This window comes from Oryx dammah, unplaced genomic scaffold (genome assembly GCF_014754425.2).
Source record: "Oryx dammah isolate SB20612 unplaced genomic scaffold, SCBI_Odam_1.1 HiC_scaffold_4, whole genome shotgun sequence".
Lineage (NCBI taxonomy): Eukaryota > Metazoa > Chordata > Mammalia > Artiodactyla > Bovidae > Oryx > Oryx dammah.
Window position 1 is genome coordinate 70835871 of NW_024070188.1, and position 72089 is coordinate 70907959.

A 72089-nucleotide genomic window follows, 5' to 3' on the forward strand; every position below is an offset into this window, starting at 1 on the left:
GGGCATGAACAACAGAGAAGTGGAGATGATTGTTGAGATGGTGAAACATTATGGAAGAACAAATTGTGGGTGGGAATTGAGAGTTTGGTTTAGGCCATGGTAAGTAGGTGGGTGGATATAAAAGAGTGGAGTTCAGAGATACATCAAGGGTGAACATTTCAGAGTCAAAAAAATATATAGACAACCTATAAAACCATAAGTCTTGATGATATTACCTAGGGAATAGGAAAAAATGACAAAGTTGTCTCTCCTTAGTTTCTTGGGGATCCTGGTTCTCTTCTTTACTTGCACGACTCCCGTAAGGTGCACGACTCCCGTGCAAGTAAAGAAGAGAACCAGGATCCCCAAGAAACATCACCATATTGTGGTTATTGAGGGTGATGGAGAATCACAAAAGTCTGAGAAAGAGCAACTGAAGAGGGAGGAGGGCAACCAGAGAGAAGCAGCTCAGTAGGAAGAGACAAGAGTGTATCAATGAGAGATCCAGTGAGATGAAAACACAGAGCTGCCCAGTGGACCAATTCTGGGAAGAAAACTGTTGTCTTTACCAGTGGAAGAGAACTAAGGAGAGACAACTTTGTCATTTTTTCCTATAAATAGCAGGGGAGGGGAGGAAATGGAAAGAGAAAAGATGGTAGCTGGAGGAGAGTGTGGTCCAGGAGTGAGGAAAAACTTGATGCTCGAAGGACACGCTAGATAAAATTCAAGGTCAGCTGACAAGGTAATATTTCACACGTAATATAAAGTAAACATTGAAATAATAAGCCTTGGAATCTCATAATCCTTTTTTAAAATTATGTTCTTAATCAAACAAAATTGATTCAAATACATTTGAGGATTGATTGCCTCTGGCAATACCCCTAATTCTAAAGTGTGTTCTTGCCTGTGTGACACGCAAAACAAACAGCATTACCAAGCCCTTCTTTGCTTTCACTCTCTTTCCTCCCTCCTCCCCTTCATTCATAGGTAGGGTAGGTCAGCAGTGAATAATCCAGCTGAGTTCATTTGATGAGGACATGGCTCACTGGTCTTTTGCTCACTCCTGTTTTGACATTTGTGCATCTCTGGATAAGCCACCTCTTTGCTAGGGAAATGACCGCTTCTCTCCATCTCCACCTCCAGGTGCTTTGCTCAAAGAGACGGTACTCCTTGGTTACTGCTCCTTGACTAGAAGAAACCTCATAATTGTCAGCATAAATCAAAAGCCAGTGTGGTGTCTAAATTGTCGCTTTTTTTTTTTTTTTACAGATGTTAGTATTAAGGCTGAACAATTTCGAGTCAAGTAAATTGCTAGGAAATTTTTAAAGTTCTTGCTGTCATTATTTCTGAAACCCTTTCAATAGAGATACCTAAGCATATTAATTGGGATGACTCTATAAAATAAACATTATGCAAAAAAATAAAGGCAATAAACCTTAGGATATTTGGGAAATTAAAATCTAATGTGAAAGTATCTTCAATTTAATTCATTCACTGCACAATTTAATTCACTTGTTCAAGATACCATGAAGGGTTGTGTGAAATATATAATTGAATAAGAAACAGCTCCCACTATTGAAAAAGAAAACAACCAAGTATATGATTTTTGACAACAACCTGCAACAGATACACACACCCCAAGAATTAGTTACTCTCCAAACACATCAAGCATTTCATATTTAGTATGGCTACAAAGTCTTTAAAAATTACTAAGTCACCCTTTCTCTAACCCTCTGTCTTTGGAATGCTACTCAGCCTTTACAGACAGCTTTCTGGGGAACTTTGAATCTCTATGTTAAGAATTAACCCTTTCTCCTCTCATTCTGCCACTATTTATCATTTTCCTGCTAATAAGTACATGTCTGTTCACTCCATGAGACTGTGAATACTTTGAAGACAGGCATGATATTTTATTTTTCTGTGATTCCCCTCAGTGTCTGGCCTAGTGCCTCACCCATAATGAGAATGAAATGTATTTTTGTGAACTAAATTATTTCATTGACCATCAGCCTGAGAAAGCTTAATGAAGAACAAGAAACCTAAATAATTGCTGGAATACTGATAATATTGGCTAGAATATATTCAATTTAGTCCAGGCCAGCAACTATGCTAAGGGCTATATAAACAGTATGACTGATCCTTACTTTAATCCTCACAAGACCTCTTGGAGCTGTATTTTATTAAGTTTCTTCTAAAATTGAGAAAAGTGAGGGTAGTAAAGATTACTTAACATGATCAAGATTCCACATTTGCAAGGGATAGGTTTGAATATGGCCTAGGTTTAAATCAGTGTGGACTTGAATCTAGTTTTATCTAGCTCAGTGCTTTACCCACCATTCAAGTTGCCTGTCATGGCGAGAAATGGCAGGAGCTTGTCCTCTATTGAGTATCTATTCCATATCAGAAATTGTGCAATTGCTCAATCTCTTTTATTTCATAAGATGCTTATCAAACTTTCAGGGGATAAACTCAAAGAGGCTTAAAGAGTGTAAGTAAATTGTTCAAGATCACACAGCTAGAAGTTGCAGAGCTGAAATTTCAACCCTAGGCTAACAAGGACAATTCAATGAAACTTTAGACACTAAGGCTGAGGTCTTTCCCACCTCCATTCCCATAATAGCTCAGGGCTTCCCTTGTCTGGATGCAGGGGAAGAAAGGTTTTTGATCAGTAACAGTGTGTTTTGGAGGGTTTTCCCCTCATGACCAAGCAGTTTTCTGACACCAGCTGTGGTTGTTGCTCAGTCACTCAGTCATGTCCGACACTTTGTGACCCCATGGACTGCAGCATGCCAATCTTCCCTGTCCTTCATTATCTCCCAGAGTTTGCTCAAACTCATGTCCACTGAGTTGGTGATGCCATCCAATCATCTCATCCTCTGTCGTCCCCTTCTCCTCCTGCCTTCAATCTTTTCCAGCATCAGGGTCTTTTCCAATGAGTCAGCTCTTCACATCAGGTGGCCAAAGGATTGGAGCTTCAGCTTCAGCATCAGTTTTTCCAATGAATATTCAGGGTTGATTTTCTTTAGGCTTGACTGGTTTGACCTTCTTGCTGTCTAAGGGACTCTCAAGAGTCTTTTCCAGTACCACAGTTTGAAAGCCTCAATTCTTCAGTGCTCAGCCTTCTTTACAGTCCAGCTCTCACAACCGTACATTACTGTTGTCTACCAGAAGACAGCATCAGGGTTCACAGGTTAAGAACTCAGTCCCACAAGACGACTGCCCTCAGCCCAACTTCAGATGCTAGTCAGAAGCCCATGTGACAGCCTGGGCTTTTGACTGATTGGCTCGGTTCCAACAACTCCTTCTTTGAATTCAATTAATTTGCTAGAGCAACTCACAGAACACAGAGAAACATTTTACCTATTAGGTCACTGGTTTATTATAAAAAGACATAACTAGGAAAAGCCCGAAGGAAGAGACAGGGAAAGGCACACAGGAAAGAGCGGATTTCCATGCTCTCTCTGGGCTCAACACTCTCTCCAATTGTCCACATGTTCACCAGTGCTGAAGCTCTCCTAACACTGTGCTTTGAGGTATTTATGGTGGCCTGATGTTGTTTCAGTCGTTAAGTCATGTTGGACTCTTTTGCAACCTCAGACTGTAGCCCACCAGGCTCCTCTGTCCTTGGGATTCTCCAGGCAAGAATACTGGAGGGGGTTGCCAGGCCCTTCTCCAGGGGATCTTCCTGACTCATGGATCGAACCCTTGTCTCCTGCATTGGCAGGCAGCTGCTTTACCACTGATCCACTGGGGAAGTCCAGAGGCTTCATTACATAGACATAATTGATTGAATCAATTGATGACTGAAATCAATCTCCAGCCTCTTTCTCTCCCAAGAGGTTGGGTTGGAATGGAAAGTTCCAGTCCTCTAATCTTTTGGTTCACTCCCCAGGCAACCAGCCCTCAACCTTAGGAGTTTTCCAAAAGCCATCTCATTAATTTAACAATAGACACTTTTACTGCTCTTATCACTTAAGAAATTCCAAAGGTTTCAGGATGTCTGTTCCAGAAACTGGGAAGAAGACCAAATGTACACTTCTTGTTATAAATCTCAGTATCACAGGAAGCCAGTCTCCTGAGGACTTGCAGGCACTCAGTGGGGGTGTCTCTGGGGAGTTCAACCCAGAAGCTGTTGCTTGCCTCGAATTACACACCTCTACTTCCTCCCTACCTAAATCATAAAGAAACTGACATTTTCTCCCCTCAGTTCTTCCCTCAGATTTCCACCTCTCTTTAGTAGCATACTGTTTAACCTCCATGTATTTTTATTTCTTACAGTGTTATTTTTTTTTCCTTCAATCTACCTCTCTTTAGACTGCTCTCTTCCTCATAGATTTTATTTTTCCTCTTTACTGTTCTTTCAAATTTTACTTTTGCAAGATTTTTCCAACCAAGTTTGCAGATTGTGCCCTATTCGTTGAGCTTCCCAGGTGGCGCTAGCAGTAAAGAATCCACCTGCCAATGCTGGAGATGTAAGAGACGTGGGTCAGTCAATCCTTGAGTCAGGAAGATCCCCCTGGAGTAGGAAATGGCAACTGACTCCAGTATTCTGGCCTGGAGAATTCAATGGACAGAGGAAGCTGGCAGCCTAAATAAAGTCCAAACCGTCAGATGTGACTGAAGCGACTTAGCACAAATGCCCTATTCATTATATATTTTTCTTTAAGAGAGCAAGTGGGGAAACTGGGGGCGGTAGTCAGTTGGAGTGAGGAATCATTACCCTCAACCAACACAAGGAATGCTGTAACTTCCAGGAGTAACCCCAGCATAAAGAGGTGAATGCAGAAAGTGGGGACTAATTTTAATGTCTCACATCAGAAAAAGTTGCAAGGAGGAGTAAGAATTTGTTCAGGATGACAAAACAGGAGTATGATTTCAAACTAGGTAACAGGCAGAACATGGCTAGAGGGTAGAGTGAGCCTGAGGTGGTGAGATTATGCAGGGACAGGAAAACAGATGACTCACTCTTTGCTAGTTGTGAAGGGTGATGGCAGAAGGAACTCGAGAAGAGTAAAGGCTAAGAGAGAAGGGAGATGATTGAAACAGAAGCATAAAGAGCACTGAGGCCCTAGATGTTTCTGTTTGAGAAAGTAAGCTTTGCACCCTCTCTGCTTTCCCAACGAGGGATTAAAACATGTTTAACTCAGTAATTATCCCCAATATCACCAGTGGGTGTCCTAAAGAATAAGCATGTTTTATGTAGCTTATAGTCATTTATTTGGCCAAATTATAAGATCACACACTGACAGAGAATCAGACTCAGGCTAATGAATATACACATTTAAAAAATATTAGTCTTAAACTGAAAAACAAGTGAGACATTTAAATGTTAAGACATAAATCAGAAGGTTAGAACAAGTTCATTCCAAGTGATTACAGCTCAAATCTTGAATGAATGACCTACCTAATGACCTTCCATGAGGCTTCATTTTTCAGAAATTATATTGCTTGCCTTTTATATGAAAGATGCTGTTCTTTAAACCTAATCTTAATCATTCACTTTTTTTTCTGCTTCAGCAATGTATGTTTAAGCTTAATCTTTTTTTTTTTTTCTTTTTTCATTTTTAATGATCTCCTATAGTAGGATTTCTTCTTTGGGTTTGATATGATTCATTTGGATCAGCATTGTAGAAAACCTCCAAGGTAAGGGTGTTTCTGGGTCTTGCAACCATTCAGAGAACACTTGCCTGCGGGTTGAGGACTCAGCGGCACTTTTTCACAATTTGTCCCTCCTGTAGCTCACAATATTATTTTCTTTCCTCTTCATCTGCTCTGTGTTTCTCTATGGTTTAGTTCATTTTTCCCCCATGGTGACTCAAATGAAATTCGGCAGTCTCTGCTCCATAGCTTCCTATTATTCCTTCCTTTCTGTTGCAGGATTTCCATCTCTTTTCTGATAGTTCAGTGGGTGAAGTACCTCCCTCTGAAGAGCTGTAAGCCCTTCTATCGAGCACTTAGTTTAATTACCGCCTATGTAATTTCATATTAAATTGTCTCTTTGACTCAGTAGACTGTGAGTCTCCTGAGAGCAGGAGCCGATCTTTTATTTTTATATCCTCTATAACTGGAACAATGCTGTCACACAGGAGGTTAGCAATGAACGCTTAGGAACATTTATGAATCCAGAGTGAAAGGGCTTTGGTGGAGTTGCCTCCCTTGTGATATGGACAAAGCATTTAGCCTTTTTCCAACTTGTTTCTTCACATTCTCTTGTAGTTATTTTAATTGAGATGAAGTTGTGTAAAGTGCTTTGTATACTGTAAAGCAGCGGTCCCCAACATTTTTGTCACCGGGGACTGGTTTCACAGCACGGACAGGGTGATGAGTGGGTCAGGATGATCCAAGTGTATTGCATTTATTGTGCACTTTTATTTCTACTAATATTACATCAGCTCCACCTCAGATCATCAGGCATTTGTCCGCAGAGGTTGGGGGCCCCTGATGTAAATAAAATATATAAACAAGCATGCTACTGTGTTAACTCTAGGTTTGATGTTGGGGAAAAAAATACAAGGAATAGTGCAAACCAGTGGTTCCCATACCAGGGTCACTTGGGAATGTGTGGAGGGATATTTGGTTCTCATTTCTGGGTGAGGGAAGAGTACTGGCTACTGGTACCTAGTGATTAGGAACCAGGCATGCTGCTACACGTCACACAATGCACTGAAAAGCCCCCACAATAAAGAGTCACCAGGCACAAACTGTCAAAAGGGCCAAGGCTGAGAAACCCTGGGTCAAACTGCAAAACATATCATAGGCAAAACACTTTTCTTAATATATCTGCTGCCAGACAATTGCCTGAGTTTTAGCTTTCTTATGCATAAATAGGACTCCTCATATTAAAGTATTTATAACTATTTATAACTATCTTTTATAATATAAATGTGTTTGCTTACTCTTTGTTTAGTCTCCTAGAAACAGTAATCTACATATGGGAGGAACTTTTGCTTTTCTGTTTCTTTAAGCTCACAATGGGCTTATACTTTCCTAGTCCCCTTATACACAGACGGGCCTTCCTGACTAGTTTTAACCAATGCTTTGTGAATAGAAGTTATGAGTCCCTTAGGGCCAAAGCATTGAACAGCTGTCACAAAAGCACCCTCTTCTCTTCTGCTCTGGTCTGGTGATTACAGAAGCAGCCTGGATTCCAGAACCTCACATGGTAGACAGCTGCCTAGAAACTCACCCAGATCCACATCAGATTTTATATGAGCAAAAATAAACCTTTTCTAGGTTAAGCCACCACCATTTGAAGCTTATTTGTTAAAGAAATTTAACTCCGAGACACATGACTACCACACTAATGAAACAGAACAGTTTTGGTTGCATCGAGCATTTGATACTCAACTTGAACCATTACTGGAATAGAACTTAACCTCATTCAATATTTTAATGCATAATTGTTGGAAGAAAGAAAAAGAAAATCATTGTCCCACGGTCTTGCTTTTCAGAGTGAAAGTGAAAAGTGAAAGTGTTAGTCACTAGCCGTGTCTGACTCTTTGTGACCCCATGAACTATAGCCCTCCAGGCTCCTCTGTCCATGGGGTTTTCCAGGCAAGAATATTGGTGTGGGTAGCCATCCCTTCTCAAGGGGATCTTCCCAACCCATGCATCAAACTCAGGTCTCCTGCATTGTAAGCAGATCAGATTCTTTAGCGTCTAAGCCACTAGAGAAGCCCCAATTATGTCCAGTTATATCAAATACACTAGTTTCCAGACTCATGATTTGTTTTCAAAGGTCAGAGTCTAGAAATTTGGACTAAAGTATTTTGTGATATGTAATCCTTCAACCACCAACACATATTTAAATAATGTGTAGCAAATCTTGAAAGTCCCTTAAAATTCTCACTGACTCAAAATGCCATAACTGCAGATCCTGGACAATCCGCTGCTGAGACTTCAGGGTCTTTTGCTACAAGAAAACTCCTGGATTAATTAGTTATGAGTTCCAGGATGTATTTCTGTCCCTGTTGAGTTGGAAGGAATTCTCAAAGCTTGCTCTCTTGCAGCCAAACAGTTTCAGTTGTTATGGATGATAGAGGATTGTTTACTTGCCCCCTTTAAGCTACTAACTGATGAGGGCTGGCGTCTGTAGTACTGAAGTGTGAGTAGCAGGGACTCTGGAATCAGATGTCTGGAACCTACCACCTCTTACCTGTATCATTTAGGGCTTATCCCCTCATCTGTAAAATATGGATAGTAAGAGTACCCATATTATAGAGCTGGGCAGCTAAATAGTTATTATACGTGTGTGCACTGAGTCGTGTCCAACTCTGCAACGCCATGGACTGTAGCCCACCAGGCTCGTCTGTCCGTGGGATTGCCCAGGCAACAAATATTGGAGTGGGTTGCCATTTCCTTCTCCAGATGATCTCTCCAACCCAGGGATTGAACCTGGGTCTCTCGTGTCTCTTTCGTTGACAGGCAGATCCTTTACCCACTTGTACCACCTGGGAAGACCCAAATAGGTATGATGTGGTTTACAGTAATATTTGTCAAGAGCAAATGTTCAATCAAGGTGAACTTACATTATCTACAATGACTTTGAACTAGTATCACAAATAGTTTTTTCAAAGTGCTTCATGCATTAACTAGACAAGCAATTGCTATTCTCAAGGGGATTCTATGCTTTACCAACTGAACATTTCAAATGTATTCAAAAGATAAAGAGTTTAAAAACATGGCATAATCTGTGTTGAAATGTGCCTTTTCTGTTGTAAAATTTTCTATTAAATCATACAGGAGAAGGCAAGATTTGTATATTCATATTTTCTCAAATGAATGGTTCAGAATATTTAACAAAATGCCAGAAAAGAGGCTTTTGATAAATATTCTTTCTCCTATCATTTCCATTTCTTTATAAAATCTCCAGGCAATTGAATAAAAAATTGGAATGACTAGTTTAGACATGAAAATCATACTGAAAATAAAAAAGCAGATAAATTGATTTAAAAATGGCCTTTGGTGGATTTGAATTGGATATTCAATTCAATATAAGGATTAGTCATAAAGCTGATGATGGTACTTTCCCTGGAAGACTGTGTCAACTAACTCTGAAGAAAGTTAGAAGTTTATTCCTGCCCCCCACAACTGTAGGGCCTTCACAAGAGTCTGCAATGTAAAGTACCAGAAATCTCCTACAAACTGAGAAAAGATTATAATTGCATTTGGCTCTATGATCTCATGAATATTAGATTATCCTGCACAATATAGAAACAGAATGCAGTAAGAATTGTCCAAACTAGCTAGAATTTCATTTATATTTTGCCAAGCTATTCTACAATAACCATTGAAAATTATATGAAAGGAACATGGAATTAAAATTATAATTGTTACATAGCAGTATATAACCTGTGGGAAAATAGTGAAAAATTTCATTGATACACCTAAAATATTTGTTACATTTACAATTACTTAAAATTATGCTAATAATAAGGGAAATTTGTGCTTTTGTTCTAATCATATATTACTATAGACATTTAAGAAGGAGAGACTGAGAATTTAAATGGAAGTGCAGACAGAAAAATTGCTTACACACGCATAGCAAAGAAACTGACAAGAAAGGAACACAGTACCAGGTATTCAATAGCTTCTTAAAGTAAAATCTATTTTTAGCATATTTTATACATTTATCAAATGTACTGCATATTTATGAATATTATCTTTATATCACATGGTGCAGAAAGTAGAACATATATTTTTAACTCCACTTACACCTGAGAGAATATAGACTGAGATGTTGTGATCTTTGAGATCACTTAAGAAGTGACATAGCTAGAAATTTCTCTAAATCCTGTCTTTATTTCTTAAAAGATCACAAATTTAGTCAATGGATAAATCTAAAATGTGAACTCAAGTCTAGGAATAGGGTCTAGTGGTCTTTCAATATTGACTCATGAAAAAAATTTTATTGAATTATAGTTGATTTATAATGTTGTGTTAGTTTGTGGTATACAGCAATATTCAGTGACACATGCATGTATTCTTTTTCATATTCTTTTCCATTATGGTTTATTACGGGATAGTGAATATATTTCTCTGTGCTATACATTAGGACCTTGTTGTTTATCTATTTTATATACTATAGTTTGTATGTGCTAATCTCAAACTTCTAATTTATACTCCCCCTACCCCCCTTTCCCTTTTGGTAACTATAAGTTTTTTTTTTTTACTATCTCAATGAATTTGTTTCATTTGTATCATATTTTAGATTCCACCTATAAGTGATATGGTATTTGTCTTTCTTTTTCGACTTACTTCACTTAGTAATAATAACCTCTAGGTCCATCCACATTGCTGCAAATGTCATTACTTGGTTCTTTTTTTATAGCTGAGTATACATACGGTAGTATATTTTCTACTGTATTTGTATATATATACATATACTCTATATATATATATGTAAGGGCTTCCCAGGTGGTGCAGTGGTGACAAATCCACCTGAAATGCAGGAGATGCAAGACACATGAGTTCTGTCCCTGGGTTGAGACAATCCCCTGGAGGAGGAAACGGCAGCCCACTCCACTACTCTTGCCTAAAAACTCCTATGAACAGAGGAACCTGGCAAGCTACAGTTCATGGGTTGCAAAGACAAAACTGAGCATACACACATGTGATATATATTCATCTATTGATGGACATTTAGGTTGCTTTTATGTGTTGGCTGTTATAAATAGTGCTGCTATGAACATTGGGGTGCATGTGTTTTTTCCCAGGTCACACATTCTTGATGTTGGTCCAAGTCCAACATCAATGAAGTGGGAAAATATCCTCTACTTTCCAGGGGAGAAAGAAGAAGTATTTTCTGAAAATAAAATCTAATTTTTCACACTTATGCTATACTTCATTTTTCAGGGGGTTCTTTCTGGAGGATTTTCTATTTCCATTTTTTGCAATCATATTTTTTATTTCCAAGAAATCTTTCTTTGCTTTTTGCTCCATTTTATAACAGGATTATTTTCTTTTTAAATAAAAAGATCTGCCAGGTCCAGCCAACTCCAGTCAAACCTTATGGAGCCCCAGCCAATTACAGCCTAGTGAGCAAGAAAATGAATACTTGTTTTTCTATAACACTGAGCTCTAAAGAAGTTTGTTATTGTCATATTATTGTCATAGTAATAACTAACACAAGATGAAAATACAAAATTCAAAAGAAAGAAAAAAGACTCAGTCTAAGATTTTAAGTAGCCAAATACTAAGTCTCACAACGAGAAAACAAAGAAAATAAAGGGGGAGAATTTAGAAAAGAAATAATACAAGAAAAATTTCCAGAACTGATTGACAAAAATTTCCATCCTGAAAGAGCTCAAAAAAAAAAAAAAAAAAAGAAAAGAAAAGAAAGAGCTCAATAATTACAAAAATATTCACACTGGCACAGATATGGAATTTCAGAAAATCAAGAATAAAGAGGAGGCTAAAACTTTCCATACAAAATAAAGAGTTTACATTAGAAAAAAGGTTGAGCAGAAGGGCATTGGATTTGATAAACCAATGCTGAAAGCAAGAATTCAATAAACACATGCCTTTGAAATTAAAATTGAGAGGGTAAAAATTCTAATCTAGAATCATAACTACTCAACCATTAAATCAAAGATAAGAGTAGAATAATAGCATTTTCAGGCATGTAAGGACTTAAATATTTACTTTCAAAGGACCTTCTCTCAGAAGTTACTAAAAAATATGCTCCAGTTAAGATGAGGTAGACTTGGGGTCCAAGATGTCAGAGCTCCAACATATAAAAGAAATGAAGGAAGTTTCCAGAGTAACAGCAAAGGAAAATTCCAGAACAATAGTTGTACAGCCAGTCTAAAAGCTTTCAGTCCAAATTAGGGAAAGGATGAATATCCAGCATGAATATCTTCACGGAAAATCATGGAGCTAATCGTTTACCTGACATACTATTTTATGAGAGATTTTACAGGGCTTTCTGAGAGTTTAGGGGAGATATCAGAATAAAGTCAGAACATAAAGAAGAAACAATAAATTATTACTTATAAGGAAAAAAAGAAAACCAAGGTCCTTTTGAAAGGACTGTTTTGGAAATATGTGTTCTAAGTCACTTCAGTCGTGTTGAACTCTTTGCAAGCTTATGGACTGTAGGTTCCTCTGTCCATGGGATTCTCCAGGCAAGGTACTGGAGTGGGTTGCCGTTTACTCCTCCAGAGGATATTCCCCACCCAGGGATCGAACCCACATCTCGTAGGTCTCCTGCGCTGGGAGATGGTTTCTTTACTACTAGTGCCACCTGGGAAGCCCATTGGAAATATACTACATTCCATTAAGTATATTTACACACACAATATTTTTACTTCACATTTGAATTATGCATGCCACATGACTTAGTTTGATTTCTTCAGAAATTCACTCAAAAATAGCTTCAAGTGTAAGTAGTTTATTTGGAAAGTGAAGGAGACACTGGAGTGGAGGCAAGGAGGTGAGAGGAAAGAAAAGCTCACAAAACAAGGGAAACCAAAAAGCAACTGCAAACTGCCTTCTGTAGCCCAAAAGGCTTCATCAAAATAACTTTAAAATCAACTGTTTTTACCAATATTTTACAGATTTCTCCGTGTATTCAGGTAGGATTCATTTACTTTTTCTCCAGTGAGCTACCCCACTATTTAAATATATGAATCATAGCTCATTTTTCCCTCTTCTTTTGTTTCTACTTTTTTCCCTCTTACAGTCAAAGATGACGCATTGTACATGATCTTGTGAGCATATGTAAAAAGTTGAGTTTTGTTTTTGGCTTTAGTTTTTGTTTTTAGCATAGATATGGGATTACTAGGTGTGATGGTTTATGTTATGAGTCAACTTGCAGAGGCTACAGTACCCAGATACTGGTCAAACATATCTGGATGTTGCTTTGAAGATATTTCTTAGATGAACTTAACATTTAAGTCAGTAAACTTTGAGTGAAGCAGATCACCCTCCATAATGTAGTTGGACCTCATTTAAATAGTTAAAAGACTTAAGTAAAAGACTGACCTCCCCTGAGAAAGAGGGAATTCTAGCAACAGGCTGCCTTCAGGTTTAAGCTGCAGCATCAAGTCTTTCCAGGTCTCTATCCTGCCAGCCTGTCCCACACATTTTGGACTTGCCAACCTCTATAATCATGATATAAGGCAATTTCTTAAAATTAAGCAATGTCTCTCCCTTTTTTTATATTTTTAGTGTATGTGAGCTCTAATTGCTCCACATCTTTCCCAGTGATTGGTGTTTGTCAGCACTTTTTAATTTTAGTCAATCTAGAAGGTGTGAAAAGATTTCACATTGATTCATGGTTTAAATTATCATTTTCTTGATGACTAATTGCATATGTTTGTGGGCTATTTGAATCCTCTTTTGTGAAATATCTTTTTTTTAGTCTTTTCTCTCATTCTATTTTGTCATATGTATTTTCTTAACAATTTTTATTAATTATATGCTTCAAAACTGAGCCTTTTAAAAATTGTATAGTACATGTATTTCCCTATTCTGTTAACTTTCAGTCTCCTAAAGGGAAATTTTTTAAGTTTTATGTAGTCCAACTTAGCCTATTGTCCTTTGCCATGATGGTTTTTGTGAATGCTTTAAGAATCCTAACTTATTCTGAAATCATAAAGATATTTTTCTATGTCATGTTCTATGACAGTGCTGTCTGAAGTAGAACTACCATATGGGATACAGGATATCACACACAGATACCTGCATTCCCATATTCACGGCAGCGTCATTCACAAGAGCCAAGACTGGAAACAGCCTAAGTGTCCATCAGTGGATGAATGGACAAAGATGTGGTATACATACAGCAAAATACGATTCAGACCTGAGGAAGAAGGAAATCCTGTAGTTTGTGACAACATGGATGAAACGTGTGGGCATTCTGCTAAGTGAAATAAGTCAGACAGAGAAAGACTGCATGGTGTTACATGTGGAATCTAGAAAGGCCAGACTCATAAAAACTGAATATGATGGTGATTACTGGGGCTGAGGGCGGGAGAAACGGGGAGATGTCAATTGAAGGGTACAAACTCCCAGCTAAGGTGGATAAGTTCTGGGGATCTAATGTACAACATGATGGCTGTAATTAGCAATACTGTAATTATTATTATATTTTTGAAAGTTGCTGAAAGTCAGATGTTCTCACCACAAAAAAGAAGTGGTAATTACAGGATGTGATGGAAATGTTAGTTAAGGCAATGGTGGTGATTATTATGCAGTGTATGTAAGTGTATATCTTAAACTTACACAAGGTCAATTTTATCTCAATGAAGCTGGGAAAAAAATAAAGGAATTTCAGCAATGACATAGAAGTTCTTTAGTTGTGTTAACCAATATGGTCACCACTAGACCACGTATGGCTATTGAGAACGTAAAACATAGCTGTTGACCAAGGAAATACTTAAAAATTTTTAATCTAATTTAAATGGCTGCCATGTTGGAGAGAAATTATTCAGTTGTGTTCTCAGACTATAATAGGATTAAACTAGAAACCAGTAACAGAATAGTTGGGAATCCCAAAATATTTCTGAATTAATATACTTTAAATAATCTATGGGTCAAAACAAGTCACTCAGTTGTGTCTGACTCTTTGAGACCCCATGGACTGTAGCAAGAATACTGGAGTGGGTTACCATGCCCTCCTCCAGGGGATCTTCCTGACCCAGAGATCAAACTCACGTCTTTTATGTCTCCTGAACTGGCAGGTGGGTTCTTTACCATTACCACCCATTAAAGGGAAGCCCATTCTATAAGTTCAGAATTATGGTATTATTAATTCCTGATATTGTTATAAATAACTGAATAGATAAATAAATGGGAGAAAAGACAAATCTACATGCGGAAGAATTCAAAATAGTTTATGTAGTGATTCTGCCCTCACATTTCAAACTCCTTTTGTTCAAAGGTCAACTGTACTTAGCCAGTTCAGTTCAGTTGCTCAGTCGTGTCTGACTTTTTGTGACCCCATAAACCACAGCACGCCAGGCCTCCCTGTCCATCACCAACTCCTGGAGTTTACTCAAACTCACATCCATTTAGTCAGTGATAACATCCAGCCATCTCATCCTCTGTCGTCCCCTTCTCCTCCTGCCCTCAATCTTTCCCAGCATCAGGGTCTTTTCAAATGAGTCAGCTCTTTGTATCAGGTGGCCAAAGTATTGGAGTTTCAGCTCCAACATCAGTCCTTCCAATGAACACCCAGGACTGATCTCCTTTAGAATGGACTGGTTGGATCTCCTTGCAGTCCTAGGGACTCTCAAGAGTCTTCTTCAACATCACAGTTCAATCTTCGGTGCTCAGCTTTGTTTATAGAAGTACTTAGCCAGTACTTCTCAAAATTGTTAAGGCCATCAGAAATGTGAAAAGTATGAGAAACTATCAGAGCCAAAAAGAGCCTAAGAAGACATGCTCACTACATACAGTGTGGTAACCTGAATGAGATTCTGTAACACAAAAAGGGCATTAAGTCAAAACAGAGGACATCTGAATAAAGTACAGACTTTGGTTAATTGTATCCATATCAGTTCATTAGTTGTAACAAACATACAATATTAATGTAAGATATTAACAACAGGGGAAAGCAGGTATGAGGTACATAAGAACTCGCTGTACTATTTTTGAACTTTTCTGTAAATCTAAGGCTATTCTAAAATAAAAAGTTATTTAAAAACATAATAGGGATATGTTGAAAACCTCCTCTCAAAAACTGGGTTTTCCTACTCCTCCATTTTTATTCAAAATTTTTTTGGCAGCCCTAGTCAGTGAAATAAAACATGAAAACAAGATGTATTATTGAAAAGTAATAAAAAAAATATGTTTCTATACATAGAAAATGCAATTCTATAAAATTTTAGAATTATCAGGGTCTTTGAATCTAAATTCATTCTACACAAATCAACTTTATTTTTATAAGCCAGCTACACACAATTCAAGACCTCTTCATATGACTGAAAGATGTTAAGACCTACATAAATGATAGCTATACCATGTAAATATTTTTGAAGACTCAGTTTTTAGTTCTCCTCAGATTGACTTAGGGATTCAATATAATTTCAATGCAAGTCCCAGCAGGCATGTTTGTGAACAATGAGATGCTGATTCTAAGATGTATATGGAAATGCGAAGGAACAAGAAAGGCTATAACAAAAAAATCTGAAAAATAATTACATTATAACTAAGGCAGGTGAGGGCTGCTATGGTGGCTCAGCAGTAAAGAATTCACCTGCAATGCAGGAGACCTGGCTTTGAGCCCTGGGTCTGGAAGATCCCCTGGAGAAAGAAACAGAAACCCACTCCATTATTCTTGCCTGGAGAATTCCATGGACAGAGGAGCCTGGTGGGCTGCAGTCCACGGGTCCCAGAAGAGGTAGACATGATTTAGAGACTAAGCAACAACAACTAAGGCAAGTAATTGGTGTAAGCACAGACATAGACTAATGGAAGAGGCAAGAGTGCAGAAACAAACCCAGTCTTATATGACCTTTGGAATTAAGACTAAGGCGGCACTGCAGAGGAATGAGAAAAGGGTGGTCTTTTCAATAAACAGCCCTGGGTCCATTGGTTATCCCCATGGTAAACAAATGCAACTTGGCACCTACTTTAATATTTCCTTTAGAGTAGGCCAGCTAATTACTGTCGTTTTTGTTGTTCATTCAATGATTACTTGCTAAATGGCATTTTCCTATTTTATTCATAAAATGTATAACTATCTGAATTATTTCACTTATTTAGTTTTTAATTATCTGTCTTGTTTCCAGTATTGCATAAAGTCCTTGAGAAAAAGAATTTTCTCTGTTCTGCTCAAACCAGTGTACTTGGAATATCTAGAACATTTCTTGGCGCCATCAGAAGCTTTTTAATAAATAAATGAATTCATTAATCTGCCAGGGAAATTTGGAATGAAAATAGCAGGTAATCCCTTGATCTGGCATTTGAATGTTGAGAGAGTTTACTTAGGAGAGCCTGTGTGCTAAGTTGCTTGAGTCATGTCTGACTCTTCGCAACCCTATGGACTGTAACTCACCAGGCTCCTTTGTCTATGGAGATTCTCCAGGCAAGAATACTAGAGTGGGTTGCCATGCCCTTTTCAAGGGGATCTTGTTGACACAGGGATCAAACCCATGTCTCCTGTCTCCTGCATTGGCAGGCGGGTTCTTTACCGCTACCACTAGCTCTTTGGCAGAGCCTGGCGTGGGGTAAAGGTTTAGAATATATTCCAGATGGGGAGTGTGAAGGTGAAGTCACTCAGTCGTGTCCGACTCTTTTCGACCCTGTGCGCTGTAGCCTACCAGGCTCCTCCGTCCAGGGGATTCTCCAGACAAGAATACTGGAGTGGATTGCCATTTCCTTCTCCAGGGGATCTTCCCGACCCAGGGATTGAACCCAGGTCTCCCGCATTGGAGGCAGATGCTTTAACCTCTGAGCCACCAGGGAAGCCGGATGGGGAGTGTAGTACATATCAAATGTGAGTAAATGTGAGAGGGTATTACAGGGTGACTTTCTAAAGAGGCCATTCCTTTAGGCAGTAAATGGAAATGTTTGTTTAAAACAGAGTTTTATTTACTCAGTCACAAGACTCAGAATCTCTTTGGAGATGGGCCTAGTGTGTAATCTGTTTTAACAAACCCTGTTCACTTAAGATTGAGAACCACCAGATCCAAGCTATTATCCTTCCTTTAGCTGGGACCACTTCTAATTTTAAATCATTTACATGTGCTTTTTTTTTTTTTTTTTAGCACAATTCTATTTGTAATGCCAGTGGAAACATAGGAAGGTGAAAGAAAAAGGAACTCATAAAAATCTACGGTAATCTGTAAGTATGAAACAATATACTGTACTAAAGCAGTAAGAGAAAATTTCTCTTTCCTCAGGCTGAAGACTATTGAAAGGGCTCTCAGTTGAGTGAACATAAAAGCCGTAAGCGAGCTGGCCATAAAACATCTTTAGAGACATAGCCATGATTTTTCAGTAGCTATTCTATTGAAGATTTTATTCCACCTTGACTTAGAAGTCAATTTTAAACCTCCTCCACTTCTGGAAAACATTTTTCAGTGATTGTCAGAGGATAGGCCGAGTGGCAGGCTTTAGTTTACTTAAGGAAGCTACCAGAAGATTTCAGCCCCAGGTGTTTCTAAATATTATGGGGGGGGGGGGGGGGCGGGGGGGAGGACAACCCTCGATTTTACAAACACAGCAGGCAAGGTAAGGCCGTCTATCTTTCTTTTTTTTAATAAAAGCCCGCAGTACTGTTTTTCAATCAATTTCTAGCATCTATCTCAGTCTCTACTACGGAAACACTAAAAATTAAGACATTCATGGTTTGTTGGGGAATTAAGATCGTTTTCGTGGCCATGTGTCTTCTTCCTCAGATTCATCGATACAAAAGCGTTTTCAGTCCTTTGTTAAGTTCAGAGTCATCCGTCCACTCTTTTTCACTTCTAAAGTGGACCACTGGCGATCAATCAAAGGCAAGGATCTCCACGTGCTAAACTCCCTCGGGGCAGAGCCAGGGAGGGAGATCGATTCCCAGACCCGCGCCTTCCAGGCTGGGGTCCCTCCTGGACGACCGCTTCTCGCCCCTCCGTGAGCTCTAAGGGCTTTCACCACCCGGCTGGGTGGTCTGACCTTGACCCGCCTGGTCCCCCTCGCCGTCGGCGCTCAGCTACCCTCTGCGGCCACCAGGGGGCGGCCGAGCTCGGCGCCGCCGCGAGAAGGGGACGCCCGGGGAGAGGAAGTGCCGCGAGTTCTGGCCCGGCCCGCGCGGAGCGCAGGCGGCGGCGAGCTGCGGCCTCTCGCCCGGGCCTCCCCCGCCAGGCCAGTCCCCCGCCCCGGCCTTTCCCCGCCCCGCGCGGGCTGCCAGCGGCGGCGGGTTCCGGGTCCTGTGACCGGTCAGGCGGTGCGGCAGCGCGGCGGGAAGGGCGGCCGGTCTCGGAGAAGTTTCGACGGCCGGCGGAGCACCCGGGGCGCCGCGGGGAGGGCGCGGCCGGGCGGGGCCCCCGAGCTCGCCGAGAGCGGCCGGCCGGCGGAGCGGGGTCGGGAGCGCTCATGGCGGGCGGCGGAGCCGGGGACCCGGGCCGGGGGGCAGCCGCCGCCGCGGCGCCGCCGGAGACCAGCGAGCACCTCTTCAAGGTGCTGGTCATCGGCGAACTCGGCGTGGGCAAGACCAGCATCATCAAGCGCTACGTCCACCAGCTCTTCTCCCAGCACTACCGGGCCACCATCGGGGTGGACTTCGCCCTCAAGGTCCTCAACTGGGACAGCAGGACGCTGGTGCGCCTGCAGCTATGGGACATCGCGGGTAAGCGGATGGCGGGAGCCGGGGGCGTGCGGGGACCCCGAGGCGGGCGGACAGCGGCCTCCGGGCAGGGGGCGCCCGCGGGGTTTCCCCGCCGTCGGAAGCCTGGCGGGCGGTGGGGGACGCGGCGCTTGGTCTCCTTGCTTCTTTCTCTGTCCTCTGCCAGAACTTGCCTGCCGGAATAAGTTTAAAAGAAAGGGACTAAAACCACCTGGAAAGATGGAAGGGGATGTTGGACTCCAGGGGAAATCAGCACAGTGGAACAGGCTTTGGTAATCGAAGAATTTAAAAGCAGAACAAGATAAATAAAGGCGTGGAGAAAATAACCCTGGTTAGACGCCTCAGCTCGGTCTTTGGAAAGCTCTGGTGTTTTTAAGAGATAGGAGGCCCTCTCTTTTGGAGCTCCCACCTGACCAGAGGTGAGAAAGCCACGGAGGCTTTTCCCGAGTTTTCATTCTAAATCTTGACGAGAAAGAGGGAGGGAAGGGGCTGGCTCCTCTCATTCGCTTTAACATTTTACAGATAAGAACAGAGGTTCACAGTGCTTGAACGACTTACCCAAAGTTACACGCCTAGTTAGGGACACCCCCAAGACTAGAAACCAGGGTGTCTTTTCAGAAGGGTTTTCATCATCCGCCTTGAGTCTGAGACCCTTCCTTGGGAGCGAAACCCCATTCTTTGTACGCCTTGCTCGCATTCCTAGGGCAGGCCACCCAGGCAAAGATTTGAGAAAACCTCTCTTGAAACGTTATGCTCCTCTTCTCCCCCTGAACCAACACCTAGCCCCACTCCTGCCTCCCCACACCCAATATATAATATTATTTCCCTGGCATTTGCTTTCCATTGTCATTTTGGAGCATATTATCCCTGTTTGAGGAGGGTACAGATTCTCCTTACTCTAATGTATGAAAACTTGAACTCTGGCTGGTGTGGTGGGTTGGATGTGTGCATTTAATAAGCCATTAACTTTGGGAAAGTTGAAATATGGAAGTGGTACCAGGAATTACTCTGTTCAGTCATTGTGAGTGTTAAGCTCAGTCTGCCTTCGAGATGGGGGCATGTTCAGAGTTAAAGAGACCATCCTTAATCCTCCACTTGCATGACTGAAGCCTGTAAAAGGTGTGGTCACCCAACTGGTGAAGAGTCAAGGACCCAGGTCTGTCTGCTGGGTAGCGCTCTTTTCATCAACAGCTTATTACATATGAGATGATATTGAAGAAATATCACATATATACTTATTTATTTAAGACTAGGCTTCTCTACCTCTGATAGGAAAATAAAATGATGTATGTCACCTCTAAGAAAGGGAGATAGTCAGCCTTTGGGCTCAGCTTTTTTTTTTTTTTGGTTACAGAAAACAAAATGTTCGTTTGATAAGTTTTGAAAAGTCATCTTTTGAAGCCAGAGGCTTCTTTTGAAACACTTCCTGCTTTTTCACAGAGCACTTATAAGTAAGAGTATTGCTCCTGGACAAAGTCATGGATTCTAAAGGTTGCCTTAACATGTGATAATCATTCTACCGAAATCTTCAATTTAGCTGTGAATTTCCATGAAGATGATTTTAAATCTCTGCCTAGGAGAATAGTTGAATTTGCTTTATTCTTCATGTAAAATAGTGTGGTGTTTAGCAATTAAATTGTGATTGCGTCCTTCTGCAGGTAAATAAAAGATTTTTTTATGGCACAGTTCTGTTTTTTTAAGCGTCAAGGAAAAATGCTTATATTTGGAGACTTGGGAAAGCAGAAGCATGAGTTAGAGTTTTCTTCCCTTTTTTCATCCTGCTTAACCAGACCTATTTTACCAGGAGGCAAACGTATTCAGTCTCTACCAGACTCTGGTACATATCAGCCTAGGTGGAATTTTCTTGCAGTTTTGCCTAAATCCAAAGCTTGAGCCTTTCCAGGAAGGAAAGCAGACCTTTCAGAATCTCCAAAAGGGATTCCATCCAGCAAGTACACACCAGCAATTAACAAGATTAGAGGTAAACTTATGAGATGATTGCAAATTATAAGGTTCATCTTTTAAATAAGGTTTTCAGCATATAAGGAAAGTAAGAGCAAAAAATAATGTGGCTTTAACTTAAGGTTTAGGGAGCTCTATCATTAACTCTGTCATTAACAAACCAAGGTTTGGTTTGAATATTTGAGCTACTAGTGAATTCTGGCTCATACCATTTGAATGAAGTAGTCATGATGTAATGGAGGCAAAGTGAAGGTCACTCCAAATAGTTCCCCATGGCTAAACATATTTGCCTTGTGTAGCAACAAAGTTGAATCATATTTAATTCTCAAAGAGGGGAGGTATTCCTTGATTGCAAAATAGTAGGTGGAGCTGGCCACTCGACATGACTAACTTAAGGTCTGCTGTTATTACTGGTTAGACTTTCGTTGCTGCTCTAGAAGTGGGAAAGGTGTAAAGAAATTATGTCCCGTCTCTATACTTGAAAGCTCTGGCAAGTGTAACAGGCAGGAATTACCCAAATGTTTTCTGTAAATGTAGCCAAGCAGTTTAAGCTAAAACCTTCAAATTGAGAACCATAGTGACTCATGGATACAGGACTTATAAATCTTTATTAAATCAAATGAATGCAGCTTTAAAGTATAGATGCAATTTTACACAATTTTGTGTTAGGCAATTCCTTTCTTTTATTTCATATCTGCTTTGAGACTGCTGCTCAACACATTACTGAAATATACTGAAATATTGAAGTCTTTGATAAGATTTTAAAAAGAGAGTTTAAAAGTGTATATACTAAATTAAGATGCAGTATCTGATCTTCCTTTTAACATGTATTATAGATGAATGAGTATTTGGCTCACTACTTAGTATAAGCTTATTAGCAACTGCAGAATTTTCCAAGTAGGCTGAATGGCTCATCCAGGCTAAATCTTTTTTTTTTTTTTAAGCTTGTCCATTTAGATCTAGTATAATTTAGTCTGCATGCATTCATTGCAGTGATTTGCTTTTATAGGGAAGGCAAAATTTTATCTCTACCTTCTTAGAATGTTCAGCTGGTCCTGAGAATGAAATTAATGTAAGAGCCTGGGTAGCATATCCCTTCTCCAGCAGATCTTCCCAACCCAGGAATCGAACCGGGGTCTCCTGCGTTGCAGGTGAATTCTTTACCAACTGAGCTATCAGGGAAGCTTTATGTGACACAGGAGCCCTCATGAAAGGAAGAACCCCCCAAAGTACAAAACTATAAATGCTTTTATACTAGGTTGAAGAAAGGCAGCTGTAGAAAAATAACTAAACTCTGTGGGATGCTAAAGGAAGATAAGAGCTATTTTAACAAGATCTGCTTCCGCAGAATTCTTGCAGTTTGATCATCTCTGGTGATGAGCGCAGTTCCTTCCTTCCTTATGGGGAGGACATCTTTCACATGGGAGTTTTATCTCCTGATTTAAGGAAGAAGAAGGGGCGGTTGGAGTACCCACCTTGCCCTTGTTTTTCAAGTGCCTTTAGTTCAAATAATACTTATGCCATAGTGGCATTGGAGTAGGCAGGGAGCCTGTTCTACCTCTCTTCAGTTTTCAGTGTCAAAATTTCTTTATAAAAATCTGAGTAATACTCCTTTGGGCCAGAGAACAAATCAGAAACAATGTACTCTGAAATTCATGTAAATATGATTTATCACACATAAAGTTCATGCTTGGAAGCCTTTATAAGTTACATAAACCACCCTTAGATTCATTTTTGAGCCACACTTAGATTCAGTTTCGAGTTTTTTGATTCCCATCTGAAAATAAAAGGTTGATCTTGTCTTCCTTGTTCTCTCTTGCATATTGCCAATTGCTATAACTAGTGGTCTCTTCTTGTTTTCTTTGATAACGCTCCAGCTCTTCATGAGCAAGAGCCTGGAATATTATCTCATGCTTTCTTGACCTTCAGAGTGTCTATCAGTCAAGGATTATTAATGTTCAAGTTTTTTCTAAATATAAAGAAGCCGTTCTTTGATGAATTAGTCTCTGTTATATGTAGTCTCTTAGTCCTACAGTTACTGTCATAGGACTTATTGTGGGTCAGTTACTTAATAATTCATTTAAAAGGATTGAAATAAAGTCTTTTATTACATCTGACTTGTACACTCTTGCCATCTTCAGCGTTATTCTGGCTCAGTTTTGCGCTAAATTCCAAGCAAAGCCTACTATCCCATTTTACATCTTCAAATCTTTCTTATTTCATAAACCTTGACACACCTTTGGGTTCTCCAGTCTGGACTGTGCTTTCACAAATGCCCAGACAGGAATTTCAACATAACAGCATATTTGTGTAACTGACATGAAGAAAATTCCCCTGGTAATGTCGTGTCTGTTGCCTTTCCTTCTTTTGAATATGTTACCATTCCTAATTGGCCTCAGTTAGCCCAGGTAAGGTAAAAGTTGCTCAGATTAGAAGTACAGAGAGCCAAGTTCTGATAAGAAGTACTAAAATTTGACTTGGCTGCAAGCCATTTGCCTAATCAGTCTATTGTTTGAATAGGATTAAAGGCTTTTAGAGACCCTATGGTGTAAACCCAGGGAGGTGTGGTAAGCTGACCAAGAAAACACAGGTAATCCATGGCACAGGTCTCATGTATCTAAAAGCAGAGTGGATTTTTGGTAACATAAGAGTGACATAAACTTTTGTCTAAATTTGCAAATGTTCTGGTCAGCCCTGTTTTGGAGCATATGACTCATATTTCATACCTATTATAATCATTACCATCCTTTGTGTCATCAGTCCAGAATTTCTAGTTCTTATACTTAATTATGAGGCATACTACTTCCAAGGCAGACACTTTTTGATTGGCTGCATCTCTTTCTCTCTCTCTCTCTTTTTTTTTTAGTACATTTGGAAAGACTGTCTAAACTGTGGACTTCTCTGAAGTTAATGAAGCTATTTTATTGGTATTTGGTGTAGAGCACACCCTGGAAAACAAGGCAATAATTACAGCTGTTTGTCTAGACTACTCTGTGATCTCACAGATTAAACCTGTATGCCATGCATTATTCCAGAGGTGCAGTGTTATTTTCAAATATATCTTAGGAATTTCAGCTTATGTATATGGTATTCTGACCTTCCAAAAAGGCAGCCCACTCCGCTATTCTTGCTTGGAGAATCCCATGGACAAAGGAGCCTGGCTGGCTACAGTCCAGCAGATTGCAAAGGGTCAGGCATGACTTGTGACTAAACAGCAGCAGCAGCAGCATCCTGACCTTCCAGCTTTCTTAAGCTTTTGATGTGTACATTTCAATGATTCTTCTTTTTTAAAAGATATTTTTATTTTGTATTGGGGTATAGCCAATTAACTCACAGTGTTACCATAGATAGCTTCTTTTTCTCTTTTAACACGTACTCAAGGTTTTGTTTTTATTCAAGTGAAATGAAATCACCACATCAGGAGACAGTTGCCATTAAAAGAGATAGTTTGTTACTGATGGAAGGACCATGTCACACCATGCAGGACCACACAGGGAAGCACCAAGGTCATTTAGGAGGCAGAAGGAGCTGGGAGAAAGCAGAGCAAGGGCCAGAGCCTTTTTGTGATTTTTGAAGAAAGGAAAGGACCTCGCAGCATAGGCAAGCTGAGCAAGCTTATGATTGGATAGTTGGAAAGATTTCAGTTCGCTGAGGTCTATAGTGATGGTCCCTAGTTGTCTCAGACCTAGACTGCAAGAGCCTGACCAAAGAGAGCAAGTAGAGAAGGACTCAGGACTGATTGTTTTGCAAATTGAAGATGCGCTCTCAGCAAGTTGTTTGCTCTAATAACTAGATAACCCTGGGCAGGGGGCGGCGGGGCGGCTGGGCGGCGGGGCGGGGGGCTGGGGGGCAGTCCAGTCCCTCCCCTGGTCTATAAGGCCCCAAGATGTCAAAGTAATCATAAAATGTATTTTTTTAAAAAACCCTGATGTATACATATTTCTAGGCATTTATTAAAATGGACTAAGAGATGAGAAAACGTAATCTTCCAAAGAAAAAAAACTTTGAAGGCCTTAGATTTGAGTCCAAGAATAGCATATCCTTCAAATAGTGAAGATTTCACACTTAATCAACACTTAAGTAGTAGAGAGTGGGCTCAGTCGACAAGTTTAAGTTGCACTATGGCTATAGAGTCCGTTTGGATGAAGAGATGGTGAAAAAGTGCTGACTGACTTATGTGAGGAGATTTCTGGAGGTGAGATAGATGATCAAGAAAAAGGTGTTCAGAATTTTATTCAATTATATTTTCAAAGGAGCTTTTTGCACTTTTTACAGTCACAGAGGCTAGAAACATGTGATTTCTTCATTCTTATTTTGAGAGCGACAAACCACATAAAAATAAATGGATAGCAGAGGTTTAGTTTAAGGCTTTGTGTTGGTCTTTCTAACAGGAGCTCGTACATTCTCTTCTTCCTCATTTTTTTCACTCACTTCTATCCAGATACTTTTCCTTAAGCATTTTATGTAGTGATTTTTGATTGCTTTGAAATTAAGCTAAATATATATTGGGTGTTTTTGTTTTGTTTTGTTTTGTTTTTTTGTATGACTGTATGGGGCCTGCTCCGTCAGACTCATCTGAGGTGCTTAAATGTATCTTCCTTAGCATCAGCTATAAGCAGAACTGGCTTCATCTGTCAAACATCCCCGTAAATCATGTTTTAACAAGAGAAAAGTTAAGTCCCTCACCGAGTAAGTCTGTGGTTGAGCAGTCCACAGCTGGTGAACAGAACCAGTCATTCTTCACGGACCAAAGCTGACATTTCACCACTCCCTGGCTGTGTTCTTTGCCTTTCTGGTTCAGTCAGACGCCCATGCCTTGTTGCAAGGGCAGCTTGGAAACCTAGGACTTTTTCTGTTTGTTTTCAAACTGGACACACTGCTTCCCCAAATAGAATTCTGTGAAGGGGATACTGCAGAGGCAACTAGCAGTTTTCCATGCTTAACAAGTCAGAGTTCCTAGGGAGAGGGCCTGGAAGTGTGTAATCTACCAGGTACCAGGGGTAATCTTTCCCAGGTGGCACTAGTGGTAAAGACCCCAGCTGCCAATGCAGGAGACATAAGAGGCACAGGTTCGATCCTGGGTCAGGAAGATCCCCTGGAGGAGGGCACAGCAGCCCACTCCAGTATTCTTGCCTGGAGAATCCCATGGACAGAGGAGCCGGGTGGGCCACAGTCCATGGGGTCACAAAGAGCCGGACATGACTGAGCAACTGGACACACACAGCATGGGTGACCTGGTTCATGCTCAAGTTGAGAGCGGTGGTTCTGTCTTGCCTGTGCTGCCCACTGCCAGCAGACCCATCCTTTGTTCACTCCACGGAACAACTCTGCTGCTCCCCGGGCTCCTTGACACCCGCCTTTCCTGGCCCCTAAGTTCCTATCTGTTTTGTGTCACCTGCTCCTTATCTCTGTTGCTGTCTCAAGAGGTGATGTAAGGAGACGATAAATCACACGACAGAGATGGGCTATGTCTTGCTCTCACTGAATGCTGTACTTAAGAAAGGAAAAAGCCAATATCTCGAACTTCCAAAACTATTCCGACTTTGGACACAAACCAAAAAGGTACTTTGATTTTATTTCTCTCTTTAAATTGATTAAAGTCAAATGTTCTTTTTACAGTCACCACAGAAGATGTAAATAGTTGAATAAAAACAGACCTTACACTGTGACCTAAATACCACAAAAGCTTGCTCATCTCAAATTAGCAAAAAGAAAAATCGTTTCTGAACTGTTATGTATCTGGGAATAGGTAATTTTGAAGGCTCCTTATCGAGACTGCTGTTGCCATCTCAGAAAGAGTTTGTTTTTCTTTTAGGTATTTATCTGTGTTCAGTTTTGTTACTCTCTTGCTTAACAGACGGGTTTGATCTCAGCCTCAATGGTGGTGGCATGGGCGCAAACGGTACTTTGTACATGATTTAAATAGCAACTTTGCCTCTTACACTATAATGCTCTTTTTTCCAAGTGGAAATATATTTCCAAATTTAAGCATAGAATCTCAGAGGTAGGAAGTTTTGGTAAAAAACCCTTCATGTAATCAAAGTTAACATTTATGAAAAGCTGCTTTCTAGTCACTGTCTCTCAATTTACTTTTTTTTTAATTGAAAAATAATTGCTTTACAACATTGTGTTTGTTTCTGCCACACAGCAGCATGAATCAGATCAGTTCAGTTCAGTCACTCAGCCGTGGCCTATTCTTTGCAACGCAGTGGACTGCAGCATGCCAGATTTCCCTGTCCATCACCAACTCCTGGAGCTTGCTCAAACTCATGCCCAGTGAGTTGGTAAACCATCTTATCCTCTGTCATCCCCTTCTCCTGCCTTCAGTATTTCCCAGAATCAGGGTCTTTTCCAACGAGTCGGTTCTTCCCATCAGTTGGCCAAAATATTGGAGTTTCAGCTTCAGCATCGTTCCTTCCAATGAATATTCAGGGCTTATTTCCTTTAGGATGGACTGATTGATCTCCTTGCAGTCCAAGGGACTCTCAGGAGTCTTCTCCAACACCACAGTTTAAAAGCATCAATTCTTCGGCGCTCAGCTTTCTTTATAGTCCAACTCTCATATCCATACATGATCACTGGAAAAACCATAGCCTTGACTAGACAGACCTTTGTTGTTAAAGTAATGTCTCTGCTTTTGAATATGCTATCTAGGTTGGTCATAACTTTCCTTCCAAGGAATAAGTGTCTCTTAATTTCATGGCTGCAGTCACCATGTGCAGTGATTTTGGAGCCCCCAAAAATAAAGTCAGCCACTGTTCCCACTGTTTCCCCATCTATTTACCATGAAGTTATGGGACTAGATGCCATGATCTTAGTTTTCTGATTTTAGTTCACTGATTCCTAAAATGTCATTGTTCTCTCTTGCCATGTCCTGTTTGACCACTAGCCATTTACCTTGATTCATGGACCTAACATTCCAGTTTCCTATGCAATATTGTTCTTTATAGCATTAGACTTTACTTCCAATACCAGTAACATCCACAACTGGGCATTGTTTTCAATTCATCTCAGCCCCTTCTTTCTTTCTGGAGCTATTTTTTCACTCTTTTCCATATTGGGTAGCTACCAACTTGGGGAGTTCATCTTTCAGGGTCGGATACAGGTATACGTATGTCCCCTCCCTCCTGAATCCCCCTCTTGTCTGCCTCCCCCAACCCCACCCTTCTGGGTTGTCACACAGCACATTCCCACTTGCTATCTGTTTTACATAGGCTAATATATATGTTTCTGGGGAAATTACAGTTAAGTAAACTGAGACTCAGTAAGGTTAAGGGATTTCCCCAAGGTCTGTACACCTGTAACTTGCAGAGTTAGGGCATGAATCCAGATATTACTGCAAAGGTTTTATGGTCATGTTATATTATCTCTCTTTCTGCTTTACACATGATAGAAAAGAAAATCAGACAAATGAGTGGCGTTGTGTAAAATCACATGACTCGTTTTACCTTCTTCATGGTACAGTATTAAAATATGAAATTCAGTACATTATTGAATCCAGCCTCATATGGTACTAATTTGATGCATTAGCTTTTAGACCTGTTTTATTTGAGGGTAATACAGTCATTTGTTTTATGAAAAATTGTGTAAACAAGTGGGGAAATGGGTTTTTAGTTACATTGTTTTATTGGTCAGTATTATGGTAGTTTTTTAAGGTAAGGAATTTTTTTTCTTCTAACAATGCCTATAATTTTAGCATGTTAAATATTTAAGTGTAATTCTGGGGAACATTTATAAGGGCTTTATAAAGTAGTAGTATAAAAAGTCATTAAATAGATGCCCTAAAAATGACAAAACCTATGTGACTATGAATTGTAGCATCTTACATATAAAACCTAAGACCCATTATGACATCACCATATTATCTATATCAAGCTATAAAAATTTTTAATGGCTCGATAAATATCTTTCTAGAAGCAGTGACTGGACTTACATTTTGGCTGGATCTTGATCTGTTACCCACCAACCACACAAACGTGTTAAAAATGCTTCATCTCTGAAATGCATACTGAATTTTAAAGATGTGTTTTTAAAGAACTTTATGTGCACTCACTAGAAACTACATTTTTGACCAGTCACCTTAAGCAAGAACATGTAGCTCAGTAATTCTTGTTGTTTGTTGTTTAGCTGCTAAGTCGTGTAGCCCATGCTCCTCTGTCCATGGGATTTCCCAGGCAAGAATACTGAGTGGGTTGCCTTTTCATTCTCCAGGCAAGAACTCTGGATGAGCGGGATAGATGGATCTTCCCACCCCAGGGATCTAACCCTATGTTCCCTGCATTGGCAGGTGGATTCTTTACCTCTGAGCCCCCTGGGAAGCCCAATAATTCTTAATGGGTGGGAAAGGATAAGCATTTATACTTGGAAAGCTAAGCACTGATTGTCTTATTGCTCTGATTTATTTTTCATTGTTTGACTTACATTTTGAATTTCAAATAGCATTTAGAGATATTTAGATTTTTTGGCAAATGGGCACATGAACATAAAGTATTGAGACAAACATTAAAAAATAGTGATTAAAACCATAGAGAAGGCGTCTCTGGCCTGTATTTCTGATAAATGTTCAAAATGCAGTATTTTGCCTTCAAATCTGAGAGCAAATATTTCCCTTTGGAAAATTTGCCTACAAAGAGAGAAGGCAAGCCGTTTTCTGATTTTCTTTTCCTTGATTAGAATACATATTCTTGGAAATGTATCAAATTGTCTCAACTCCTTCTCAAAGTCATTAGTGTTGGGTACTCCAGATATTGGGGAAGCATTTTAATCCTTTTGCCAACATGTGTACCTTACAGGTCATCATCCATTAGAGTATGTATTACCAAGTCGTGCATCTTTAAATGTCTTTGAGCCTAGATGACTAGCACTGTGCTCTTTTTTTCCCTTTCTCATTGCCAAGATATCTAGCTATAATCAGGGTTCCTTCCGCTAGAGAAGGAAGTAACACATCTTTTTAAAGGATAACACATTTTAGAAGCCATTTGGAATATTCAGGCAATATGCCCACAGCAATATGGTTGAAAAAACCTGTCCCCAGTATCAGCCTAGCTAATGAAGTCATCAGTGAGGCATGTCCTTAGCTGTTGTGGTCAGGCACTCGGGGACACAGAGCAAGCCTGTAACTTTTGTGGCAGGGCTGTGTGTTCTTGAGGAATGTCTTCCCCAGGCTCATGCTACTTTGGATCTATTTAGAGCCATGGAGCCATGGGGAGCAATGTATACTCCAGAAAATGCTTGGCTACCAGATCAGGCAGCACATGGGATAACACATCAACCTAAGGAACTTGAATAATGTTGTCTCGCTGAGATTTTATTTTCTCATCTTTAAAATAAGGGAGGTTGGATGAGATAATCTGGAGCAACATCTTCTCGAAAAAGCATAAAGTGGCCCCTCTCCTTCCTGTAAGAGGAGATTACAGCTCTGGTCTAGGAAGGTGGTATCTGTTGCTCAGAGTTCTCCCCACCATGTCTGTACTACTCCTTCAGACCATATAGGAGGAAGATCTCCCAGGTTCTGCTGAGTTTCCATATTGCTGTACACTTTCACTCCACACACACACACACACCATGAAACAAGACACATGCAGCTGTCTTTACATTTAATAACTGCATACTTTCTCCTCTAACCGGTCCGCTTTCATCACAGGACACAATCCAGGAGCATTCAGCATGCAGCATGGCAGAAATGTCCTGCTTTTATTTATGTACTCGTGGAAAGAAGAGTCCTAGAATAATAAAAATTTCTTAGCATAAACTTAAAATGGTTGATTGGCTGCCCTCCAAAATTTTTTTAAAAATGTTAAGATTCCATGGATTTCTAATGCAATTCTAGTTTGCATATGACAGTCTTACCTATTAGCCCTTATTGATCCTTTAGCCCTTATCTGAAGCTAGGAAGGGCTGGCTTTTGCAGAGCTGTAGAAGGGGAAGAAGAACACCTGTTTCTCCTAGCGATGACTCAGTGCTTCTGGGAAACTGCCTCCAGCAGTTAAAACTTAGCCTTTTAGTCCATGGATGGTGAGCATGGCTCTGACTGGCTGGCTGCCTCCGGGGCATGCAAACTGAAAGTCACAGCATGGAAGTAAAGAAATAAAGTTTATGAAGATATTATATTTTCATAGTATAAGCATTTGAAAGGCATTTTTTGATAATGTAATCTTTCAAAAAGACTAGCAAGATTAGCGTACTCACTTCAGTGAATGACATCCCCTTGTTGAATACCATAATATGCTCTTTGTATCTCTGATTACACCTAACACATCATGGCATCACTTGGTTTCTTTCCTCAGATAGACTGAGATTCTTAGGGTCCTCTTCATTGTTTCACCAGTGTCTAGCACAGTGCCTGGTATATAGGAGGAACCTAATACGTATTTTCTAGTTGAGATCAAATCTAGCTATAAGAAGTAAAAAGATATTGGGGAGTTGTACCAGTCAAGATAGGCTAGGTTGTGGTAGGGTGCCAACAGCCTTAAAATGAGGAAGATCCCCTGGAGGAGGGCATGGAAACCCACTCCATTATTCTTGCCTGGAGAATCCTATGGACAGCAGAGCCTGGTGGGCTACAGTCCATGGGATCGCAAAGAGTCAGCTATGACTGAGTGACTGACACACTTTCACACTCTTTCTACATGTCCTTAGTAGGGAGCAGAAGTAGGGGATGGTGAGGAATGTGAGGGTGGTTTTTCATTGGAGCCCCTTGAAGACCCAGGCTAAAAGAGGCCCTACCATCTGATACCATCACCTCAAAGGAGGGGTAACCTTGCTGCCACCCAAGTGATTCTGCTGGGCAGGAACACTTCTGTCCACATTCCATGAACACAGCTGGTTTAATCGGAGCAGGACAGTGTGGTCCTCCATGTATTCAAAAGTGAAGGAAAATGGATTATTCGTGAACATTAGTTGTGTTTTCCACTGGTCTCCTTTGTTTTAGATAGTAATAAGGGAATAGCTAAAATTACCCAAGGAGCAGTCATAACAAAGATACAGGCTGCAATTCTTGTAGGAAAGTTTACTTTCCAGCTTAACAACAGAAAGAGCTTTAGCAACCCTGTGCATTTAAACCTTTAAAACAACAGACCTAAATCTAAGTTTCACCTTGTTTGATTTTTGGAGAACAGTTCCTTTAATTTTATGTTAAGATGATTATTCTAAATGAACTCCTTTTATCTTTCTTCACTCCCTAATTCAATGACATGTGTTTTAGAAACTTTTGTTTTTCACTTGTCTTTACCAGTTCAGGAAAATCTCTGAAGCACTTTTGAATTTTTTGAAAAAAGAGATTATGAACCCAGTACAGTAGGAAGTATATTTTTCTTATTCTTTTGGAGAATAAGCTACTCCCATAAATGGATGGACTTGGCCTTTTGATGATGGGTCATTTACATTTGATCCCCATTGCTGTCTTCTGGATTTGGTGATTGCAGAATTGTCAGAAAATCATTATAACATTAATATTATAGCATAGTTTTCTGATATATAGCATAGAATTCTGATATTCTAAAATATCAGAAGTGAGAGCTTGGAGGAACTTTGATGATCTCTAAAGGTCCCTAACGACAGTTGGCTGATTTAAACAGACAACATTATTTCCTGGGGTAGCTTGACTGTCGGGTACTTGATATTTGATTCTCTAGGATGGTTGTACTTTCCTCAAGTTTATTTTCCTTTGCAAACCATTTTCACCACTTTGAGGTAAAACACTTAACTACCTAATAATTTAAGGCTTTGCCATGTGTGAAAGTGAACGCATTAGCTGCTCAGTCGTGTCTCTGCACACTGTGGACTATAGCCTGCCAGGCTCCTCTGTCCATGGGATTCTCCAGGCAAGAATACTGGAGTGGATTGCCAGTTCCTTCTCCAAGAGATCTTCCTGACCTAGGGGTCGAACTTGTGTCTTCTGCATTGGCAGGCATATTCCTTACCTCTGAGCCACCAGGGAAGCCCAGTGATAGTACTTAGTATTTATTCAGCGCTCACTTATGGACCTGGCATTTTACGCTCTTTGAACTTGAAGTATAACCTACATGCAGAGAAGTTAAGGGTGTAGCTTCATGAATTTTATATACTACTCCTGGTAAAGGTATAGACTGTCCCTAAACCCTTAGCACAGAAATCATCAAACTATTTTTGTGAAGTTCCTGATAGTAATTATTTTAGACTTTGTGACCCATTTACTCTCTATTGCAACAACTCAACTCTACCATTATAGAATGAAATCAGGCATATAATATGGAAATAGATGAGGGTAATATTCCAATAAAACTTTATTTAGCTGAGTTCTGCCAAACTTAGCCCTGAATATACTCCCAGGAAGGCATTTTACATTTAACTTCCCACTGACCATATATAACGTAGGTATTTTTTATAGCTTTATTGTGATATAGTTGACATAGAGTAAACTGTACAATTTTATAAGTTTTACACTGGGGAAATATCACCATAGTCAAGATTGCAAGCATTTTTTATCATTTGAAATATAATTTCTCTAATCCATTCCCCACCCTTCTCCAACATAATCAACTGATCTGCTTTCTCTTACTGTATCACTGTAGTTTCTAATTTTTTGGTCTTTGATATAAGTAGACTCACAGTATTACCTCCTCCTCCTCTGGCCTGGTTATTTTGACTCAGCATAATTATTCTGAGATTCATCCCTGTTGTTACATTTATTCATAATTTGTTCCTTTCCTTTTTTATTGTTGAGTGTGGTCCATTAAATGAATATACTGTAGTTTATTCATTACTATGTGAATAGACATTTGGGTTGCTTCCAGTTTGGGGCTATTAAAAATGAAGCTCCTCTGAGCAGTCGTGAGCATGCCTTTGTATAGATGTGTGCCTTCATTTTGTTAGCAAATGCCTAGGAGTGGGATAGCCTGGTTGTATGCTAGATATATGCTTACATTGTTGAGAAAGTATCAAATTGTTTTCCAACATTTCCACACTATTTTTAAGTATTATTCTTTCCAGCTGTATGAGAGCTCCAGTTGCTCCACAACTTCACCAGCACTTGGTATAGTCAGACTTTTTCATTCTAGCCTTTCTTGTGGGTATAAAGGATCAACTCAATTGTGGTTGAAACCCAATGGTTAATAATTTTGAGCATCATTTCTTTGGCTTATTTATCATCATATAAATTCTTCGGTAAAGTATTTTAATATTTTGCTTATTCTATCAGATTCTTTTTTGTTCTCTTATTTTGGAGTTCTGACAATTCTGTGTATTCTAAGTATGTTTTTTAAATCAGATATAATATATATGTACTTTTTTTCTCCCAGTTTGTGCCTTTACTTTTCATTTGCTTAACAGTGGTGTTGTTGTTCAGCCTGCTCAGTCCTGACTGACTCTTTGCAACCCCAGGGACTGCAGTACCTCAGGCTTCTCTGTCCTTCACTATCTCCCAGAGTTTGCTCAAACTCATGTCCATTGAGTTGGTGATGCCATCCAACCATCTCATTCTCTGTTGCCCTCTTCTCCTACTGTCCTCAATTTTTCCCAGCATCAGTCTTTTCCAGTGACTTGGCTCTTCACATCAGGTGGCAAAGTATTAGAGTTTCAGCTTCAGCATCAGTCCTTCCAGTGAATATTCAGAGTTGATTTCCTTTAGGATTGACAGGTTTGATCTCCTTGCAGTTCAAGGAACTCTCAAGTGTCTTCTCTAATATCACAATTCGAAAGCATCAATTCTTCGACACTCAGCTCTCTTTATGGTCCAAATCACATATGTACGTGACTACTGGTAAAACCAACAAAGGTCTCTCTAGTCAAAGCTATGGTTTTTCCAGTAGTCATGTACAGATGTGAGAGTTGGACTACAAAGAAAGCTGAGCACTGAAGAATTGATGCTTTTGAACTGTAGTATTGGAGAAGACTCGTGAGAGTTCCTTGGATTGCAAGGAGATCCAACCAGTCCATCATAAAGGAAATCAGTCCTGAATATTCATTGGAAGGACTGATGCTAAAGCTGAAACTCTAATACTTTGGCCACCTGATGTGGGAACTGACTCATTGGAAAAGACCCTGATTCTGGGAAAGATTGAAGGCAAGAGGAGAAGGGGACACCAGAGGATGAGATGGTTGGATGGCATCACCAACTCGATGGACATGAGTTTTAGTTAGCTCTGGGAGTTGGTGATGAACAGGGAAGCCTGGTGTGCTGCGGTCCATGGGGTTGCAAAGAGTCAGACATGACTGAGCAACTGAACTGAACTGGTAAAACCATAACTTTGACTATATGGACCCTTGTTGGCAAAACTGTGTCTTTGCTTTTTAATACACTGTCTAGGTTTGTCATAGATTTCTTCCAAGGAGCAAGTGCCTTTTAATTTCATGGCTACAGTCGCTGTCTGCAGTGATTTTGGAGCCCAGGAATATAAAGTCTGTCACTATTTACACTTTTTCCCCCATCTATTTGCCATGAAGTGATGGGACTGGATGCTATGATCTTAATTTTTTGAATACTGAATTTTAAGCCAGCTTTTTCACTCTCCTCTTTCACTTTCATCAAGAGGCTCTTTAGCCCTCTTCTCTTTCTGCCATTAGAGTGGTATCATCTGCGAATCTGAGGTTATTGATATTTCTCCCAGCAATCTTCATTCTAGCTTGTGATTCATCCAGCCCAGCATTTCACATGATGTACTCTGCATATAAGTTAAATAAGCAGGGTGACAATATACAGCCTTGACATACTCCTTCCCCAATTTGGAACCAGTCCATTGTTCTATATCCAGTTCTAACTATTTCTTCTTGTCTGGCATACAGGTTTCTCAAGAGGCAGGTAAGGTAGTCTGGTATTCCCATTGCTTTAAGACTTTTCCACCATTTGTGTGATCCACACAGTTAAAGGCTTTAGCGTAGTCAGTGAAGCAGATGTTTTTCTGTTTGCTTTTTCTATGATACAATGGATGTTGGCAATTTGATCTCTGGTTCCTCTGCCTTTTCTAAATCCAACTTGTACACTTAGAATTTCTTGGTTCACATACTGCTGAAGCCCAACTTGAAGGATTTTTAGCATTACCTTGCTAGCGTGTGAAATGTACCCAGTTGTATGATAATTGAAACATTCATTGGCATGGCTTTTCTTTGAAACTGGAACAAAAACTGACCTTTTCCAGTCCTGTGGCCACTGCTGAATTTTCCAAATTTGCTGACATATTGACTGCAGCACTTTGATAGCATCATCTTTTAGGATTTGAAATAGCTCGTCTGGAATTCCATCATGTCCACCAGTTTTGTTTGTATTTGGGCTTCCCTGGTGTCTCAGTTGGTAAAGAATCTGCCTGCAATGAAAGAGACCGAGGTTTGATCTCTGGGTCAGGAAGATCCCTGGGAGAAGGGAATGGCCACCCACTCCAGTATTCTTGCCTGGAGAATTCCATGGACAGAGGAGCCTGGCAGGCTACAATCCATGGGATTGCAAAGAGTCGGACACTACTGAGTGACTAACATTAGTCTGTTAGGTCGTTGCTGTTTCTGTCCTTTACGTTGCCCATCTTATCTTTGCAAGAAATGCTTAACAGTGTAATTGGCACCGTTTAGATTTGTCATATATGGTGGAGTTAGAAAGCACACTGTCTGCTGTGAGAATGTCAAGGAGGATTGAATCCTGGCCCTGGGACTGGAATGAGTATTTTAAGTCACAAGATCCTCCTCAAAAATGCCTTGTCTCAAACATTTGTTTTCTTATGGTTTAACCAGAAATTTTATATGAATACAGACTTATATGTTCACTATCACAGCTGGTAAAAAGAAATATTTGGGGAGGGAATTTACAGATGATTCTAGAAACAAAAGTCACTAGACCACAATAGTTCTTCATAACTTCTGGATTTCTATATACGTTTGTTAGTTTGGGACCTTACCCTCGTCTAAATGAAAGGGTAGCCCAAAGGAATGTTTTTATATACTTATGTAATTGTCTTGTTATCTGGACTAAGTTAGCAGTACTAATTTCTCTTATTGCTGTAGTTTCATATAAAATAATTAAAATTGAGAAAAATCAAAATCATTGGTAGTGTGTGCTCTCTGTTTGAAATTAGGTGCACCTTAATGCATCTGCGCAGTGTTTACAAAATGGTGATACTGACCTTGAATGGTTGGTTTGTTATCTGCCAGCATGCCTTGTGTGATAATTAAATGTACATTAATGGAAAAAGATACAACATGAGCTTTTTATAAATGTCAGCATTGTGAGCAAATAAACTAAATAGTTGGCTGGTCAGATTTACATCACTAATAATATATGAACACGATAATGACATTTCTCACGTGACTGTTCGTTATAACAAAATTTGGAACTCTGAACTATCACAGTACAGCTTCAGGTAAGCCCCTCTGGGGAGCAGTCATAAACTAGATGAACTCTGTTTATCCAATTAAGCTTGACTATTGCATTCTTCTTCAATTATTCCATTAAATAATATCTAAAAATGTATGATGGCATAGAATTTGGAGGAGAAAAATGATTAATTTAGGGGACAGCTTTGCTTTCTTCACTACCAGTACAATTAGATAAAAGCTTGTTTTTCATTGTATGTTTTAATAGGAGAATGTTCCATCATAGCACATGTTTTTATCATTAGACAAAGAGTTATAAATCCTAGATTTGTAGTGACTGCAGTCATTTTCCCTTAGCACTATAGTCAGTAATTTGCCCCACTAAAGGTAAGAGCTTTAGAAGTCCGGGCAGCTGTGGGATAGGTCAGAATGACGGGCATGTTTGCACACACATGTGGGAGTCAGGAGATCCAGTCTTAGGCCCATCTTCTTTAGTTGGAGCTGTTGGAGTCCTGGGCAAGCAGCCTTTGCATGTTTTTCTATCTGTCAGATGAAGAAAAGAATCCTTCCTAAGTCAATGTCAGATCATAAGTGAATGCTTTGCCAAGATCTATATGGTATGTTTGATGGTAGATTTTTTTTTCCAAAAAAAAAAGTGTTTAACATGTTAAGCTATTTTAAAAGTACAATGATATCCTAAGAGCTCTGTTGTTGATCCTTCTTTTAACAACATAGTTGTACCACATTTTACTAAAGTAATGGTTTTGCACATCTACCTTCTTAGAGGAGAGCAGTCTTGCATTTCGAGTCAAAAGTGAGAAAGTACCATATATATACTATCAGGTGTTAAAAAGATGGCTAGTGGGAAGTTGCTGTCTAACATAGGGAGCCCAGCCTGGCACTCTGTGACTTCCTAGAGAGGTAAGATGGGAGAAGGGAGGGAGGCTCAAGAGGGAAAGAGTATATGTATAATTACTGATTCGCATTGTTGTACTGCAGATACCAGCACAGAGTTGTGAAGTAATTATCCTCCTTTAAAAAAAATTTAAAAAGGAAAAGGAAAGTGGGTTTTGCTGGAGATGTGAAAAAAGAGGAGTTAAGAACATGAGCTCCTTTATCTCAGGTCCAGGCCTAATCTTTTTGACTAGCATTTTACCCACCACACTTATCTTCTTCCTGCAAGTCTATTTTCCTCTATTCTTGTCTATTCCCTCCACACCCAACTTTCTTTTTATTCTTTAGTACCTCTCTTAGACCAAGGCGAGTGAGGGGGAGGACATGATAGATTCTGTAGCTGTAAGGACTGGCATCTTGATGCTTATGGAAAATGTAATGTACATGCACAGAGGACATAAAACAAGGTAACTGTGTCCTGAGAGCAGGTGATCAGCCACTTCTCCCCTATGGGTTGTGGTTCTGTGTGTGTGTCCTTGATCCCACCCATCTCTGTTGCTCTGGAATGACAGATGCGTTTACAACATTATTTTTAGGGTTAAAAAGGCTTATATCTAAATATAGCCTCTGACCAAATTTTAAGTTTTTGATGTCTCACTATATTTATTTCTAGGACAGGAGCGTTTTGGTAACATGACCCGAGTATATTACAAAGAAGCTGTTGGTGCCTTCGTTGTCTTTGATATTTCGAGAGGTTCCACGTTTGATGCTGTTTTAAAATGGAAAAGTGATCTGGATAGTAAAGTACATCTTCCAAACGGCAGCCCTATTCCTGCTGTCCTTTTAGCTAACAAGTGTGACCAGAAAAAAGACAGTGGCCAGACTCCTTCCCAGATGGACCAGTTCTGCAAAGAACATGGCTTCACAGGATGGTTTGAAACCTCTGCGAAGGTGAGCTCTGCTGTGTGTTTGTATCTGCTCTGCAGTTAACTCATACATCTGACCTGTAACTGTGAAGGATTTAGACAGATTTACCCAAGTGTTTTTCGGAAGCCTAGTGAAAGGTGAAGCATAGATATGTTACAGCTTATTTCAGTCAGCTGCAGGAAGGCTTTCAGAATTGGCTACTAGGGAGGTGAATAGAAGGGCAGATTTTGCATTAAAATAAAAATCAATATTATTAAAGCAAAGAACAAATGACATTTTCTATGAGTTTGAGTCCTTAAACAAAGTACTTTTCATGCACCCTGGAGTTTATGGGGTATGAAGTATATTGTCAAGTGCAACTAATTTTGATTTTTACAGAAGACTTAACAGAATGTAGGGACATAGACGTCCTTAGTGAAGATGTAAGTCATGGGCAGGACTAACAGACATTGAGAAGGTCAGAGAGAAGATGTATTCAGATGATGTTGGAGGAATTGTAGATCAAGTGTGTATGAAAAGTTTGAGCAAAAGGAAAGCATCAACAATTATGACATATTTTGTCATGAACAGAGTAAGATGTTCTTTCAACCCTGATGGAAAACAATAAAATATTTTTTGAAGAAAAATACAGATTGGCTGATGAAAATCTTAGTAGTCTAGTAAGGTGAAAATCCCAAGCACAAAATTTTGTGCTGGAGTGTATTTATATGCATTGCAAGTTTCACTTTAGAGGTCCAATAACAATCAGACATGGAAGAATGATGAAATGTTGGTGAAATTCAGTGATGATGACAAACTCGAAACCAAACTGATATAATTTTAACCCAGTTTCAGCTTTTAGTATACTTCAGTGAATTTCTTATGTATAGAGAGGATTTGGATGGATTTACCAGAGCAGTTTATATATATATATATATTTTTTTTTCCCCCCCTCCAAATCACCTACTTATCAGGTTACTTTTAGCTTTACTAGAAACCCACCCTAAAAGTGGAAGATTATTTGCTGCCACTGAAGATGAGAATAATGAAAGCAAACCTATGGGAGACTACACAAAATGTGCTCTGAAAATATTGTGATGGAGGGATCATTGGGAAGAATAGTGTCTGTTAGAGGCAGAAGTGTTTACTTCTAAGCTAAAGGCTATTTATTATATAATAAATCTACTCTATTATAAATTAAAATTTAGTTTCATATTTAAAAAGTTGTGGTGGAACAGAGATGAACCCCAGAGGTGTACTGCATGAGCACTCAGCCAAACAGAAAGGAAGAGATTGCAGAAGGGACGGCTTTTCATAGAAGCACTTATTCTGGGAGCCATGCCCTCTGTCTTCTCTCTGCATCTGTCAAGGGATTTGCTTTACTTCCCAGCTTTGTTGGAAAAAAATAGTGGTGTGTGTAAATGTTTACTAGAGCAAGAGATTTGACAGAGAAGATGAATGTATTACAGATAAAAATTCCTCTTGTTTTAAAAATTAATCATTCAGGTAATAAATCCAAATTTCTCCCCAGAATCTAGATGGAAGATTCATAAACAATAGTATCATGTGGCATGTAGCCTGAGACTGTGTAAGTCATCAGCTTCATTATATGTATAGACAGGGTAGCTTGTAGAGGTAAAAAGGAAAATATTCATATGTTCTGTGCCTTCCTACAGATTTCCTTAGTGATGAGTATTTCAGGAGAAATATAATATAAAATTTTGGTTAAAATTTTTAGTCAAGGCTTATAGTACTGCCTACATTCCACTAACACCTCTGATTCTGAGCTGGCCAGCAGTTAGCCTCAAAATGATTTCTGCTAGACTTGCAGGGATCTGAATTTCTGATGGGAACACAGCCAAAAGGCAAGTTTAAATTCATGAGCTTCATCTCTTCACTTTTATGGCAAATAATGGATTTCCAATATGAAAATGTGTGACTAATTACACTATAGCATGGGACTTTCTGTTCTTAATGAGTTACAATTAGATGCAGTTAGAGAATGTTTTAATTATTTGGTATAATGGGGATGGTGGAGACTGAGGGACATTAGGGCATTTAAAGATCAATATTTTAATTAAAGTTGATGCTTACTTTAGGAGTAGAGGTAAAAAAAAAAAGCTTGTGTTGGTGCTAGAACAGATACCTGAATAAATAGCACAGGTCTTTACTTCTCAGACAGAGTTCTCACTGTCTGAGAAAGTTATAACAAATAAGGGAGAAGCCTAGAATGAACCTTGTGGTATTGAGTTGGAAGATCCATATGAACTTAATGTTTAACATATATATACACATACATATGTATATAAATCCTGTGTTTATGTGTATATATGTGTGTGTGCATATACACACATGCACACATACACACATATATGTATAAACAGATAAACATAGAGGCAGATACCAATGTATGTATTGTCGTTCAGTCACTTAGTTCGTGTCTGATTCTTTGAGACCATATGGATGCAGCACGCCAGGCTTCCCTGTCCTCCACTATCTCCTGGAGTTTGCTCAAACTCATGTCCATTGAGTCAATGATGCCATCCAGCCATCTCATCCTCTGTCATCCCCTTCTCTTCTTCAGTTTAGTTCAGTCGCTCAGTCATGTCCGACTCTTTGCAACCCCATGAGTTGCAGCATGCCAGGCCTCCCTGCCCATCACCAACTTTCGGAGTTCACCCAAACCCATCGAGTCAGTGATGCCATCCAGCCATCTCATCCTCTGTCGTCCCCTTCTCCTCCTACCCCCAATCCCTCCCAGCATCAGAGTCTTTTCCAATGAGTCAACTCTTCGCATGAGGTGGCCAAAGTACTGGAGTTTCAGCTTTAGCATCAGTCCTTCCAAAGAACACCCAGGACTGATCTCCTTTAGAATGGACTTCTCTTCTTAGCCTCAGTCTTTCCCAGCATCAGGGTCTTTTTCAATGAGTGGCTCTTCACATCAGGTATCCAAAGTATTGGAGCCTCAGCTTCAGCATCAGTCCTTCCAATGAGTATTCAGGGTTGATTTCCTTTAGGATGGACTGGTTGGATCTCCTTGCAGTCCAAGGGACTCTCAAGAGTCTTCTCCAGCATCACAGTTCAAAAACATCACATATTTTCTGGGTGTGTCTGCTGAAGATGTTTAGAAGCCATAACGACACAGAACTCATGAGTTTACAAGTCCTCAGGATCTGGTTTTTAAATACAGTTATCCAGTAACTAGTGGAACAAGGAAAGTAAAGATGTGCCTGAGGTATTCTGTGTTGCCAGAAGCTAAGGAAACACAATGATGGAAACATGTCAAAAAGACATAGGCCCCTGCTTGTAAGAGCTCCAAAATCTAAGACAAGAGATTGAACAACAAAGTAAATAATTATTGTTATGGATCTAATCCATAAAATAAAGTAATAATCTGTGACATGAACAAACAAGTGACTAAATGGGAGAGAAGAGAAAAAACTCTTCCTAACTGTAGAATTCCAAATCATAAATGAAGAAGAAATGATGGAGATAGAAAGTCACCATTAAATATAACAGTAATACTTGTTCCAAGGAGAAAATTAATTGATGTCAAAATGAGTAGGGAAAGGTATGGTGGAAAACAGGGTATTTACACATTTGTACTTACTAAATGTAAAGTGAAAAATAGTTCCTTTTCAGTGGAGAAGCCTGGCAGACATGAACTCAAACAAGTGTGCCTCCTCAGACGCTGAAAAGAGCACATTGTGCTTAGTCGCTCAGTCGTGTCTGACTCTTTGTGACCCCATGGCTCCTCTGTCCATGCGATTTTCCAGACAAGAATAATGGAGTGGGTTGCCATTTCCTCCTCCAGGGAATCTTCCCGGCCCAGGGATGAAACCTGTGTCTCTTGTATTGCCAGGCAGTTTCTTTACCATGGAGCCACATGGGAAGTTCATAAGTATATGTTTATGTATTTTCCACAATAGCTTTAGAAATGTCTATCAGTTACTACTACCTCTACTTTATAAGTAAGCACACTTTTTGCTATGTGTTACTTATTATATATGCAACGACAGCATATGAATCAGTCACACAAACATGATGGCTAGTGACTCCTTAGAGCATCTTCAACAGCTCACCCACAACATTGTTTCAGCTCAGTTTATACACATCAACTAAAAGTCATAATTTGCAGGCAGGGATGGGGAAGTGATATGCTGCATTTATCATAGTTTAATGTGGTTTGAACCCTTTAACATTTTTTTCCACAAGGTATCCCAAATACTGGAAGTAGATGTTCAAGAACAGATTATTGAGTTTTGTTTTGATATCTGTAAAGTGAAAAGTGAAAGTGAAGTGGCTCAGTCGTGTCTGACACTTTGTGACCCCATGGACTGTAGCCTACTAGGCTTCTCAGTCCATGTGATTTTCCAGGCAAGAGTACTAGAGTGGGTTGCCATTTCCTTCTCCAGGGGATCTTCCCGACCCAGGGATCGAACCTGGGTCTCCTGCATTGCGGGAAGATACTTTACCCTCTGAGCCACCAGGGTAGCCCTTTTATATCTGTGCTTTCACTTCTGTGGCTGGCAACCTAGAGCAGGATTCATCATCTTCAGCCATGGAGATAGTTCATTGAACCTCAGTGCCAAAGTTTAACACGTTAAAAAACAAGAACATCAGAAAGAGGGATCCTTTGCAGGAAGAAGAGGGTTCTCTAGACCTGTTAGGCAATAGTATTGACTCTCAGCAAACAGTTTTAATATCGGAGCAGGAGATGGAGCTGTCCTTACCGTGCCCTCTCTGACACACTTTCCTAGTTTCTAGTAATACTCTTAATGCTTTCCTCTAAGAATTAATCCTTGTTTCTGCCCTGTAGGATAATGTCAACATCGATGAAGCAGCCCGGTTCCTGGTGGAGAACATTCTTGCCAACCACCAAAGCTTCCCTAACGAAGAAAACGATGGCAGAATTAAACTGGACGAGGAGACTGTGAAAAAAGAGAGCAAGACCCAGTGTTGCTAACTTGGCGTCTGCTTCTCTCCTGCGGTTGCAGCCTGACTGACTGGAAGCAAAGTCCTGAAACTGGATTGCAGATGGTGGATGCTCTGCTCTGTAAATCTGCCCAGGGCTGTGCCTGAAAATGAATGACGCCACCCTGGGAGCCTGAGACTTTCTGAAAAGGACCCTGGCCGAGGAGTCCTGCCAGTGGCTCCACCCTTTCACCCTGAGCACGTAGGCTTCCGCTGTTGTTGCCATCATATTCAGGAAAATGTTTACGTCCTTTTCAACAACTTTTAAAATAACAGTTGCTCAGTATTTGTTAAGACTTACAAGTTGTGACTTTCAGTGTGAAAGCTGGGTGGTAATAAACTTTCCCTGCAGCCTCACTGTAGTTTCATGAGTCTATATTTTTGTCCCATCCTCATATTTGAGAGAGGCTTTTGGACTCTTAGGGCTTCCCCTGGTGGCTCAGAGGGCAAAGAATCTGTCTGTAATGCAGGAGACCCTGGTTCAACCCCTGGGTCGGGAAGATCCCTTGGAGAAAGGAATGGTTACACACTCCAGTATTCCCTGGAAAATCCCGTGGACGAAGGAGCCTGGTGAGCTACAGTCCATGGGGTTGCAAAGAGTCAGACAGGACTGAGCGACTATCACTTTCACTATCACTTTATAGACTCAGCCATGGAAAGCTGGAAGTTTCTGTTTAGCAATCTATTTTTCTAGCCAGAACTTTGGTACTTCATGTAAAATTGTTATCCTTAAAATATAATTTAACTAGCCCTGGCTAGTGTAAGCATGTGATTATTCCCCTTAAATACCTTAAAATCCCCTCCTAAGGACTCAAGAAAGACTCCCACCACCCTGGCTTTCTGATCTGGTTGCTACCAATTGGAAACAATATAAATGAACATCTGTCCTCTCTCCTTTGGCAGTTCTCTCCTGTCTTCTTTCTGTGTGTTTGTTGATAACTAAGAACTCGACTGACTTTATTGTTGCAGTTCTAACTAGTCCTTTCAAATCTGTAATAATGCTTTAGGAGAGAATTTATTTCTAAGTGTGTGTAATTAAGATTTCTATAGCAGGCATTGTGAAAGAAATTGGGTCACATGGTTTTACACAAAGTTTTGAACATTTAAAGTATAGTGCATGAGAAACTTAAAAGCAGGGTCACAATATTTGTGTTGTCATTTAACCCAGTTCAGGAAAAGAATAAATGTTTTGACTGAAACTTTTGTTTTGAATTCATGTAGTTCTAGAAAGATCATTTGGTGTATACTTTTCTGCCTTAGAAAAGTCTGTGTCTGTTCCTTTTGCCTTTACTTTTCTTTTGCCCTTTATTTTTAAGTATCATATGAAAGGTTCAACTTATCTCTTTCAAAGGAAATTTAAAGGTTATCTATGACATCCCAAAACCAGTGCACAATGAGGCCTTGTATATTAAGCTTGAGCTCAAATAGGAAAGATCTATACATTTATTTAGCAGGGGAAAAAAACTAGCAAATTGCATTTGTCTGACAGGTGTATTCTGAGAATAAGTAGTCATTGTTGTGAGCAGTAGAATGTAGCTTGCTCTTTCGTGTTAAACCTAAGCCTTGGCTAGGAATTACCAATGGATTTATATGTTATATATTTAAGTAAATCAAATCCTTAACCTCTTTGGACAAGTATTCTTTACAGAATCAGATTTTCCTTAGGCCAAGGAATAGAAAGCAGACCCTGATTTAAGTAACACTACTTAGTTAATACAACCCTTAAGTCTTCCTTTCTAGGAAATATACGTGTCATACTTTAGAAAGTCTAGGCACAAAGTTCAACTTTTTAAGCTTTCTTAAATTCCAGAGTCCAACAGTATAAGTATTATGAAATAGTCATGCCAAAATCAAAACATTAGCAATATAAAACTTATTCTAGACAGTCACTGAAAGACTGAAGTCTGCTTGAAATATTCTTTTTTCATATATTTACTTTTATTTTTTACAGGAAATTCATCATGTTTAAATTGATTTAGCAGTAAATTCAAAATCATGAGTATAGCACTTTCTTTGCCCATTTTCATATTTGTTTTCTTCTCTTAGAATAATTTTAAAGATTCAGTCAGTTCAGTTGCTCAGTTGAGTCCAACTCTTTGTGACCCCATGGACTGCAGCATGCCAGGCTTCCCTCTCCATCACCAACTCTCAGAGCTTGCTCAAACTCATGATCATCGAGTTCATGATGCCATCCAACAGTCTCACCCTCTGTCATCCCCTTCTCCTCCTGCCTTCAATCTTTCCCAGCATTGGGGTCTTTTCAAATAAGTCAGCTCTTTGCATCAGGTGGCCAAAGTATTGGAGCTTCAACTTCAACATCAGTCCTTCCAATGAATATTCGGGATTGATTTCCTTCAGGATTGACTGGTTTGATCTCTTTGCTGTCCAAAGGCCTCTCAAGAGTCTTCTCCAACACCACAGTTCAAAAGCATCAATTCTTGGCACTCAGCTTTCTTTATGGTCCAACTCTCCCATCTATGCATGACTACTGGAAAAATGGTAACTGGCTAGATGGACCTTTGTCGGCAAAGTGATGTCTCTGCTTTTGAATATGCTGTCTAGGTTTGTCATAGCTTTTCTTCCAAGGAGCAAGTATCTTAATTTCATGGCTACAGTCACCATCTGCAGTGATTTTGGAGCCCAAGAAACTAGTCTGTCACTGATTCCATTGTTTCCCCATCTATTTGCCATCAATCTTTTGAAGATTGATAGCACCTTGAAAAAATTATTTTTCTGCAAACATGCAGGGTTCTATATGTAAGTGTGAGGTAGTTTTCTATTTATTATTCCATACACTGTATAAGTTAAACTCCTAAATTCTCAGTGTAATTTGTTTTTGCAACTTATACATAAAGCTTGAATTTAGGGTGTCAGGGAAATAAAAGCTGTCCTCTACCCTTTCTAGGTTCTTCTGGCTGGTCTAAGAATTAACTGACATGAGACATTAATAAGAAAAAATCAAATTCAATTGTATACAAACAGGGCCCCACAAGAAAAGGAAACCCAAGGACTCTTTAGGAAATTGAGGCTTACCTACCATCTGAGAGAAACAAAAGAGTGTGAGGGTTGTGACTTCAAAAGGGAGGAAAGCAGTTCGCATCTTGAGGTGGAAAACCAAAGTTTGGTAAAGAAGTATTGCTTTGCCAGCAGAGACGGTGACACAGAGTACTCTGGTCTCCAGGCCCTGCTGAGTGCCCTGCCACCACACCCGACCCAAGTTCTTTGTAGGTATCACTGGTGACTGCACTTTCCGGATCAGACCTTTTATCTAAATGCTTTTGGGCAGTTAAGGTGAAGGTGAAAAAAAAAAAGACTTCCTGAGTCTAGGGTTTCTTAAAAATAATAAGCTTAATCTAATCCTCATGTCAAAGAGATATATTTTGGGGTGGAAAATTTTGCTCCCCTACAAGGGTAAGCTACATAAATGATTAAGAGAATATTTTGAAATTCCTTATTCACTTAATCACTAATTGAAAATGCCTGCGCTCACTTCAGATTTAATTTTCTGAGGATAGCACTCAGAAATTTGCTTTTTTAAAAAAATGGTGATGTTCATTTTGAAAACCCTATCATTTGGGTAGCAACAGTTAAAGTGTAATTTAGTTTGAAATCTATGGTTTTACATGAACCATGAACATGCCCAAAATATAACACTTCCATTTTCATTTATAATTAGTGTTTCTTGAAGGTCTGAACCCCATAAACAGTGGACCAGCAGAATAAAGTCGCTTTCATCCCCCACAGAAAATGGAAACCTAAGGATTTTGAAAGGCTGGACTAATCTACAAGTAATGTAGCCATTTGGAAAAAGGAAGTCATATCTCTGTTCCTACCTCTATTACACTGTTCCCTAAAATGATACAATCTGTAAATTAATAACATAAGTGTGAAAACAAGAAATAAAACTACAAAATTTTAGCATGTATGAAAAAAATTTGACATTGGGCTAAAGAAAATCCTTAAATCTTCCTATTCCTTAAGCCAAAGAGGAAAACAGATGTTTTTTGTTACAGTATTATTGAAGAAGGAATTCATAGGGCCTGGACTCCATCTTAGGCCTGTTCATGCTGATCATGCTCAGCCACCTTTCCAATGGATTCTGAACTCTGTATTTAGTACCTATGAAAACAACAGAAGGATAAGACCCTCTCCAGACCGGGAAACCTTGAAGATCATATCTAGGTTACTCATCGCCTAAGAGAAAACATACACTAATCACCCCTTCCTCCAGACAGGCCATAAATTTTTCTGTATCGGAGTGTAACCTCGAGTGTATTGATTATTGGCTAATTGTTTGACTGTTTGAGCACGTAGCACGTGAGTCATGGGGCTATTGGTATTTTCCTTGGTTTATGTAAGTCTCAGGGAATTTGGAGTGGTGAGTTCAGACATGTACACATGAGGTATAAAAGATTTTCACAAATGCTGGTCAGGGTCCTTGGCTAAGAGGAGACTCTGCCTTGGGCCCACCAGTGTAATAAACTGCACTCCACTATCTGCTTTGTCCTGAGTGAGTTTGGCTACAACTCAGTTTGGAACACATGGCTACAACAATATATCTTGGATAGCAAATTATGTAAGTAAAATTATATCAAATATAGCAAAGAAAATATTTTCAACTTGGATGAGTATTAATAAACTGGATAATAATAATAGTAAAAATTCTCAAAAGACAATAAGTAAAAATGAGCAAATAATATAAAACCAGCACTTACAGAAGAGACAATTCATGTGTCAAATCTTAGTATCCAGGAAAATTAGCAAAAAATATATGAGTTTGATTATATCCCTGATCTGGATGAACATACAGGAATATAGATATTCATAATCCACTGTTAACTAGATTTATAGACACCTCCAAGTTTTTCTTCCTGGTTGTTGTTCACTTTAGACTCTTAGTCCCACATCTTGCCTAGAAGTGGAACTGCTATTGTTGGGGAAAGAGAATTAAGAACAAAACCTCCTCCCAACCCAGAAAACCCCTCCACAAAAGTAGAACAGAAAGAAAGCAGTTATTATTGAATAAGCATGAAACTAGAACCTACTCATCATAAGCAATATACTAAGTGACGGTAAAGACAGAAAGGAATTTTACACTTTCACATAGCCAACAGATCCAAATCATTCCATGGTGTTCTCAAAGTACACAAAATTGGTCCTCAGGCAAGAGGGCTTATCAGCCCCACACATAGTGAATTCAAAATTCATTAATAACTGGGATGACCGTTTGCATTAGCTAATGGGGTTTATCCAAAGGAAAAATAAGTTTCATATGTCTTTATGGCAGGAAGTAGTTTCATAACTTGATGTGAGGCTCCCAACAAAGTTAGGCTTCTCCTCTTCCAGAGAAACTTGGAAATGGAACCCTATATTCCTTGATGATCACATGTCAGAGAAATGGCTCCTGGGTCCTTGAGCAAGCTGATGAGAGTCTTATTATCTTTAAAAATGATTTACATACATTTCAAAGACACAGAAAAAACTTAAGTTTTCAAATGTAAATACTATAAAGAATAAGGGGAAGCAGTGGCAGGGAGTCCCTTCCTTATTTTTCACAGGGAGAATTAAGCCTTTTACTTCTAATGTGTATTTGCCTTTATTGTCAACTCTGGATAAACATTTGCTAATATGCACAAAGGAGAATATAGAGGAGGCTGTTCACTGCAGCAGTGAAATTGCTTTGTTGTTGTTGTTCTTTAGTCGCTAAGTACTGTCTGACTCTTTCTGACCCCATGGACTGTGGGCCTACCAGGCTTCTCTGTCCATGGGATTTCCCAGGCAAGAATACTGGAGTGGATTGCCATTTCCTTCTCCAGGGGATCTTCCCAACCCAGGGATTGAACCTGCCTCTCCTGCATTATAGGGGAGTTCTTTACCACTGACACACCTGAGAAGCCCAGCATTGACTGTATAAACATGCAAAAAAAAAAAAAGTAATCTAAATGCTTATCTATAGGGGAAAAATGATATGGATGAATGGATACCCATACAGGGAGATACGGTACAGCCGTATAGTAACAAAGTAAAAGTGTTAGTCGCTCAGTCCTGTCCAATTCTTTGCAACCCCATGGACTGTAACCTGCCAGGATTCTGTGCATAGAATTCTCCAGGCAAAACTGGAGTGGGTTGCCATTACCTTCTCCAGGGAATCTTTCCAACACAATGATTGAACCCTGGTCTCCGCATTGCAGGCAAATTCTTTACTCTAATAATTATATAAAAAGACGTATTATGAATTTAAAGACTTTGCACAGCTAAATGCCAAATTCCTGATTATAATTGCCTCAGGGAAGGGTTAGAATTGGGGAATTTGGTCAAGGCTGACTTGAGCTTTTCAGATAATCTTTACATTTTTATGGTACAGTTCATTTTACATTGGTCAGTATGTTTCCTATGCAACTACTGAAATGAAAAGGAATATTTCCATTTAAACCATAATACTTAAAAAAAAATACTGTTTTGAATTACCTTTGAAATCTTTACTTTTTGCTACATTTAATAAAATCCTTTATTATTTGGCCCTTCTTGGATCTTACACATATTAGTTTATTTACTAAGCCAGTTAATTTTCCTAAGATTAATAGCTGGACTTATTCAGCTCAGAGTTTAAAATGTACACCAACATTTGCATGGAGTGAAATTTTGTTGCTCACTCTAGCCAGTGTCCAAGAATAAACAATTTGTGAAATTTAAAGAACAGGCTTTATCTGTACGTGAAATCATAAGAACCACCCACTTCGTTTCCAAAACAGGAATTTTTTTTTGAAATATGAATATAGAAAATCACCAGTCTTTTTATTTCTGATTCTCCAAGTTGTTTATGTGTGGTGGGATGAGGAGGTAGAATGTAGGTGATTTGGTTAGAGTTACATATTAGATACTGCTAGAAGTATGTATAGATTAGTAGGTCAAACTATTGCCTCTGAAAAGTCCCCTAGAATACCATCTGGCATTGTCCTGCTAGTGCATCAACATTTCCCAATCAAACCAATTATCTTTCAATCTTCTTCTCACTGCCAAACCTGCTCTAGAGGTTTGAGTGTTCATATGTTATAAATTTTATGTTCACTCTAAGTTAACATGTAATGCTATTTTTTAGTGGTAGGATTATTTTCCTGATTTTTTTTGGAACTGCACTAAATTTATACCTGCCATTTCCCTCCCTTTAAGAAAACCTTGCTTTTGAGTTTTTAGTATAGCTTTAGTCATGCTGTTAAATTGTAATTTGAGAACCTACAGCACTTTAAAGAAATACAATAATGGCTTTGAGTGAAGCCATAATAACACTGGTTGAAACTGGTTTCAATTTCAATTCAACATACCATTTACTGTCTGTCTGTGGCTAAAAGATGAAATTCTGAGGATTTGTTTTATTGATTACAAACTAAAATACTCTCCAGTTTTTTTATCTTATGGAAAGTTAGTACTGTAAAATATTACAGTATTTTCTAGCCAATGTGATTCAGAATGACTATAATAGCTGGGATTAGAATCTAATTTTCATAGCATAACAGCTTTAAAATTGCATATATATACTCTAGATATATTTTTGTGTGTTACTAACTGAGCATGTTTCCTTTCAATTCTGTCTAAGATGATTAATGATAAATTCATTGCATGTTGCAACTGATATGTAATATGTATAACAATTGTCTCTCCACAGAAATGAATTACAAGTAAAATAGGAACTGATGACAAGATGGATATACAAGCACTCCTCAAATACATGCAAAGCTAAACATATTATATTCTAAAGTAATGGTCATTGTTAAACAAAAATCCACTTGTATTCAAACATTTAAAGACCCATTTTGGTAGAAGATGAAGATTGGTTAAGTCAGTGTTAAGTGTAAAATATTACGTTCTTATGTTTTGAATTTATATATTATAATATTTCAATGTTTTCTCACCATACATTTTTGTTTAAACTGTAAAGGGAACATGAAATAAATACTTCATTCTGTAGCAGACTTTTAAGGCATTTTCATGACTCAATGAAGGACTACAAATAAGAATTTACTTCATGTAAATTTTAAGATAGCTCTAGGATGAACCAAACTAATCTGAATCAAGAGTATATGAAACTGACTCCTGTACCCAGCTCTTTAACTCATTGTTACTTAAGACTATCTTGAACTGTGGGTGCCAGACATAATCCAACGCGAGAACTAAGACATTATTCAAGTCAGCGGTCATGCATGAGCACGTGCTACCATTGGAATGTCAGCATCAGAATCCTCTACTCATAATTCAAAGGAGACAAGTAAAGGTTTTCTGCTCTCCTTTAATTCCTCATATAATATATTAAATCAACAGGTAAAGAAGGGGAACCGATATTTATTTTCTTCTTAATGAGCTGGACAAGCTTCCAGATGACTGCTTCTAGTAGTGATGTTTTTGGAACTGCACGTTATGAAAGAGTTAGTCTGTCTTTTTAACCTTACTAAATGACATATTTGTAAGTACATTTTTGAAGACTTCTTGTTCTTTTCAAACCAGGGTTAATGGTGAACTTAAAAGAGAAAATGAAACATGTCTGTCAAATGGAATTACCTATGAGCTTCTCCACCCACTCAGTCTGCTTACATTAGAAAGGAAATTTAGCCAAATCCTACTGGGTCCTTTAAAATTTTTTCTTTCTTTTTCTAGTTCCCATGTTTTAAATAAAATATCCAGTATGTCATGGCTGGTTAACTCTGTTCTAATATTCATTTTGAAGTCATTTAAAATGGTGGAGTTCATTATTTCTAAAGCACTATTAGTATATAGGAAATTAACCTTAGCTCTGAAAAAAAATATCTGAAATAAAAATGAGGTATTATATGCTGAATTCAAAATTACTGTCCTTTTTAATAACCATGATTGTTTGCTTCTTAAAAAGCATTTTGATGTACAAGATAAGTTGATATCTTTAAGAAAAATTACTTCATTAAGTATGCCACAGCTTTATAACCAGATCAGAATTTATACAAAGATACTAGGGAAAAAAAGATAGGAATGGGACCCAAGAGTGAAAATTTACCAAAGACCATCTATATAACCAACCATATTTCCAAGATTTAAAAAAAAAAAAGAAAACAGATGAATCAGAATTAGGAACTTAGGGCAGATAGCATCCTGTCACCCATTTAATTCTGTCCCCCACAAGAGATATGTTGAAGTCCTAACCCCCAGCACCCCAGAATGTGACCATATTTGGAAACAGGATGGTTGCAGATATAATTTTGTTCAGATGAAGTACTAGCGTAGGGTGGGCTCCCAATACAATGTGGCTGGTGTCCTCATAAGAAGATGGACATGTGAAGACTAGGAAGAAGGTCACGTGAAGACAGAGGATTAGAGTTCCTTGACATCCACAAGCTAAGGAACACCAGAGACTGCCAGAAAAATCACCAGAAACTAGAATAAGGGAAGGATTTGTCTATAGATTTTGGAGAGAGCATGGTACTGCTGGAACTTTGATTCTGAATTTTTGTTGCTTAAAGCCACCCAACTTGGAGTATTTTGTTAGAGTAACCCTAGGAAATGAATATACACTCTAATACCAGCTGTACTTACTTCATGGGTCAGAGAAATTACTGAAAGTGGGAAAACTCAGAAAAATGAAAGTCAAGTTGGAAGCAATACAAAAAACAAAATACTGAAAACATGGTAAGGGGTATAGAATTCAACAAGGCCAAAAGAAATTGAAATAAATTTGTTTTAAAAACCAGAGAAAAGGAATGGAAATGGGCAATGGAGCTCTAACAATTGGCATGCTCAGAATATGTTAAAGTAGAGTGATTCACAGTTTGAAAATAATAAGATGTTAAAGACATGATAAGGCAATGCAAACAAACCAAAAAAAAAAAAAAAGACAAATATCAATCAAGGTGAGTGCTGGGCAAATGCTCCAAATGAGACATAAGAGAACATTTTATTACAGAGAGGAATCCATAAAGGGAATCTAACAATGATAAATATGTTTATCATCAACACTCATAAAACAAATTCTAGGAAGTATTCAGGGAAAAAAATGAAGTACAAGAATTCAGTTAAACTTTCCTCAATCAATTGTGAAGTAATATGAGAAAGATTCTCTGCAAACACACATACTCCCCACTCCCACAAAAGGATATATCTTATTTTGCAGTAATCATGGAAAAATCAATCACAAAAATCATTGGACTACCCATAAAGAAACTTCAAATTCTCAAAAAAAGAGTTGACAACATTCATCACAAAGCAATTAGATCAGAAAACAGCAGAAGGCACAGAAACAACTAAACAAGTCAGTTACACAAAAATTAACCTGGACATATATCTCAGACCAAGGAGCAAATCAAACCTACTATTATAGGCTGTCTAGAAAGTAACTATGATGAAGACACCATATATAGCAACCACCAAACTTCAGAGAACAATTCCAAAATCAAAATGCTTACCTTAATTACCATAATTAAAGAATTATGCTTAATTATTTTATTCTTTAATAAAAGTGAATGGAATAAACCTTCAATACAAGAATATAGAAGAGTCAAGGAAGAAAATAATACTGATAGCAGATGTTCGTTTACTAGAAAACAATTTTTGTAAGAAAAGGTTTTTAAAGGGAGAGGGTAAAAATACATAAGCCTAAAAATTATGGTATAAAGAAAATAATGGAATTTAAATGAGAAAGTAAAAGATCCCAATTGAAAATTTTGTTCAACCCTATGCAAGTGAATTAAAAGGAAAAAAATATCTTAAACTTCCTCAAACAGAAAAATAATCCAATTTTTATATTTGAGAAATAAATGGTCAAAAAAAATCTAACTTACCAAGGCAGCCTTCTTTGTAACTACTATCACCAAAAACTGCACCAATTCTAGAATATATCATGGAGAACTCAATGGAACTTTTAAGGAACTCATCTTTCCAATACCATTTAAACTGTTCCAAAGTGTAGAACAAAGAAAATTCTTTATTTTAAAGGAAATTAGCTTTGAAAGCGTGAAAAATACCTTGTTGCTGACTAAAGTTGAGCAAGTGATGACACTAACTTACCAGCCAGTTTGTGGAAGGTTTCTACCAGACTGTAACTAGAAAACGACTAGTTACTAGTGATTAAGAAATCTGAGAAGTACTGCAAGGTAATTTTGGCAATGCAAAGTGTGTCCGTTGGGCCCTGAGGAACACTGACCTCCTGCACGCCCACACTTACCGTACAATGTCAGAATCAGAGGTAATAATGGGCTTTCTAGAAATGGAAGGGGTAAGACAGAAGGGGCTTCCCCAGTGGCTCAGTGATAAAGAATCTGCCTGTAATGCAGGAGACCAGTGTTCCATGGCTGGGTGGGAAAGAGCCCCTGGAGGAGGGCAGGACAACCCATTCCAGTATTCTTGTTTAGAGAACTCCAAGGACAGAGGAGCCTAGGGGCTACAGTTCATAGGGTCGCAAAGAGTCAGACATGACTGAAGTGACAGCATGCACAGAAGACAGAGGAACAAACTCTATGAATTCCAATTCAGTCTTGCTGGTGTTTTATTATAATTCCAAGTTTACTACTAAGAATGAAACAGCCCACTGTTGTGAATTGATAATTACATAAATATCAAAACTCTCAACCATCAAGAAATGTTATTTGTTAGATGAAAGCCCTTTATAATAAAAATGACCAAAACATTTTTTTCCGCTGATTAAATAATATATATAAATGAAGTTAGCATGATATTTATACTGAACCTGACCAGGGTGCACAAAAGTAGCAAACTAGCTACCAACCTTAAAGTGAGGCAAAAACCCTTTATAAATAATTAATAAATGAAACCAACAGTACAATAAAGACCAACATAAGATGCCCAGGATGGGTTTATACAGTTGTTTACTATTAGAATTATTAGGAAAGCTATTAATGGTATTTAATATGGGAAAAATCAAAATACTATGTTATTTTTCTGTAAATGTTGAAAAAGACTGTATAACAGTTAAGTGTAATTAATCTTTCATTCAATAAAAAACTCAGATGCAACTTTAAAAAATAGTAATAAATAGATACTTCCTGAATATGGCTTTCTAAACTACTGTGCCCTAAAGTTAACACCTGGGAAAATGTTTACACTGGTGGGATCCAAAATATTAGAGATGCAGATAAAAATTGAGATAATTTTATTATTTTGAAAAGTGATATTATTCCTAAAGTTGATAGATTAAATGTTTGTTAGAGCAAATATCATGTAAGACATGTATGCACTCTCAAGAATATTAGTTTGGTTACTTCTTCAGCAGGTTCCAACTAACTGATTACATTCTTTGCAAGCAAATATTGACTTTTAGAAAAATGTACTTTACTTAATAATTAAGGCTTCTTGGTGGTTTTCATTCAACTTCCCTTGAGAACATGTACTAGCTTCTGTCCTGCTTAAACATCTCATACCTAGTTACTGTGAAAACACTTTTATGGATAAAACATTTATAAATAAATGTCCTTAAAATATAGAAATAGATTGATGGTTGAGACCAATATCAAAAGACTATATTTACATAAAAGGTCTCTGTCCTTTTTAAAGTACTGTGTTTATAAAAAAAATGTAATATGAGGCAGCATACTTATTAATGTAATACTTGTAAAATTTTAATATGACTGCATAGACTTTTAGAAGCAAAAGATTAACACTGGTTTGGTAGCCTTTTTTCTGGCCTTGATAACACCTGATAACTTTCAGTTCAGTTCATTTCAGTTGCTCAGTTGTGTCTATTTGTGACCCTGTGGACTGCAGCATGCCAGGCCTCCCTGTCCATCACCAACTCCTGGAGTTTAACCAAATTCATGTCCATGGAATTGGTGATGCTATTCAACCATTTCATCTGTCGTCCCCTTCTCCTCCTACCTTCAATCTTTCCGAGCATCAAGGTCTTTTCAAATGAGTCAGCTCTTCACATCAGGTAGCCAAAGTATTGGGGTTTCAGCTTCAACATCAGTCCTTCCAATGAATACTCAGGACTGATCTCCTTTAGGATGGACTGCTTGAATCTCCTTGCAGTCCAAGGGACTCTCAAGAGTCTTCTCCAATACCACAGTTCAAAAGCATCAATTCTTCGATGCTCAGCTTTCTTTATAGTCCAACTCTCACATCCATACATGACTACTGGAAAAACCATAGCCTTGACTAGATGGACCTTTGTCAGCAAAGTAATGTCTCTGCTTTTGAATATGCTATCTAGGTTGGTCATAACTTTCCTTCCAAGGAGTAAGTGTCTTTTAATTTCACGGCTGCAGTGACCATCTGTAGTGATTTTGGAGCCTAAATAAATACATAAATAAATAAGGTCAACCATTGTTTCCAATGTTTCCCCATCTATTTACATTGAAGTGATGGGACCGGATGCCATGATCTTAGTTTTCTGAATGTTGAGTTTAAGCCAACTTTTCCACTCTCCTCTTTCATCAAAAAGCTCTTTAGTTCTTCTTCACTTTCTGCCATAAAGGTGGTGTCCTCTGCACATCTGAGGTTATTGAGATTTCTCTTAGCAATCTTGATTCCTGCTTGTGCTTCATCCAGCCCAGCATTTCTCATGATGTACTCTGTATATAAGTTAAATAAGCAGGGTGACAATATACAGCCTTGACATACTCCTTGTCCTATTTGGAACCAGTCTGTTGTTCCATGTCCAGTTATAATTGTTGCTTCCTGACCTGCATACAGATTTCTCAAGAGGCAGGTTAGGTGGTCTGGTATTCCCATCTCTTTAAGAATTTTCCAGAGTTTATTGTGATCCACACAGTCAAAGGCTTTGGCATAGTCAATAAAGCAAAAGTAGATGTCTTTCTGGAACTCTCTTGCTTTTGCAATGATCCAGCGGATGCTGGCAATTTGATCTCTGGTTCCTCTGCCTTTTCTAAAATTAGTTGGAAAATCTGGAAGTTCACAGTTCACGTATTGCTAAAGCCTGACTTGGAGAATTTTGAACATTACTTTACCCTTTGTCAAATCCTCCTTGAAACACTAACTCAAGGAACTAGTGAAGAGTATGCCTACAGTAGAGCCAAGATAAATCAGACTTTGTTCAGGAACCATGTAGGAGACCAAGCTATTGGGCTTCATTGTCAGTATTCTTTATAAAGAGTAACCAATACTGATGAAATAGCCTCATGAAGGTATAGGTTCATGTAGCTCCAGAGGGGGTGGCAGGACTAGAATTAAGCCAGTCTAGGTTGGATACAGGATACAAGATGCTTGGGGCTGGCGCACTGAGATGACCCAGAGAGATGATACGGGGAAGGTGGTGGGAGGGGGGTTCAGGATTGGGAACTCATGTACACCCATGGCGGATTCATGTCAATGTATGGCAAAACCAATACAGTATTGTAAAGTAAAAATAAATAAATAAATAATAAAATTTTTCATAACAGTGAAAAAAAAAAGACATCTAAATTGGAAAGTAAAATTATCTCTATTTGTAGAAAACATGATATTATATATGGAAAACCCTAAAGAATTCACTAAAACACTAGTTATTGTTATTTAGCCACTAAGTCATATACAACTTTTTGGGGCTGTGTGGACTATCACCTGCCAGACTCCCTTGTCCATGGGATTCTCCAGGCAAGAATACTGGAATGGGTTGCCATTTTCTACTCTAGGAGATCTTCCCAACTCAGGGATTGAACCTGTGTCTCCTGCATTGGCAGGTGGATTCTTTACTGGTGACCTCCCAGGGAAACCCCAAACACTAGTAGCTTTAGTTTTTCATAAACTAGCTCAGCAAAGTGGCTTTAACAAGATCAATTCACAACATAAAAAAGTAGTTATATTTCTGTACAGTAGTGATGAGCAATCTGAAAATGAAATTAATAAAGCAGTTCCATTCACAATACCATCAAAAAGAACAAAATACTTAGGAATAAATTTAACCAAGGAAGTATACAATTTGTAAGCTAAAAACAACAAAACATTATTTTAATAAATGAAAAGTGAAAATTAGTTGCACAGTCGTGTCCAATCTTTTTGATCCCTTGGACTGAAGCCGGCCAGGCTCCTGTCTCTTTGGAATTCTCCAGGCAAAAGTACTAGAGTGAGTTGCCATTTCCTTCTCCAGGGGATCTTCTGACCCCAGATTCAAACCCAGTTCTCCTACATTGCAGGTAGATTCTTTACCAACTGAACTACTAGGGAAACCTTTTTTCTTTTTTTAATAAATGAAAGATCTAAATAGAAAGACACCTGTGTTCATGGATTGAAATTTTTAATATTGTTAAAGTGACAATAGTTCCCAGGTTAAATGCAATCCCTATGAAATGCCTGATTGCCTTTTTTTTTTTCTGCAGAAAGAAATGTTAATCCTAAAATTCATATGGAAATGCAAGAGACATCAAATAGCCAAAACAATCTTGAAGGAGAAAAAATTGGGAGGACTTACACCTTCTGATTGCAAAACTCACTCCATAGCTACAGCAATCGAGACAGTTATAGGTTCAGTACAGAGTAATAGAGTAGATGCCAGGTCATATAATAAGTTTCTCTACACTAAACACAGTAACAGTTTGACAGACATTTTAAAATTGAATTTCCCAATATGAGGTAAATGTTAATGCAAAGAAAAACACTAAATCTTTAATTTAGAATTATATTTTATGACTTTGTATATTGAGCTTTCTCATACATGAACATACCTGCTCTGACACTTGAAGTACTCATTTTTGTAAAAAAGAAAAGAACATTATATTTGTGCAGAGCTCAGTATTAAGCTGTAAGTATGACATTAGCTTCTCTCTGTTGCTATGGGCAAGTTACTTGAATGACTTCCACAGATTCTTAAACTGAACAGAAATTGCTTCCCACTCAGTTATAATTTTACCATGCAGAGGCTAGAAATTGGGAATAAATAATGAAGGAGGTCATCCAGGTTCACATTTAATGCTCTGTGTGGGACGTAGCAGGTGGAGAGGGGAAACATAACCTAGTGGTAGAGAGATCTTGCTTTATGATCTGAAAGAAACTCTGGTAGCTCTGACTTTACTTTCATGAAAGTAAATAGGGAAAACAAGGAATAAATGTGGTTGCTAAAGTTGTGCTTTTAAAGTTATACTATACAGAAATAAGTAAACAATCTCCAATTTAAAAAAAAACATAAAGTGTGAACTATAGGTTGATTATGAATGTGGTACTATTTGCCCTGTATTTGTTATATTATTGAGATAAAGATTGAAGAAATGGAAAATGTAAGCAATTTTCCTCAAACCACCTTTTGTGTAATCCATAACTTTATTGAGGGTCTTCCCTAATAGCTCATACAGTAAAGAGCCCACCTGCAATGCAGGAGACCCAGGTTCTATCCCTGGGTGGGGAAGATCCCCTGAAGAAAAGAATGGCAATCCACTCCAGTGTTATTTTCTGGAGAACTCCATGGACAGAGGAGCCTAGTGGGCTATAGTTAACGCAGTCGCAAAGGGTCAGACACAACTGAGTGGCTAACACTAATAGCTTTATTGACAAGAGATTTGCTGGTGGCTCAGACAAGAATCTCCCTGTGGGAGACCCAGGTTCTATCCCTGGGTCAGAAAGACTCCCCCTGGAGAAGGGAATGGCCAACCACTCCAGCATTCTTGCCTGGAGAATTCCATGAACAGAGGAGCCTGATGGACTATAGTCCATAGGGTCACAGAGTCAGACATGATTGAGCAACTAACATTTTCCCTTTCTTTTGGTGGATTAAAGATGGACACAAGTTCTTTATGACTCTTCCTTTAGGAAGTAGATTTTATTTTCTCTCAACCTGAATCTAGTCTTAGCCCATGACTGTTTAACTAATATAGCAGAAGTGACACCATGCCAGTTCTAAGCTTAGCTGTTTTTAAAATTTTATTTATTTGTCTACATCGGGCCCTAGCTCCAGCACTGGGAATATGTGTTGCATCATGTGGGATCTTTTGCTGTGGCTCAGGGACACTTTAGTTGTGGCAGTATTCCAGAGAGCCAGAGCTTAAGTAGTTGCCATGGCACGGGCCCAGTTGCTCTGCACCATGTGGAATCTTAGCTTCCCAAGGAGGGGTGCAATCCAGGTCTCCCGCACTGCAAGGCAGACTGCCAACAACTGGACCACCAGGGAAGTACCTGCTGCTGCTGCTGCTAAGTCGATTCAGTCGTGTCCAACTCTGTGCGACCCCATAGACGGCAGCCCACCAGGCTCCCCTGTCCCTGGGATTCTCCAGGCAAGAACACTGGAGTGGGTTGCCATTTCCTTCTTCAATGCATGAAAGGGAAAAGTGAAAGTGAAGTTGCTCAGTCGTGCCCAACTCTTAGCGACCCCATGGACTGCAGCCCACCAGGCTCCTCCGTCCATGGAACTTTCCAGGCAAGAGTACTGGAATGGGTTGCCATTGCCTTCTCCAGGGAAGTACCTAGGCTTAGCCTTTTAGGGGACTGACAGGCAGCTTTTGCTCTGTCCTCTGGGAACACTCATTCCTATAACTCTGCCTTCTAGAACCTAGCTGCCATCCGTGAAAAGTCCAAGCTGCCTAAGGGTCTCTGTGAGGTGCTTCAGTCAATATGCCCAGCTGAGCTTCCAGGCTTCAGCCAGCATCAGCTGACAGCCAGCTGAGTGAATCATCTTGGATGTTCAAGCCCAATAGAGCCACCCAATAACTGTGGTCCCAACTGTGACAGCTGGCCTAGAACTACTCAGGCGATCACAACAGGCAGGACATGACGAGTAATCAAATGGTTGTTTTAAGCTGTCCTCAGTTTTTCTCCACTCCACTCCAGTACTCTTGCCTGGAAAATCCCATGGACGGAGGAGCCTGGTAGGCTGCAGTCCATGGGTCGCTAGGAGTCAGACACGACTGAGTGGCTTCACTTTCACTTTTCACTTTCATGCATTGGAGAAGGAAATGGCAACCCACTCCAGTGTTCTTGCCTAGAGAATCCCAGGGACGGGGGAGCCTGGTGGGCTGCCGTCTATGGGGTCGCACAGAGTCAGACACGACTGAAGCGACTTAGCAGCAGCAGCAGCAGTTTTTCTCCACACCCAGGTTAGATTCCATGGTTTGTCTTTCTAGTCACATACACATTAATCCTCTGCCTCGTTTTTCTTGTATGTTTCTCTTGGCACTTCATATACTTGAAATTCCATGGTAATTGTATATTGCTCCATTCACAAAGTCCAAAAGTTTTCATGAGTTATCTTTGTATGACTCTCTCACTCATTTCTCTTTATTCCTGAGTGGTATTACTGAATATTCACATTTTGTTTGTTCTCCTGTTGATGGATATTTAGGTTATTTCCAACTTTTGCTATCACGAATAAAGGTGCTATGAATTTTCTTATACAGATCTTTATGTGACTGTGTGTTTTCATTTCTCTTAGGTAAATATCTAAGACTGAAATTTCTGGGTATTACAGTAGGTGTGTGCTTGCTTAACTTTATAAGAAACTGCCAAACAGTTTTCCAGAGTCATTTCCCATCATCAGTGACTAACAGTTTACGTAACTTGGTGCCAGAAAATAACACCAATCTGAGCCAATTCACTGGAACTTGATGGCTTAGGATAGCCTCACTTGTATATTTGGTGATCACTCCTTCGTCAACTGGGATAACAGGGATGACTTGGCCTTGTGTGTTTCAGAGGCTGACCAGGACTCACCCACATGCCTGGCTGGTTACAAAGTCAGCAGAAAAAACAAACTCCATTCCGCTTCCACTTTCTAATCCTCTGCTTGTCTTATGTTTGTTAATGTTCTAGTAGCCAAAGAAAATCATGTGGCCAAGGACATATTTAAAAGATGAGAAACTACACTCCACCTTTAATAGAAGAACTGAAAAATCACATTGGAAAGGAGTATTATTGTGGGAATAGGAAGTATTTGAGGCCTTTTAGCAATCTGCTGCTGCTGCTGCTAAGTCGCTTCAGTCGTGTCAGAGTCTGTGCGACCCCAGAGACGGCAGCCCACCAGGCTCCCCCGTCCCTGGGATTCTCCAGGCAAGAACACTGGAGTGGATTGCCATTTCCTTCTCCAATGCATGAAAGGGAAAAGTGAAAGTGAAGTCCCTCAGTCATGTCTGACTCCTAGCGACCCATGGACTGCAGCCTGCCAGGCTCTTCCATCGATCGGATTTTCAAGGCAAGAGTACTGGAGTGGGTTGCCATTGCCTTCTTCAGAAATTTTTGATCACAAAGCCTTTACAATATCTTCAAATGAAAAAATATAATCCTAGTTCTAGAATTCCCCACAGTTTCATTTCTGTTTTGGCATCAGTTGTAAAGGTTAGGATCTAGTTATCTAAATCAGATCCAAATACAGATGAGGTTACAAGAACTATAGTCATCAAGAGTTAGTCAGGAAAACAGATGTATCGTGAGTGTTAGGGGAATAAGGCATTCATTTTAGGAATTAGACCTCACACGAAAGTGAAAGTAGATGGGGTGAATTGGAAGGGTTGTTGGAGATTCATAGAGTCATTTATGAGTCTACCCAAAGTTCAGGTGCAAGAAGGCAAGTTAGAGTTTTCAGGGAAACCTGAGAAACTGAAGAGCCATTGCAGTAGGACCACAACCAGGAAGCTCATGGTGAATTGTGGGAATTTGCTGTCTTTTTGTCTGGACTCACTAACATTTTTGTGAGTCCAGAGTCAAGCTTCTGATGGTAAACCTGGGGCTGCTGTTGGTCACCTTGGAAGATGAGTTGGCCAACCTTGTGAAATGAGATTATGCCACGACTCAGTGAACAGATCTGCCCTGCTGTGACACTCAGTCAGACACCAACAAACCTCTGAGGGTACTGCTTTACTTATATGCCTTAAATTATACACAAGTTTCTCCTTTGGCCAAATCTAAAACAGAAAAGAAAATTCTTGGACTGATAATTCTAAATTTAATCAGATTGCCAGAAAAAAAAATCCAGTATACTGCTGTTAGTTTTATTTTTTGATTGCAGGATTATACTAGGTCTGTACTATACATACTCATTATATCTCACTGTGTTTTAATTTATACTACCTTAAGGTCACTGCAGATGGTGACTGCAGCCATGAAATTAAAGGATGCATACTCCTTGGAAGAAAAGTTATGACCAACCTAGACAGCATATTCAAAAGCAGACACATTACTTTGCCAACAAAGGTCTGTCTAGTCAAGGCTATGGTTTTTCCAGTGGTCATGTATGGATGTGAGAGTTGGACTGTGAAGAAAGCTGAGCACCGAAGAATTGATGCTTTTGAACTGTGGTGTTGGAAAAGACTCTTGAGAGTCCCTTGGACTGCAAGGAGATCCAACTAGTCCATCCTAAAGGAGATCAGCCCTGTGTGTTCTTTGGAAGGAATGATGCTAAAGCTGAAATTCCAGTACTTTGGCCACCTCATGCGAAGAGTTGACTCATTGGAAAAGACTCTGATGCTGGGAGGGATTGGGGGCAAGAGGAGAAGGGGATGACAGAGGATGAGATGGCTGGATGGCATCACTGACTCGATGGACGTGAATCTGAGTGAACTCCGGGAGTTGGTGATGGACAGGGAGGCCTGGCATGCTGCGATTCATGGGGTCGCAAAGAGTCGGACATGACTGAGCAGCTGAACTGAACTGAATGACTGCTTATTGACTATTGATATTCCTTATCATGTGATTGTCCATGTTTTGTGCTAACTTTTATTAGGTTTGCTATTTTTTTATTATTGAATTTTAGAAAGTCTTTTTATATTCTAAATACAAATCTTTCAGCATATTGCAATGATTTTATCCCATTGAGGCTTGCCTTCTAATTTCCTTGTAATGACCATTTTTGAACAAAAGTTTTTCAATTTTAATGGAGTTCAGTTTATTAAAATTTTTACTATGGCTTGTGATCTCTATGTTTTAAGAAATCGTTGAACACCTGAAACTTGCGAAGATACATGCCAATATTCTTTTAAGCAGATTTAGATTTTTATGTTTAGATCTACAACCCATCTTGAGTTAATTTTTGTATATGGAGTGAGATATTGGTTCAAGTTTCTTTTTTTTTTTTTCTCATATAGACAAACAGTTCTTCTGACACTGTATATTAAAAACCACATATAATCTCTTTGTCCACATTGTTTCATTAACACCTTTAAAATTACTGCATATTGTGTATGTCATCTATTTTTGATTAAACTGTCATCTATTTTAATTAAACTGTTCTATTCCATAGCAATAATTATTATAGCTTTATAGTAATTCTTTCAAATTTGTAAAAGTAAATCTTGTAAATTTGTTCTATTTAAATATTAAAAAAATTATTTCTAGATCACTGGCATTTCTTTATAAATAGTAGCAGATTATCGATTTATGCAAAAAAAACACCTGCTTGAGTTTTGATTGGAAAGCATTGATTCTGTAGAATTTTGGGGAAATTGACATTTTTTACAATATTAAGTCTCCTAATCTATGAATACGATGTATTTCTTCATTTGTTTAGGTCTTTTTTAATTTTAGCAATAAGATTTTCAGGTAGGAGCCTTGTACAGCTTTTGTTAAATTTATTAACCATGTACTTTTCTTGCAGGCATTGTAACATTGGTTTAACCTCCCATCCCCATGCCAGTCTATAGTCAATAGGACAGCCAAATTATTATTATTAAAAATAAAATTAGATGTCACTCCTCACATCATAACAAACAAATGGCTGCTTCTACTAAGCTTAATAAACTCCAGAATCATCTTAATAGTCTAAAAGTTCATCTTATCTCATTTCCTACCATTATTCCCCTTGTACCTCTGTAACAAACACATTGAGCTCCTTGATCTTTCTCCAAATGCCTTCCTCCATAGAGGCTTCGTTGCTGTTTCCTTTGTCTGCCACATGTAACTGCTTGAGACCTCATGGACCATAGCCCTCTGTGGTTATGGACCAGGCTTCTCTGTCCATGGGATTCTCCAGGCAAGAATACTGGAGGGGGTTGCCATGCCCTCCTCCATTGTCTGCCACAGCCTACTCCAAATATGTTCATGGCTTCTTCCTTCACTGTCTTCAGGCCTTTCCTCAGAAGTCATTGTATCACCTGACTTCTGATCACTTTATATGAAATAAACCTAACTCACCCACTCACTTACCATCACCCCATCCTACTTACCTGGGAGACCTAACATTTTCATTTGTCCAAGCTAGATGCCCCAGCTTATGCCTGCTAACTAGATGGCTTCACACCTACTTTTCAAGTCCTTTTATTGTAACGTGAACGTGAAGTCACTCAGTCGTGTCTGACTCTCTGTGACCCCATGGTCTGCAGCCTACCAGGCTCCTCCACCCATGGGATTTTCAAAGCAAGAATACTGGATTGGGTTGTCATTTCCTTCTCCACTTTTATTGTAAAAAGTATCCTAATTTGAACAATAAATTATTTATCACCCTGTCCTTACCTAGATTCATTTTTCCTCAGGGCACTTATCAATTATCTGTCATATTGTATGTTTACAGGTTTGTTTTCTAGTTCCCCAAAAGGGACTATAAATTCTGTGTGACAGAGTCTTTATTTTTATTGTTGACTGTTTTATCTCCAACACATTGAATATCACCCAACTTAATTTGTCATGTTAAGTAAATAATTAATAAGTATACTAGATGAATGAATTTGGGAACTGTTTGAACTTCCATTTTTTTCTTCTTCCTATAAGATGAAGTCCTAAATTAAATGAAATTGTTAAGGCCATTCCAGCTCTAAAAGACAATGTTTGCTTGTAAAACCTCATTCCTTTCTGATACAAGTTTCATTTAAGCCAACAGTGCAGAGGGAGAACACTAGAGCAATGATTTTTATAAGCTAGAATAATCATCTAAAGCCATAGACATCGTTCTGTAGCAGAATTTCATCTAAGCAGCATGGATTTAATTTAAAAATAATTAGCTTGGTGACAACTTGCAGAAAGACTCAAATCCTTGTTAATCATTTTCTGACCTCGTTGAGTTTTTTCATACATTTCTTGTAATATTAAAAAATATTTTTTATGGGATGCATAAATTATGATAAAGACCCCCCCAGTTTTCTGTCTCTAGACCAGACTTGTCCCTTGAATCCCTAACTCCTTTATCCAAACGCTTGTGAAATTTCTGCTTATGTTTCTAATTGGCATCTCAAACCAAACATGTTCAAACCTGAACTACTAATTTTCTCCCCAAACCTTCTGCTTTCAAAGTCTTTCTCACTTTAGTGGATGGTAGTTCCATTTTTTTCAATTGCTCAGGCTAAAATCCTCGCTGTCGTTCTTGATTCTTCCTTTATCTTATACCATGTATCCAATCTATCAGCAAATCCTTTTAGCTGTTCCTTCAAATGCACCAATGATTTGACTGGTTCTCACCCCTTACACTTTTGCCCTTGTGTAGCCAACACTGCATTGGTCTGAAGTGCTGCAATAACATTTTAACTATTTTTCACTGGCTACTGCTTTACTCATCCCTCAATACCCACCCATGTGTATTTTCAATAAAGCAACCTGAAAGATCATTTTAAAACCTAAACCAGATCATGTCACTTCTCTGCCCCAATTCCTCTAATTGCTTCCGACTCAGAATAGATGCCATGTTTCTGAGAGGGGCCAATAGGATCTGCAACCCAGCCGGCTCTCTGACTTCATCTTTCTGCTTTTCTTCTTGTTCTATTTGTTCTAGTCACAGTGGCAGAGAACACAATATATACCCTCCCGCCTCAAAAAAATATTTGCTATTGACCTTGCCTAGAATACGCATCCCCTCAGAGGTCTATGTGGCTTGATATCTTACTTTAGGTCTCTCCATAAATGTCATATTATCAAAGGCCATTCCTGTGCCCTCCATATAATATAGCAACATCCTCCTTAGTTCCCACATTTTCTGTTTCCTTTAACCTACTTCCTTTTTTCTGCTTAGCAGTTAGTCCCACCTGAGATACTGGAACAATATAACATATTCTGTATTTTTTTTTTTTGGTCTGTCCTCTTCTAGAATGTAAGTTCATAAGGTCTATAAATTTGCTGCAATAAACCTAACATTTTAAGTTAATTATTTTTAAATTGATGTGTCTTTTGAAGCTGTTTTGAATTTCAGGACTACCCTAGAAGTCCAGTGGTTAAGAACCTGTGCTTTCACTGCAGAGGATATGGGTTCAATCCCTGGTTGGGGAACTAAGATCCCAAATGCCAAGTGGTGGGGTCAAAAAATTGTTTTAAAAATTGTTTTTGAAGCTGAGTTCAGTTCAGTCACTCAGTCATGTCCGACTCTTTGCGACCTCATGGACTGTAGCACGCCAGGCTTCCCTGTCCATTACCAACTCCCAGACCTTGCTCAAACTCATGTCCACCGAGTCAGTGATACCGTCCAACCATCTCATCCTCTGTTGTCCCCATCTCCTCCTGCCTTCAATCTTTCCCAGCATCGGGGTCTTTTCTAAGGGTCAGTTCTTCCCATCTGGCCAAAGTATTGGATTTTCAGCTTCAGCATCAGTCCTTCCAATGAATGCTCAGGACTGATTTCCTTTAGGATTGACTGGTTGGATCTTCTTGCTGTCCAAGGGACTCTCAAGAGTCTTCTCTGACACCACAGTTCAAAAGCATCAGTTCTTCAGGGCTAAGCTTTCTTCACTGTCCAACTCTCACATCCATACATGACTACTGGAAAAACCATAGCTTTGACTAGAGGGACCTTTGTTGGCAAAGTAATGTCTCTGCTTTTTAATATGCTGTTTAGGTTTGTCATAGCTTTTCTTCCAAGCAGCAATCATTTTAATTTCATGGCTGCAGTCACCATCTGCAGTGATTTTGGAGCCCCAAAAAAGTAAAGTCTCTTGTTGTTTCCTTTGTTTCCCCATCGATTTTCCATGAAGTGATGTGACTGGATGCCATGATCTTATTTTTTGTATGTTGAGTTTTAAGCAAGCTTTTTCATTCTCTTCTTTCACTTTCATCAGGAAGCTCTTTAGTTTCTCTTTGTTTTCTGCCATATGGGTGGTGTCATCAGTATATTTGAGGTTACTGATATTTCAATAGCCATCCTTGAATGGTTGATTCCAGCTTGTGCTTCATCCAGTCTGGCATTTCACATGATGTACTCTGCATATAAGTTAATTAAGCAGGGTGACAATATACAACCTTGATGTACTCTTTTCCCAATTTGGAACCAGTCTATTGTGCCATGTCTGGTTCTAACTGTTGCTTCTTGACCTGCATACAGATTTCTCAGGAGGCAGGTAGGTGGTCTGATAGTCCCTTCTCTTTAAGAATTTTCTACAGTTTGTTATGATCCATACAGTCAAAGGCTTTGGCATAGTCAATGAAAGAGAAGTAGATGTTTATCTGGAATCCTCTTGCTCTTTCTATGATCCAACGGATGTTGGCAATTTGATCTCTGGTTCCTCTGCCTTTTCTAAATCCAGCTGGAACATGAAGCTGAGAATATGCACAAATGCAAATAGTGTAAAATGCCCAATAACATAAGTGTCATCCTCCAACTGAGCAACACACACTTGGAGTCTAAAAGGATGGCAAGGTTGGGTGTCAATCTTTCTTAGCTCTCATGGGAGAGGGAAAGGGTGGCAGAATCAGAGATGTGTTGGTTCTTTCCCACTTTTCCAGTGCACTAATCACTTCTTGCTGCTTTAGTTCTACAAACAAACCGTAGAGTATATACCTTATACAACCTTCTTGTTCAGCATTCTCCAGGGCCACACCCTGTGTAAGACCTTCCCCACCAAAGAGCTCATTAATCCCAGAAGTGCCATTGTCTATGGTAGCACTACAGAGGATCTGGAATTTCATCTAGTGCAGCCTGACAGTTTTTTACATGAGGAAACTGGAACTCAGGGACGTGAAATGACTTATCCAAAACTACTCAGACATGGCCCCAGAGTCCAAGTCTCCAGTTCCCCATTCCTATTAATCTAGGGTCCTCGATCCATAGCATTCTCCAGCAGGAACACTGGAGTAGGTTGTCGTTTCTTTCTCCAGGGGATCTTCCTGACCCAGGGACTGAAAACTCATCTCTTATATCTCCTGCATTGGCAAGCGGGTTCTTCACCACTAGTATTACCTGGGAAGCCCCTATAAATCTATACTGTAATGTATTTCATCAGCCTGTTATTCATGTTGATTAAATACAGGAAATTACCTGAAAGTTCAACAACAGAACAATGGTGACACATATTCATATGATACCTTACTACACAGCTTTAAAAATTATCATGTAGAAAGTCATTAAATGACATGGGAAGTATTGGCAGCATAGCTAAGTGGAACAAAAAGTAATAATATAACCTCAATTATATAAAATAGTTGTGTAAATGATGAGAAGGCTTTACACATAAAAAAAATCAGTGGTTACTTCTGAAAGATGGGATTAGAGACTTTTTAAACTTGTTTTTCCACTTTCATAATTTCAAAATATGGTGGATTCATGTCAATCTATGCCAAAACCAATACAGAATTGTAAAGTAAAAATTAAAAATAAATAAATAAATTTAAAAAATTAAAAAAAAAATAAATGCATTTAAATAAAAATTTGTTTTGAAGTTTTCCCTTGCATCACACATCCAGTGAACTTTAAGGTGTGCATTTTTAAACAATGAAATATATGTTTATATGTTAACTTTTCTTATATAAATAGCATGTGTAAGATATATGTGAGGCATAAATATATGGAAAATTCAACAAATTTCATAGATGTATAGAATTACTAGCAGTTAGGTCAAAATAGAAAATGATTTCTAACTGTTTGAAACAGGTATATAAGGTGAAGGTTTGGGGAGGAGAATAATATAGCTAGTTATAATCAGGAAGCCTTACTTTTTCTGTTTAATTTTCGTGTTTAAAGATTATACTTCCTTATTATGCAAAATTATTTTCTTACTATCCAAAAAACTAAAAATTATTTGAAACCTTTATAAATCATCATAGCATGAAATCCTGTTAGTCTCTTCTTTGCAACTACAGTTTTTGCCAAATTATTTTAGAACTTTCATGTAGAAAAATAGTGAATCTTCATGGAATGATTATGCTTATTTTACTTTGTTTTTCTTTCTTGAAGCATATGCATCTCAATTAGTCTTCACAAAAACCAGTTTATAACCATTGCTTAGAGAGTAAAATGACTTCAGAGAGTCTAAATGACTTGCCTAACATCATACCTCTAGGAGGTCATGGAGCTAGGTTGAAATGCAAGTCTACATGTCCATAAACTCACATAATACTGTTTATACAGAATATTATTTTTTATTTTTATTAAAGTATAGTTGATTTACAATATTTCATTAGTTTCAGATGTATAGCATAGTGATTGACTATCCTTGAAGATTATACTCTATTATAAATTATTGTAAGATAATAGCTATAAGCCTCTTGCTATACACAATATATACATACAATACAGCCTTGCTGCTTATCTATTTCACACATAGTATTTGTTAATCTCATATCCCTAGTTTGTCCCTTCCCCATTCCCTCTTCTCCTTGGTAACAACAAGGTTGTTTTCTATATCTGTGAGTCTGTTTCTGTTGTGCACATACCTTCTTTCATATTATTTTTAGATTTCACATATAAGTGATATCATGCAATATTTCTCTGTCTGACTTATTTTACTTAGTATAAGTGAAATAAAGTCCATCCTCATTACTGCAAATGGCAGGCTTTTTTTCATGGCTGAGTAATATTCCTTTGCAATGGCACCCCACTCTAGTACTCTTGCGTGGAAAATCCCATGGATGGAGGAGCCTAGTGGGCTGCAGTCCATGGGGTCATGAAGAGTCGGACACGACTGAGCGTGTCACTTTCACTTTTCCCTTTCATGCATTGGAGAAGGAAATGGCAACCCACTCCAGTGTTCTTGCCTGGAGAATCTCCGGGACAGGGAAGCCTGGTGGGCTGCCGTCTATGGGGTCACACAGAGTC

At 38.9% G+C, this 72089-nt stretch overlaps 1 protein-coding gene across 1 annotated transcript; it reads left to right on the forward strand.

Annotated features, from left to right (window-relative positions):
• Positions 1-18703: 18703 nt before the first annotated feature.
• On the forward strand, positions 18704-45462 carry RAB32 (RAB32, member RAS oncogene family). Its single transcript, XM_040238641.1, has 3 exons — positions 18704-19255; positions 39057-39334; positions 44109-45462. Exons 1-3 carry the CDS (start codon positions 19003-19005, stop codon positions 44253-44255), a joined length of 678 nt encoding a protein of 225 aa, XP_040094575.1. The 5' UTR covers positions 18704-19002; the 3' UTR covers positions 44256-45462.
• The last annotated feature ends 26627 nt before the right edge of the window (positions 45463-72089 follow it).

Coding starts and splice junctions, on each gene's coding strand:
- RAB32 (XM_040238641.1), top strand. CDS start 19,003: ATGGCGGGCGGCGGAGCCGGGGACCCGGGCCGGGGGGCAGCCGCCGCC. Junction 19,256..39,056: donor GCAGCTATGGGACATCGCGG/GTAAGCGGATGG, acceptor ATTTATTTCTAG/GACAGGAGCGTTTTGGTAAC. Junction 39,335..44,108: donor GGTTTGAAACCTCTGCGAAG/GTGAGCTCTGCT, acceptor TCTGCCCTGTAG/GATAATGTCAACATCGATGA.